The following is a 72,089-nucleotide window of genomic DNA, read 5'->3' as shown; positions in this document are numbered from 1 at the left end:
TGGGAAAAACTGCCTGATAATAAGCATTCTCCTTCACAAGTCTCTGAAAACAAGTAATGCATATTTACTTTTTTGCAAATGAAAAGGTTCTATATGCTGGCCTTAATTCACATTTTGCTTTATTCCCTGAAGTAATGTTTTCTATGTGATAATTATTGTTCAGTGAGAACACATTATTTGACCTGAGATGCATTTTCAATAAGGGACAGACAAGAATTAAAAAAAGCCCGCAAGTTTTCAGACATCTTGAATGATAAAGGCAGATGCTCACCTACTGGAAGATGTCTGTTATGTTAGTTCTTACTTATCTGTTATCTGTAGACATGTTGTCTTTGCCATATCTGTGCTTATATTTAGTTATTTCTAAACCCCTCAATGTTTACTTATGAAAACACCTATTTTTTTTAAAGCTATTCTGTTCAAATTATTGCTATTAAATTAAGTCTGAGCCATTTTGTGTTCCAACATGTTGACCTTTAACTGCCTGTAATAATGATAATGAATGCACTGGCATTGCCAGTCACAAGTCACCGCTGCTGTAGGAACAAAAAGTCTTCAACTTTTTCCCATGCTGAAACAAAAGGAGTAGGGTTTTTTTGGATCAAAATAACCAGGCTATAATATCAACTAGAAGGTACTGGTTGCTATCTTTCTGTGTTGCCTTCTTCATCTATTTTGGTTGGCTGGTTACAATAAAATGGTATTGAAAAATGGCAGCATATGGTGGTGGACAAGGCAGAGAAAACACAGGTGAGAGAATGCACCAAGACAAAAATAAATAAAAGTCAACTTTGTGCTGTTGGGTCACTTTCATCTCTCTATGAGGTTAATTAACAGCAAAATATGCCTTACGTACACTAATGAGCCCACTGAGTCTCATAGTCAGTGATTCTGTCTTCAACCATTAAAGCAGAGGAATAGCTTGTGTTTCTCAGCCTTGATCTTTAACTGAAGCTGGTGAAACATTAAAAACAAATGGGCTTTCAAACTGAGCTTCAAGTGCATTGTGTCATCAAAAATGTGACTCTGTACATGTGAGTCAATGATATAATGTAGTACATGATTTTGACTGCTGCTGGGGACAGGATGACTTGAACTCCCCTTTTGAATTTCTTTAAAATACTAAATATTGTAAGTCATGAAAAAACGTTTCCTGGCCCGACATAAAAAAGTAACAATGCTTTAGTTCCCAAATTCTGAGTTTTTATTTTTGTTGCGTGCTCCACTTACCTTTCATCATAAAGAAATTCTTGGTCTTATTGCAAGAAAAATGAAACGTGTTCCCTTTTTAATTTAAGGGGGAAGTATGCATGGCTTTTAGCCTTAAAGAATTGTTTCTATTGTTGACGTATGTGCCAGCAGAAGTAACTGTTGTGTTGCTACTAGATGAGCTGCTGTGCTTTGCCTAGCAGATTACAAATAGACTTGGCAGAGTCAGTAAATGTGAGGGCAAGAGAATCTAGCTGCAGTGCAGTAGAGTTTGACAGGATTTAGTGTTAAATGCCTGGGGGATGAAAGAGCATGCATTCGAGTCCCCCACTGAGACTTTGAATCTTATCTAGTATGTACCTTGTAATAGGACAAGACCTGGAAAGGAGCAGCCTTTTGAATGTGGTGCCTAGAAAGACTGGTCTCTTCCCTCTCTGCCTCCCTCTCTGCCTCCCTCTCTGCCTCTCTCCTTCCACCAAAAGACAGTTCTTGGAGTGCTTTCTGAAGAAGCAAACTTGCTGTCTTTGTCATGTGTCTACCTGGACTTTCGCTCTATAACCTGACTTTCAGGACTATGCGCTAGTTTGTGTTGAGTAGTGATGGCCATATTTGTTAGTTTAGGAAATGCTTTGATAATATATTGAGAACAAAATACTAAACTATAGACTGTAATAACCCATTGACCTCATTACTGCCTTATTTCTTTATTATGCATTTCCACAGGGGTATATATGCTTTTATCTGGTCATCCATTTGCTGTATTTCTGGCCAGCATTTGGGTTTTTAATACTGATTACTCAAATTCTCCTTCCTTATCTCTGAACTCCAAATTCCTGTCAACTTTCTTCCCATCCTCTATTTCAGCAATAACTCGTCTTTTGAATCTAAATGTTAAGCTGTGGCAAGCAATGTATTGATGATTCAACTATGACTGATGCTTGCAGACTTGAGCTCTCATTTTGTAGTATTATGTGGCTGTGGTGTTATGTCCATGTAATTATGCTAATATAAGTTTTATATTTGAGGAGTGGAGAGGGCTTTCTATCACTCATCCAATTCCTACATGTGGATCTCTTTAAGGCCTGACTCATTACCTAGTGGACTAGACAACTAGACACTTTCAGAAAGCAATGACTTGCCAGCATTTGCTTTATACTCTTGCTATCCCAATGGCTGAAAAGAGGGGAAATGGGTAGAGAGGGAGCTTGGCCAACTTTACGCCACTATGGGGCAGTTTTTGCTGTGCCACTGAAGTCTTGTGTTGGCAGAAGTCAGAGCAACAAAACAATAAAAACTTTCCCTCAGACTCTGGACTGCTGCCTTATAGGGAAGGGGGAGAAAAACCCAGATGGCTTTAAATCCTGGTCGTAGGTTGTGAAGTGCTTGCTCACTGTCTTGTTTACTTTTCGAGCTAGTAATCTTAATGCTAACAATTGAGATACTTTACTATTGTTATTGCCTTTGGAGTGTAATCTATCAAGTGCTGTGTCTCAGTCCCATGCTATCACTTTATTTAAGCATAATAAGTACCAAAGGTAGGTTTCTCACTGGAACAGGTTGCCCAGAAAGGTTGTTGAGTCTCCATCCTTGGAGATGTTCAAAAGCTGTCTGGACAGGGTCCTGGGGAATGTGCTCTAGGTGACCCTGCTTGAGCAGGGGGGCATGGACTAGATGATCTCCAGAGGTCACTTCCAACTTCAATCATTCTGTGATTCTGTTTTGGCTGAGTCTGAATGATCTACCTTTTAATCTTGTGGCTAGAGATGAGGCTAAAGCGTAGTTTCACTTTGTGCATCTGACAACTAGAATAATATAGATAAACACAACTTTCCTGTGTCACAGCTTTGGTGATTAGGCCTATGTGCAGGGGTGGTATTCATTTCAGTTTGAACACTGTCCAGGTTGATTATGCCATTATTCTTCTTAGTTATCTGTGGCATCTTAAATGTTCTCAAACTGTCTCATGTGTAATAGTATCCCTGGCATCCCAGGGGGAATCCAGAGAATTCAGTCATATAGTCCAAAGTTCTAGGAAAAACTTCTGAATGTTGCTTCATTTTGGTACCCACCCCTCCCCAACCTCCATTTCTTCTTCCTTAACCACTTGCTGTTTGTAGCTGCATGATGTTGTGGTTTTAAGACTTTTCATGTATTAATTACCTGTACATCAAGGAGTGTTTCCCTTGGATTACTGCATGATACTGTTGTGTCACATAAATGGTATTTCCAAAAGAGAACTGGGCTCAGAATTTCTGGCTCTCACACTGGGTGTGTGTATACAAAGGTGAAGTAAGCTCATTTAAATATCAATAGTATCACAGAATAGCTGACTTTGGAAGGGACTTGTTTAGATCATCTGGTTCAAGCTCCCTGCTCAAGGACAGTCTCCTCACCTCTCAAGGACTCCCCTCTTCTCTAGTTAACCTGTTCCAGTGCTCAGTCACCCTCACAGTGAAGGAGTGTTTTCTTATGTTCAGACAGAATTTCCTGTGTTTCAGTTTGTGCCCGTTGCCTCTCAACCTCTCCCTGGGCACCACTGAGAAGAGTCTGGGTCCATCCTCTTTACACCCTCCCATCAGGTATCTATACACACTGATAAGATCCCCCCTGAGACTTCTCTTCTCCAGACTAAACAGTTGTAGCTCTCCCTGCATCTCCTTATATGAGAGATGCTTCAGTCCCTTCAATTACCTTTGTGTCCCTTTGCTGGACTCTCTCCAGTAAATCCATGTCTGTTGTGTACTGGGAAGCCCAAAATGGACATGGCACTCCAGCTGTATCTCACCAGTGCTAAGCAGAGGGGAAGGATTACCTTGCTCAACCTGCATTGACCTGTACTGGTGCATGGGGTTATTCCTTCCCATGTGCAGGACTCTGCACTTCCTTTTGCTGAACTTCGTGAGGTTCCTCCCTGCCATTTTCTCCAGCCTGTCGAGGTCCTTCTGAATGGCAGCACAACCATCTTCTCCCAGACTTGTATTATCGGCAAACTTGCTGAGGATGTATTTGGTCCCATTAACTTTATTCTTTAATGAACAGAAAGTGGAATAGTACAACATAATCATCTTACTGTTATAAGGCTTTTATAAATTCTGCCCTACTGATCTGGACAATTCAGGCAGAGAAGTACTGCTGCTTTTGATACACACATGGTGTCTTGTGGACTACTGGGCTCAAGTCTCTGCTAATTTGGATGTATCTACACTCTGCTCCTCTGTAGTGTATGAAAAGTATTTATAGAGCTAAGAGCTGGTGGGTGACTTTGAAGAGCTGAGCCTTAATCGCCCTTCTGTAAGGGCAGAGATCTCTGGCAGTAGTATATAGGTATCTAAAAAACAAGTAAATGAAAATTTAAATGTGACAGACTTCCCACTTCATCTGGAACTAGCTTCACTGAAGCTGGTGGAATTGCACTGGGATAAGAAAGAATGTAGGCAAAAGGAGAATTTTCTTTATTTGTTTGAAATAATTATTTTTCCTGTTCTCTGACAAAATTTCAGATAATGTTCTTCATTCAGTAGTACTCTAAATATTACTAACTCTGAACACCTCACTAGTCTGTTCATAGTTTTCAGCACCCACAAAGCAGAAAACAATGTGCATGGATGGACCTTAGTATCACTTTCTTGTCAAAGTAGGAGTTTTATGTATTTTTCCCTGGAGTTCAGGCAATACTGTCAAGTAACAAGATTCTTGGCCAATAGAGCAATATTGCTGTGTTTTCTGATTGAAATTCAATCTGATTGAATTGAATGATACTGGTTAGTTCTTCCTAGTATAAACATGAGGTTTACTTTTTATTTTTTGCTACCAAAATGGCTTAATAAGTAATAGAATGGAAGACCGCCAAAAATATCCTCTTTATAAGCCTTGGGGCTTCTTGTTCTGTGTGTGGTTTGGTTTGTTTTTTTGGTGGTTTCCCCTTTCACCTCACCCTTTTTGTTGTAAGGGTGCGAGTATGCACATCCAAGTTTGCAGACAACTGACCTTTAGAGTGAACTAAGAGGGAGGGAAAGGTCCCTTATATAACAGATATCAAAATTCTTTTTTATTTTCATATGGACTTTTTTTTCCAGAGTTTGGGGGAGTGTCTATAGAAATTGTCTACATGTCTGTAAATAATTTAATTGAGCTGTGAATATTCAGTGATAGAAATCTAATTACTTTGTGGCTTAATTTGAGTACTGCCTGACTGCTCTGGAGTTGCAGGCAATTTAACAATGTAGACAGTATGTGAGTATGGAATGTTAAACAGTGACTGGGACAGAGTTAAAAATTAAAAAATCTCTCTCCTACAGTTTAAAAGTACACCACCGACTGGGCTATTTGTACCATCCAAAGGCTTTATGCAGACAGCTTGATGCTCAGTGTTTTCAAAAATATCTTTGGGGATATTTTTATACATCATTAAGTAATTGCTTTTGCCTCCCTGTAGAATTTTGTAATCATTTTTCTCATAAAGATTAATGACGTAGCACAATGAATCACATTCATTCCTCTGAGCTTCAGCTTTCAATTTTAATAGCAGGTTAGGTATCATGCAGTTATTCCTCCTCTGAGTTTCTTTAAACATTTCCACCAACAGTCTCATTGTTTCTGGAGGGAAAGTGAAATCTGTGCTTTTCCTGAAGAGAGATTTCAATCATGTTAATTTGCATGGCATGCACTGCTTCTGTGGTGCATGTTTCTGATGCCTATAAAACACAGCCATCAATGAATATTCTTCTTATAGAACTTTAATCCTGGTGTTCTTGGGTCATATTAATGACAGATCAAAACCATTATTCCTCTTATACATGATTCTGTGCTTCTAGTTTTCATCTGACTTATAATAGTTATTCCTAATATGAGTAACTACTGTTTAAATTTTATATATAGAATTAATATTTAGCTACCCATAAAATTGTAGACTTCTAAAAAAGGCTGCATTTTAAATTTCATTTCTTCGTTTTTTTCTTTTTTCTTTCTCCCAGAAGTGATTAGGCACAGATGGGGGGAGGGAGGGATTTGGGAGGAAGGTATTAATTTGCAAAAAATATATACCATGTATTTTCCAGTGGAATGCAAAGGAAATGAGTGTATTGGAAAAATGGAAGCACATAAATAAAGATGATACACAACACTTGTATTGTTAAGGTATTATTCTATGAACCAGCCACCTATAATGATGTGATGAACAATTTGATAGCAGCTTACTGAGGTGAATAAATAATTAAGACTTTTCATTAATTTACAAGTTTATTATCTATGTTTCTGTTCTATGTTCATATCTCTCACAAAGAAGATGCATAAGAATTGCCAGAAGAATGGATTTAGGAGCTATCTGGGTTTCATAACAGTGAACTAAAAGCATTCAAGCTGCAACTCTACTGAGGTAAGTGCTATCACGATAAAATTATTTGTTGTGTTTGGTTCTCTTTTCCTAACTGTATGTTTATAAAAGTAAAATGAGAACTTCTCACAGGAAGTTCTCATCTTTAGTAAATTAACCAGGGGGAGGGGGAAGAACCCTGGCATTCAGCCAAGCCTTCAACGTCAAGTACATGCTAAGTATGTACTTTGTGGACCTTGTACAACAAACCTGTAAGCTTAGTAGGAGGAATTCCTGAACTAGGAGCTCTGTGGTCCCTGGCTGTGTTCCCTTAAGAAGCGGCCTCTCCCTGTTGGGTATCAAGTGAACTCCAATGTAGGTTTTCTGCCATCTGCAACACCAGAGGGGCAGGACAGTGTTTGCTGCTCTTAGTCTCTCTGTTGTATCAGGTGTTCTTGAGAATGACTGTAACTAAAAGATTACAGCCTGTTGCAGAAGTTGTCAAACAAGCTATGGGTACATCAGGAAGTGTTTCACCTAGAAAAACTTTAAAATATCAAAATGTCTTAACAAATCAAGATTTTTTTTTAATAACATGTTTACAAATGACACTGATAAGTCTGCTTGTTTAAATTACTTTTTTTTTTATTTGGAGCTGTAGTCTGTTGAAGATGTTCAAGCAGTATTCCCAAATCTCTTCTGTAATCTGTGCCATAGCTTTATCTTTCTTCTGCTCATACCTGAGCAATCTATCAAAAATATACATTGAAGTCTTGAATTTTGAGCACATTCCTAAACCTTCTATCTTTACAACCCCTCACAAATAAGTAGCAGCAGGAGTATTCATGACAACCTTTTCTTTCCCTAAAGTCTGGGTTTAACAGAACAACTTGCAGCATGTTTTTAAGACCATACTCTCTCAAGAACTTTGACTATACTGTATGAAGGAGACCAGAACAGAAACCTAGCTGTGGGCTCAGGCTAGCTATTGTGGCACTGCACCTGAGCTAATACTCTGCTCAGAGTCCAAGTTTATTCTAACAGATCTATAGAGTTTAATTCCTGAACTACTTTTGCTGCAGAGTGTTGAAATAGCTTTGACAGCATATCTTACAGCTTCTCCTATTGTGATTTAAGCAGCCAACTATCCCTCTGCTAAGATGGGGCGGGGAGGACAGTCAGACCCTTTTTCTTCTAGTGTGGCCTGATGATGCTTAAACTTATCTGATGCAACAAGAGTGTGTAATTGCATGTTTGCAGCCTGATGGGGCATAGCCCAGTCTAGTTGCTACTTTAGCCTTTGTCCAGAGTGCAGGACCTCAAAATAGCCTTCTGCTATAGAGCCCTAGAAGCATAAAACAGTTTGTGGCATTATTTCTACCAGGAGGGCTTCCTAGGAGCTTAAAAGTCTAGTGCCTGGCCCACACGGCCACTGTGCTTAGTGTCCAGCATGGTGGAGCATGAAGAGTTACGACGAGTGCAAAGATCGTGGGACTTTAATCGTGACTAACTTTGCTGCTAAGAAGACAGGTGCATAATGTACATCTTAAGGACTTAGCCTGCACTTGCAACATGTGGAAAGACTGTAGCATGCCATACTGATTAAAAACAGTTGCCCCACTAGACAATAGAATATGTGGAGGAGGGCAGGGTATCCAAAACACCATACTCTGTGGGGTTTCTACAGTCAATGTTTCCAGCAGTCTGTCATGTGTTATCTTAGGGAAGATGTGGATTCTCAGCCTGCTGACCAAAATCACCCCTTTAGAATCACCTAGGGCAACCTTTCCCTTAAAACACGGTCAGAAGCAAATCTTTTTAGACTGGAGCCATTCTGCATGTAGTAGAATAGGGACTAAGCACTCAATTCACAGGCAAAGGAGAGAACCCACTTCAGGAACACTGTCCTAAGTACTAGTGTTTAAGCTCCCCAGGGCAGGGTGGTACTTAAGTATCTTATTCAGTAAAAGGTATGGAAGCTGTCCCTGGATCAAGCATCTAACAGCTGGTTCTGTGGTATGCTTTTACTATCCTGTCTTCTCAGCATTTCTACTGTGTCACAATACACAGTACAAAAATCTCAGACCCACATGGATCCTAAAATTTGAACACCTGGTTCCTGACAATTCTCTGCAGTTCAGAGGATGTAAACAGCATCTTTATTTTGTTCACTCTTCCCTCCTCCCTCCCCCTACCAAACTTATTGTGGCGGGATCCGTAGGAAACGTCTGTGACACAAGAATGTGATCTGAATTCCTTTAATGGTTGCAAATATGTGAATTGCTCTCTGATGTAGCTTTCAACTTCAAAGAGAACCTGTGCAGAGTCTTTAATACACTTTCTGCTTCCAGTAGCCCTATATAGGATCATCTTCAACCCCAGGGAGGTTTTTCAGAAGTTGTGTATAGCCATAGGGTGACTTCTTCAAGTGTTCTAGATGCTACAAAATGCACTTGTCATAACTCTTCATGCTCCGCCATGCTGGACGCTAATCCTTTAACTTATGAAAACTCTATAAATTAAAGCACTTTGCAACCTTTGAAGTACTCATAGCCAAGACTAAATGTGTGGGTGTTTTTTTTGTTTTTTGTTTTTGTTTTTTTCACTGTGAGACTACATAGGAACACAAGAATGTTCTAAAGTCAGTCAATATAATGAATGTTCTCTGGGAACTTTTTTTTTAATTAATTTTTTTAATCTATAAGTGTTCTTCCAATGGATACCTGTAAAGAAGCACTCAAAAGAAATTCTACTTTTCCAGGAAGTATTTCCTCAAGTAACCTGTATGTTCAACTGAGATGAGGCACTGGAAGAAAACTGTAAAACCCTAGAGAAAAGTAGGATGCCACTAAGGGTTTTGTTCGCTAGTGTTTGAGAAAGTGGGAGAAGGGGGATAGCCATAAAAAAAAAAATCCCATATTTCAACTGCTTTTTGAGACAAGACAGTTCTTTTCCAGTGCAACCTGGAGTAGTGGGACAGGAGCTGCTAAATACTAAAGCATGGAGACCCCTATGTATTCTGCCTCAAGTGGATAACTGAGGTGTAAGTGTGCCAGTGTGGTCCAGATGATATACCTTTTTCAACTACATAGTAAAATGCAGAGTTTTGAGGAGTGACTCAGCTGATCTCTATGTTCCCAATGAGCTAAAAGCTGAAGCTCCGGGTTGTCTTTCACTGTGGTTTACTTTGTTTTATTAAGGGCGAAGCTTAGAGTGCTCTATAAGACAAAGAGTTCAGGGAAACTCCTAGTAGTATAATGGGAGCACCAAAGTGGTTCTGCTGTAGCTGGAACATTTGTCATCACCAAAACAGATTAATGACTTACTGCATCTAGTGTCCTTAAACCAAATCTTGTTGATAAATAGAGTGCAGGAGACTTAGGACTTCCTGATGATTAACCTTTGTTTTCACCTAGTACTTAATCCTTTAATTAAGCCAATCTCATTAAATGTAATTAATGTTAGTAATCACATATTGTCAAATGGAACAGGTGGGCGAAGTCCATTGGTGTCCATTTGTTTAATGGGTATGGAAACTGTGAAAGTGAATGTACTACAGGATTAATAATGTTATTAACACTGCATCCTGTAGTACATTCACTTTCACAGTTTGTATACCCGTTAAACAAATGATTTGTGAGAGAGAGAGTTACCCTGAAATATGAAATGAACACTTAATAAAATCAAAGAAAAATTTAGGTTGTAAGTGCTCCTCAGAGGTCTTCCTCCTCAAAGCAAGAGAAACTTTGAAGTTGGATCAGGTTGCTCATTCCAAGCCTATTTCAAATTGCATCCTGGCAAGACAGTGAGGAAGTTTCACTTAAGTTTTTTGTTTTTCTTCCTTGATCTTGAGGAAGGGGTCTGTTACACTCACAAGCTCCTCTTGAGGGTTTTGACCAACTGCTGCTTTAAAATACAGGAGTAAAATACAGAACACAGCTCCCAGATGCCACACACTGTTTCTGCTCTCACTGTTCATTGGGTCTTCTTTCCTTGGCATCTGCCTGCATAGCACAATGTAAGTGATAAAGAAAGGTAGCAGTATTTACATAGGAAAGCTATAGGTATCTGAAGCTAACCAGAGCTCCATATGTTCTCAGTGAAGAAAGCTGTTTCTGCAGAGCACCGAAATTGGGTTCCTGCTCTGAATTGTTCTCTCGGACTGTCTGTCTCTACTGAATGGAAAATTCATTTCCAAATCTAGGCCACTGAGGTATGCGTCCAAACCTGAAAGTGTGAATACCTCAGGGTGCCAGCTAGTTGAATCAGAATCCAAAGATGTCCAATATCCAGTGGTCTTGTATATTTGCCAAACTTTCTGCATGTTGTCAGTGTCTAACTCTTGGCCTCTGTCTTACAAACACCCTAGAAATCTTTGCATTACTAAGTTATGAGGTCTGTGCCAATGCTATTAAAAAATATATATATAATCCCTTTACAAGTGAGTTGTTGACTTGAATAGGACAAAAGGAAATTATTTTTTTCCACCCAAACCATCACTGGCAATATTTTTCTTCACTGTTCATTCTGATCTTTCTAATAAAATATTCAGTCATTCTAATATGCTTCTCTACTCCAGTCACTTTTCAGCTTCTGAGTAAATGCGAACTGGACATACGCAATTAACAAGTTCTTCCTAGTTGTATTTTCCTAGTTTTAGGAATGCATCCTCTTCATTAGTCAATTTTGAAGCAGATAATGCTGCTCCTTATGTAGACTTGACTTTTGCACAAACCTGTCCCTCATAAGAATGATGTCCTACTGTTCCAAACTAATTGCAAGTTGGGAGCTTCACATTCAGGGTTCTGTTCTTCAGAAAAGACCGAGTCTTTGTTGTGATTCTTTCTGTGCTTTTGTCACCTCTTTAAAAATAGTTTCCCAAAGCAACTGCTGTGTGATGAAATGATATAAGGAGTTTTTGTTTGTTTGTTTACTTACATTCCCTCAACACTTCCTATAGTTCACTTGGCTTGGATTTTTCTCCCCCCTATTAAGGATCGGCAAATACTTGGACTTCAAACTATGCCTTCTTGCTACACTTAAACAATTTTCATAATGACTCAGCTCTTCCACAGACCTGTGCTGAACAGCTGAAATTCAGATCAGCTGTTTCCTATTCACATTATTTCATGCATTGTTGGCTTGGGAAGCAAGAAAGAAGTATGGTCTCTTTTTGTTCTCCACCTCTGAGCCTTGCTTTTGTAAGCATATAAAAATAATCCTTCCCATCATCCTAGACACAATGTAGATCTGTGTAGATATAAATTCCATTCATTTATTGCTTTCTTTCTATACCATTAACTTCATGTAAAGTGGAGATTTTCCAGCTATCTGCAGATTCCGTAATGAGTTTTGAGTAAAGCTGTTCTTGCAGTTTGAATAACAATTGATCACTGATCAGATTGGATGCATGCTTGCTGGCAGTAGAGATGAGCCGTGGATGTAGCTAGGCATTCTACTTACCGTCTTACCTATTTGATCTGATCTCTTCCCATCCTCAGAGCAGCCAGTAGGGTAACACGAGTGCCTTACTACTGTTACTTCCCAGTATAATTGTGCTCTGAAGGTATCTGTTCACAGTTGCAAAGAAGGCAATGCCTTTACACAATATTAATTACTCTTCCATTAGGATTTGAGAACTGCAGTCATGCAGTTTAACAGAAAAGGTGTTTTTGTAGGGCATCTCCTCATTGCTCTCTGCTGGGCATTTGCGAAAGATTCTTGATACTGGCAAAAGGTAGGTGAAAATATTCAGTGTACTCTAGCATTGACTGGCACTGGAGAAACTGTAGGTCATCGAACTGTCTTGAAAGGAACCATTCTTTGGGGTTAGATAACGGTATTCATGCTGTCAGACAAAGTGAATTCAAACTGCTTTATTTCCCAAAGGGCTACTTTCCCACCTGAGGGCAGGAAAGGAATCATGTTTGGACAGGGAAAATACATTTGAGAAGTGTTATATAAAAGCATATAGGACTGAGCTGGGGGGAAAATGTTTCTTGTTGAACTTCAACTAACTTTGAATGTGATGAGATTGTACTTTATACTCTCTTCATATATCTTATTTCATTCAAGGGTCCCCAAACCTTTTGCTATTGCTTTAACGTATTCCAGCAGATGGATCAGCAGGAATAAAGATTTTCCTCTTGTTTTGCACAGACAGGTTTGCCAGACCATGGGCAGTCTAGACCAGCCTGAAAGCCCCCTGAAGCAGATGAGCCTTAGCTGATCAGTCTCTATCTTCACTAGAAATTCCAGTTTCAGATCCTAGCAGTGATTCAGTTCATTACAATTAGTGTCTAGTAATCATCTACAAACATATGCCAAAGGATATTTGACTAGAAAACCTCATTTTCCTTAGCACTGCTTTTAGCATTGGAAAAAACTGATATAATTCCTACCAACTCCACCAACGAATACTATCAGATACTGTTGGATAATGTATAACATTTGTAGTCAAAATTTTGAAACAGTAAATATAGTACATGCAATAACATTGCTTGATTACTCCAAGCTGTGTGAAACAACTGGCAAAAGCTTATTAGCATAAAGTTTTGTTTAAGGTAAAATGATTTAAGGGATCTTAATGTGTAAACAGTTTTCTTCATCACAGAATCACAGAATCGCTGAGGTTGGAAGGGACCTCTGGAGATCATCTAGTCAAACCCCCCTGCTCAAGCACGGTCACCTAGAGCATATTGCACAGGATTGCATCCAGGCGGGTTTTGAATATCTCCAGAGAAGGAGACTCCACAACCTCTCCGGGCAACCTGTTCCAGTGCTCTGTCACCCTCACAGTGAAAAAGTTTTTCCTCATGTTCAGATGGAACTGTCTGTGTTTCAGTTTGTGCCCGTTGCCTCACGTCCTGTAGCTGGGCACCACTGAAAAGAGTCTGGCTCCATCCTCTCGACACCCTCCCTTCAGATACTTGCACACGTTGATAAGATCTCCTCTCAGCCTTCTCTTCTCCAGGCTAAACAGGCCCAGCTCTCTCAGCCTTTCCTCATAAGAGAGATGCTCCAGTCCCCTAATCATCTTTGTGGCCCTTCGCTGGACTTGCTCCAGTAGTGCCACATCCCTCTTGTACTGGGGAGCCCAGAACTGGACGCAGACTCCAGATGTGGCCTCACCAGGGCTGAGTCGAGGGGGAGAATCACCTCCCTTGACCTGCTGGCAACACTCTTCCTGATGCACCCCAGGATACCATTGGCCTTCTTGGCCACAAGGGCACATTGCTGCCTCATGCTTAACTTGGTGTCCACCAGCACTCCCAGGTCCTTCTCTGCAGAGCTGCTTTCCAGCAGGTCAACCCGCAACCTGTACTGGTGCCTGGGGTTATTCCTCCCCAGGTGCAGGACTCTGCACTTCCCTTTGTTGAACTTCATGAGGTTCCTCTCTGCCCACCTCTCCAGCCTGTCCAGGTCTCTCTCAATGGCAGCACAGCCCTCTGGTGTATCAGCCACTCCTCCCAGTTTTGTATCATCAGCAAACTTGCTGAGGGTGCACTCTGTCCCTTCATCCAGGTCATTGATGAAGAAGTTGAACAAGACTGGACCCAGGACTGACCCCTGGGGGACACCGCTAGCTACAGGCCTCCAACTAGACTCTGTGCCACTGATCACAACCCTCTGAGCTCTGCCATTCAGCCAGCTCTCAATCCACCTCACTGTCCACTCATCTAACCCACACTTCCTGAGCTTGTCTGTGAGGATGCTATGGGAGACAGTGTCAAAAGCCTTGCTGAAGTCAAGAGAGACAACATCCACTGCTCTCCCCTCATCTACCCAGCCAGTCATTCCATCATAGAAGGCTATCAGATTGGTTAGGTATGATTTCCCCTTGGTGAAGCCATGCTGACTCCTCCTGAGCACCTTCTTGTCCTCCACATGCTTGGAGATGGCCTCCAGGATGAGCTGCTCCATCACCTTTCCAGGGATGCAGGTGAGGCTGACTGGCCTGTAGTTCCCTGGGTCCTCCTTCTTGCCCTTTTTGAAGACTGGGGTGACACTGGCTTTCTTCCAGTCCTCAGGCACCTCTCCAGTTCTCCATGACCTTTCAAAGATGATGGAGAGTGGCTTAGCAATGACATCTGCCAGCTCCCTCAGTACTCGTGGGTGCATCCCATCAGGGCCCATGGATTTGTGGGTGTCAAGTTTGCTTAAATGCTAACCCACTCCTCCTCCACCAAGGGAAAGTCTTCCTTCCTCCAGACTTTCTCTCTTGCCTCCAGGGTCTGGGGTTCCTGAGGGCTGGCCTGAGCAGTAAAGACTGAAGCAAAGAAGGCATTCAGTAACTCTGCCTTCTCTGCATCCTTTGTCACCAGGGCACCCACCCCATTCAGCAAAGGGCCCACATTTTCCCTAGTCTTCCTCTTGCTATTGATGTATTTGAAGAAGCCCTTCTTGTTGTCCTTGACATCTCTAGCCAGATTTAATTCCAAACGGGCCTTAGCCTTCCTCGTCGCATCCCTGCATACTCTGACAACGTTCCTATATTCCTCCCAAGTGGCCTGTCCCCCTTTCCACTTTCTATATACTTCCTTCTTCTGGCTGAGTTTTGCCAGGAGCTCCTTGCTCATCCATGCAGGTCTCCTACCTCCTTTGCTTGACTTCCTACTCATAGGGATGCACCGCTCTTGAGCCTGGAGGAGGTGGTGTTTGAATATTAACCAGCTCTCTTGAACGCCCCTTCCTTCTAGGGCCCTAACCCATGGCATTCCTCCAAGTAGGTCCCTGAAGAGGCCAAAGTTTGCTCTCCTGAAGTCCAGGGTTGCGATCCTACTTGGTGCCCTGCTGCCTCCTGGCAGGATCCTGAACTCCACCATCTCATGGTCACTGCAGCCAAGGCTGCCCCCGACCTTCACATCTTCCACCAGTCCTTCTTTGTTTGTTAGTACGAGGTCCAGCAGCACATCTCTTCTTGTTGGCTCCTCCACCACCTGTGTCAAGAAGTTGTCACCAATGCTCTGCAGGAACCTCCAGGACTGTTTGTGCCTAGCTGTGTTCTTTCCAGCAGATATCGGGGTGGTTGAAGTCACCCATGAGAACCAGGGCCTGGGATCGTGAGGCTACTTCCAGCTGTCTGTAGAAGGCCTCATCGACTTCCTCTTCCTGATCAGGTGGCCTGTAGTAAACACCCACAGCGGTGTCACCCATGCTAGCCTGCCCTTTAACCCTTACCCATAAGCTCTCGACTCACTCTTCATCCACCCCTAGGCACAGCTCAATACATTCCAGTTGCTCTCTCACATAAAGAGCATAGTAATTCTTTTAATAGAATACAATGCTAAAACAGTTTTAGAGTATTAGGAAATTCAGAACAAAAGATTTAATTTATATTGTACTTCAGTGCAACTATTTCTGTTTCAATTTTTTTTCTTTTCTGATTTGCCACTCAGCAGTTAATCTGTAAAGTACTGCTGTGCATAATCGTTTCTTCCCTTTTAAAATGTAGATGCTATCAGTTACTTAGGTTATCCTCACAATGCCAGAGGAAAGAAACTTGATATTTATCTGCCTGAGTGTCAGAAATAAATAGCATCAGATAGTGAAAAGCAGAATACCAATACTTTGGGGCATAGAAAATAACTGAGAAAGCATATACTGTTCACCTGCTATTACTTTCATTTTTTGTGTTCCCTAGTCTTTCCTCTTAACCTAATTATACCTTGAACTGCAATGGGAAACTAAGCATCTAATTACCTTTGGGACTCTCCTTTAGTCTCAGAAAAAGCCTGTAAACAGTAGCTCTGTCCTGAAGTACTGCAGCGATTCTGAAACAGGAATTTCTCCTTCTATTTTCATACATGTTCCAAAGGAATATGTGTAGGGTCCCTTCACAAGCTGTTTCAGGAGATGTCTGGTAAGGTCTTTGTCTCTGGACCTTCCAGAATTGTCCAGTGCAGCCAGTGAAGAAATGTTATACAGCACTGTTTGGGATTAACTTTTTTGTTTAATTCCTTTGAGAATTTTCTAATATTTCCTACTGATCAAGACAGGAAGAGGACACAAACTGGTTTATCTGGAAGAGGATTTTTTGAAAGGGAAAACCACATATGTGGCTTACTTCTCAAGTATTTATCAAATATATATATATAATATATATATTTTTTTTGTATGTGCTATAAGTAAACATTTATAGTACACTGAACTGTCTAATGAAGTATACTGCAAATTTTTGACCTAACCAGTGTAAGTGTGCCAATGTTCTTTAGGAACATAGATTGTCTTTAAAACTCACTTTTGGAGGCATGACTAAAGAGCTCAGCTAGATGCTCATTAGGAATATTGGGCGCAAGAATGTGTGGAGAAAATTTGTGGGTGTTTTTTCTGTTTTGTTTTTCCCTCAGTGGTCATTATGAGGGTGTCCATAAATCAGAAAGATAGTAGGACTGCTTTTGAGAAGATTTCTTACCTTTTTCAGAGACGTATTTCACATGTTTTTCTGTGTATATACATGGTCCTTTTGGTACCTTAAGTCTCATGTACCATAGGGCTGGGGTTTTTTTTTTTCCTCTTCATTAGAAAAGTTAACATTGCAAAGTTGAGACGTTTTTGACTTTTGTGCCAACTGCGTCTGTAGAATAGACAAAATAGGTAATTCTTAAGAAAGAGAAGCCTGCATTATTAAGATTATCAGTTCCACCTTGTTTGTACTAGATTTCTGGTGAATGGGTATTTGTTTAAATAAATTTTAAAATCACAAAATTAGGTTGGAAGGAGTTTCCAGAGGTCATCTAGTTGAACCCCCCGCTCAAAGCAGGTTCAACCAGATCAGGTCGCTTAGAGCAGTGTTCAGTCACATCTTGAACAACTCCAAGGATAGAGATTCCCAGCCTCTCTGGACAACTTGTTTCCATGTTTGACCAGCTTCATGGTTTTAGAAAAAAATTATAAATAAATATATTAAAAAAAAAAAATCCTTCTTTCTCTATGTGCCTCCAAGAAGAATCTGGCTTCATCTTCTCTTTATCATCTGATCAGGTAGTTGTGATATCCATTCTCAGAACTCCATGAAAAAAGGCTTTCATGAAAACTGCAAATATTCATCATATGCTCGCTGCTCATTGCTGTCCCACTTTAAAATGAATTGGCCATTCCTGAAAACAATAAAACATAGGCAAAAATGTTGTATAGGTTGTATAAATTCCACTTACTCTGTCAGATCAGATTTATTCACTCTCCACTATTCTTGTGAAAAATAAATTGTAAGAAAACAGCTAGAATTCATGAAGCTTTCAAAGACAGAAAAAAGAAATCTAAAATTCATTAGATGATTTATTCCTAGGAAATAATTTAGCTACTTTGACTTATAATGGAACTTGAAGTGGGGAAAACAGTATTCTCCTAACAAAAATAAGACAGATTGGTTCCTAATTACAGTGTTATATGTTCCAGAGCCATGTAGTCTTTTGGGTTTTGTCTGTATTTTTCTCTGAGAAGAGACATCCATATCAAACAGCTGCAGCTCCAAAAGGACTTTCAGTGGTAAATTGATTTGATTGATTCAAATTTGATTACATACTGGAAACACATTTAGTTCAAGTTAAGCACATTAGCACACATCAGCTAGAATAAAATTCCAAGTGCTTCTTTGTTATTCATTAATGGAACATAATGACTCCAACAAAACATTAATGAAGAAAAAATATTGGCTTGCATAATTCATTTGGAAAAATTAATTAATTGTTGTATTAAGGGCAGCCTACTCCATATAGTAATTACTGAAGCTTTGGTGGGGAATTGCTTCATGATATTTATTTTGCAAGCTGTTGTTTACTCCTTTCATTTCACATTGATTTGGTTATGCAGATAGTATATTTTTCTTGCAGAAGGAAATTAAACACACTTTGAAATGATGCTCATAACTAAGTATTTACAATTGATAGGATGACTGCATTTTTGCACTCAGGCTGTTAACATGATGTTTACTACATTCAGCATCTATTGGAAAGATGAGAAAATTTGTCTAGACACAGTGTATCATTAAGTGAGGAAAGACCTCGGCAAAAGCTAATTTCACCATTCCCATAGATGACAGAAATAGTCATTTCAGCTGAGTTGTACCTTTCTAACAAGTAGAAAATTACTTCTGGGACAGATTTCTATTCTTCTTTAATAAGTTTCATTAAGAAATGAGTGAGAATTTTCCATAAGATGTATTAAGGTGATGGAGGCATCTTCTAGAAACAATTTACTGTTCTTTTGTTTTGTTTTGTTTTTAACATAACACCTACAAGCAGGTGATTATGAGATTCAGGTAATGAGAGCTGCAGTCTGAGCCCCTTTCTTCAGACTCACGTTCTCATCCTATCGGTTCTGATGGAAGGCTAAAACCAATACAGGAATTTACCAGTGAGAGTGTTGTGCTTGCTTTTTGGACTACTACTCCCCAGAACAAGGTGCTGCTCAAGGTCTTGGTCTGCAGCTTTCTCAGTTCCAGCATCCATCCCAACCATGGCAGGATGTAAATGAAACATCCCCATAAGTTGGTCCAAAAATGCAAGCAAAGCAGCCTCCTAGACCAAGTCAACAAAAAATACCGTGCAAATTTTTATCTCCTTTTCATCCTGGATTCTTGGTTAAGCATACAACCCTTTTTATGTTCATGATAGATCCGTTTCAATGGAAGTAAAGCATAAGTCAAGAAACCATTCAGTGGGTCTCTTGTAGGCGGGAGATGTGGACCAGTCAATGAGGGCATTTTTGTTTCCTGGGTGAGTATTTTGTGCTATTTCTTCACTAAACAGTTTTCTGAAGGAGTCAGACACCTATGCAGGGAGCATAAATGTCCAGGTCAGGATCCTGGCTCTACTCTGCAGTTAAGACAAACAGAAGCTCAGTCTAATTCCTATTTTTCCAGGAATCCTAGCTCTTTACTGAGGCTAATCCTTACCTCATAAAATTAATTTTTAATTGAAATCTGACAGGAAAGTAATTTTAGGTTAAATAGCAGTCAGTATCATTCAGTAATCTTAATGTTGACAGTGAAAACAAACTTTGCCTGGAGGGATGCAGTTGACTGGAGCCATTTGATTAAGTGTCACTTACCTAATAACGGACAGCCAAGCAAAACACAGAATAAAACTTCCTTTAATTATTTCCCCAAAGGCAGTAGGGTTGTGTTTTGTTTTGTTTTGTTTCCTTCACTGGAAAAGAAATGCTCTTTTATCAGTGATAGGTGAGATGGAAACGAAAATGTTACAGACTTCTAACCAGACTCTCAGAAGAGGCAGTTCATTGAGCACATGGAAGACTCTGAAGACTCTGGATGTAAAGTGGAACCATATTTCATTATATTGATAAAATTATACAGACTAAATCAGAGTTTTCTTCTGTGTTTAGCTGTTCACTGCTGTGTAGAAACTTGTTTGGGATTTTTGATGAACAGTGCTCGATTATGTTTTTATTGCTTTAATAGAGAAGCAATTGCTGCTTATGTCTTATGGCATTTTAATCACAGTACATGCAGCATGTATGGGTTTTTTTCTTCTTTTTTTTTCCTGTTAAGAAAGTAATTTCCACAATTCCTACTGCCTAACTTGCAAAGAAACTGCCTGACCACAGGACATACGATCCAAAGCTTACTGTAATTTATGTGATCCTCTCATTGCATTTAGTAGGATTTGTATTAAATTCTGTACTTAGAAATCTGCATGGAACATAGGAGGATGGAATACAGATACTGGAGATGAGCTAGTTTAGAAGTTCATGGCTGGAATGAATTCCTAAAATTCTCTATAAATAGTTTTCTTAAGAGGCTAAATTTCTACAAATATGAAGTCCTCTTGTTTTACTACTGAGGCATGAGAGAGGAAATATCGTAGGGAATTCTCCTGTGCTCCTGCATGGTTTGGCAGGAGGCAGAGAATTTTTTTTTCTTTTTTCTCCTATGCTAAGAGGGAAATGGTCATATTGTTTTTATAGACTGAGGTAGAGGGTGGAGCTCCACTACCAAGCAGAGACAGAAGTTTTCTCCTTCATAGGAGAAAAAGAGATGATTAGTAGAAGACTTGAACTTTCTATCTTTCATTAGCTTTTGGTCACTGCATACAAAACACTGATGAGGCTGAGAATGACCTGCAATATCAAAAGCTCTGTGGCTTCTGTGACTTTTACTGGTCGACAAGTGTTGACTAACATTACAGGCTGGATTTTTCGCTGCTTCTGCAAGCAAAGGACAAAAACAGGAAAGAATTTGAGGAAAACTCTAAAACACTACAGGTAATCCTAGTCTTCAGAGTCTCTCCCCTAGCAGGCAGTGCTAGGCCCACAGCAAACAGAAGAGAGAGAAAGAATTGGTGGAAAACTTTTTTTTTTTCCTTTCACTTTTCAATGAATGAACACCTAACATGCCACATGATGGCAGCACAGGCTACGAAATGCAAAGCAGTTGCTGTACACAGGAGTTGGGACAAACAGATACAGTAAAATAACTTTGAATTTTCTGTCTTGCAAATAAATTGAGGCATGAAAGGGTTCACTTGTACTTCTGAAGGGTAGGGTATAGCTAAATGTAACCCGCTGCGAAGTGCAAACCTGACCTTTTTCTGTGTACTACTTGCATCTAGGGAGAGCACTTTTCTGATGAAGACCCTCATCTTGAGATCATACAGAGATTTCTGCTCAGAATCATTAGGAGCTATGTCCTCTAGTAACCTCCTTCCTCTCTTTCCCACATACACCTGTCAATTTTTATGCTTTCTGTACACAGTAGTTCCTTCAACCCAAGAGACACTTGTTTCTCTCTGGGACCTGCTCCAGCTGCACAAGTGTGTGGTTAATGCTTAGTGGGTCAGGTGAATGTGCTTGAAGGCAATGGCAGGTTGTAGCCAGAAATCTTTGCTTTCCACCTACAGTTGTCTCTGACACATTTTCAGAAACGTCTAGTTTTAAAAGTGAACTGCAGGAGGAAATCAGCTGTGATCTTGCCACCTGATTCAGAGAGGGCTTGGGAGCTATGATGGAAAAGGGGTGAGTAAAAAAGCCTAACAAGATGCCCTTGCCCCCAGCCCCTTGTCTTTCTTTGCACCCAAGCTTACGCCTGCACATCTGACTCTGAGCTCTTTTCCTATCCGTGGACAACTAAGAAGTATATAGTAAAAAAAACATGTACACAAATGAAACTATTAAAACTTCAACACTTACAAACTGCAATAGTCTACAAATGAAAACTGATAAATCATCTTATCTGGGCACCCGATGTGCCTTTTAATTCTATTTAGACCCCAAAAAATTTAGAAGATTTTTGTGGTTTAAGAGTTACTGCAGTGTCTGGTCTGTATTCTGCATGTCTGCAGTAGCTCAAGATCCAGTTTGGGGCTGGAACAAGTTTTTGAAACTCTCTCTTTACGTCCTATGCTGCCATCCTGAGGCCAATTCTTGCAACACATATTAACAGTACAAATTACGGATTGACTGTGCCGGACTGCATGAGCACATCGTTGCAAAGCTGAATAGTGAAATACAACTCTAGACCACCATTTGAATCTGTTTAAAATCATTACAATTTCAGCAGCAGCTCAAGGGAACTTTTTGTTGTCATTCTAACCAGGTAAATGAAATGTCAATTTTAATAAGCATTCAAGCTTCTATGACATTTTTATTTTGTATTTTTATTTTGAAGCCATGATAACTGCTATTTTTATGATTGAAGCCTAATCTGATGTATTACTTATTCCTTGACTAAATGTGTATAATTCTGTGCGATGTAATTATTCCATGTGAATCTCAGATTTTCTGTTTATAAGCAGTGATAACCTGTTGTCTTTGAGTTCTAAATGTTGCCCTAGAATCTGTGGGGTGTTTATGCTGCCTTGGCAGCTGCATACTATTTCTAATGCAAATATAAATGTTCTATTGTTTCTCTCCTAAGAACAAATCCCTGAATTAAAATTTAGTATTGCAATTATGTGATTAAAATATGAAAAATATTTAGCCCCACATGGAGGGAGGGAAACTGGAAAGATGCATTTTTGTAACACAGAGGATTATTTATAAGCTTAAAAACTTTCTGAACTACTGAGAAACTCTGTAGGGAGTTTCTAACAGAACCCATTGTGCCAGAACTGGTGAATGATCGGGTATAAGGCCAAATTTGCTGCTCTGTTTTGTTCAACCATGAATTCCTGTGTGTCAGGAAGATCCTCTGCTTGGGCCAGATAGGTAGGAGTCAAAATGTCAACAATGTCATGTAACTGTGCCTGAAATATAGTATATATATTCAGTATGCTAAAAATAGAAAGTAGTAGTATACAGATATTTTTATTACTTCTTTGAAAAAGTTGTCCTCTTAGGGGTGAACATTGGAAAATAAAGCAAATAAAAATGACCTGACTTGTTTTACATGTTCTCTCTTGTCTACACTAACATCAAAAACAAACAGTTGTTGTGATGGTTTACTAAGAACTGTCCTGTCTTGGTGACATGCAATTTTAGTGCTGTATGCATCAGCTAATTTGGCCAACAAATATATTATCAGAAATATTTGATCAATTTTTCATTCTCTCTATTAATTCTGTGTTTCTATTAAAATGTGCATTTAGGAGTTGCTCTGTAGACTGAACTAGTAGTTCATTTAGTTCAGTATCATGTTTCTAAAATTGACTACAAACATTTTAAATGAGGAAGCATAAAACTCCTAATGATTAGTTATGAAATTGCCCAACCAATTTCAACTGAAACATGTTAACTTTAACTGTTGTCTCTGCTATCCTATGTAATGTAACTGCAATATTTTCTTATTTGTGTAAAACATTAAATGTCTCAGGACTAATTACATAAGAGACAGGCTGTCTCCATAAGGCATACTGCAATATTTAAGACGGGGGGGAGGCATTCAGGATGGAGCTCTACTGACAAAAAGAAGATGATGAAATTAAGAGGCCCCTTGTTTCTCAAACTCTCTCTTAACTGATCTGAAATAGCTTCTGTCAGGATCTTCAGTAAACACTGAAAAAGCTCAGTGAAACTTCTTCCCAGGCATTTGACAGCTGGGGAGAGGCAAATGAAGGAATAGGAAGTTGTGGAGCAAGAGAAAAAGAAAAGTTCCAAGCAATCCTCGTTTACTGACTGTGGGATGCATTAAGCTGTAACGTTGATTCAATATTTTTATGCTGTAATTCTAAGTTAAACCAGGAAAATATACAGTCTATAGCTAGGTCCCTCTTTAGCACTTCTATAAGTGGTACTACTCCCACATAAATTTTGAAATTTGGATGTTTTTCTGCAGTGATTTCTTTGGGAAAACTTGCAGGGCTGGATCCAGTGGAAGTCAGTTCTGGAAGTACTACATCCTCCCTAAGCATGAATCTATCCAAGTCTTCATGCAGACAGGATCTGGTTAATAATTAATTTTTTTTTTCCTTTAAAGCAAATTGTGATTTGTTCCAATTCTTGCCCATGGACGATTTCTTAGGTAATCAATTAAGAAGTTAGCTTGGGAAAAAACACCTCGTAACTGACTTGTGAGAATACTATAATAATTAAAATATTAATGATGTTGAAACCTGAATAATTATGAAAATTAATGCAGTTAAGACTCTCAGTTATCATATATAAATGTGAGGAAAAGATTAAAAAGAGTAAAAGTACAGATGAGCAGCTGAAATGCATGATGAGCATAAGAAAAATTTCTTGCTGTTAGAAGAACATGAAATAAATTAAGAAACATGAAGTTTGTGAATATTTAAGAGTTTTTACAAAAACTAAATATTACTATAATTATCATTTTGAGGAAAAGTCATGTTTTCCATTGTAAGATGAATGCAAATATTTGTATTCTTATGAGTATGTAAGAAAAAAGCATTAAAATAGTGCCATATAATAGCAATCAGGTGCAATGCTGTGCTGCCATTACATCTGTGGACCAAACAAGCAGCCAACCCATATTAGACCATACAGTACATCTGATAATGCTGTCCTCCTTCTTTCAATCAAAAACTTGTTCAGTTCACTTCCTTTTTTTAGAATATACCTTCTGTAGTATAGGCTTTTTTCATTTGCTCTCTGCTTGTGTAGACTAGGCATAGTGAAGCTCTGACTATTAGTGTTACTGTAACGGAAATAACTTAAGACACTGGTGGCTTTGGCTACAATGCTGATGTCAGCCTTCTTACAGGAGCAACTGATTGAGATAGAAAAAAAAATATCTGCTGTTATTTAAAAAGCAGAAACACTGTTTCTCCAGCGTGTTGCACCATTAGATTTTTTTGTTCCAAATGGTATCACTTCCATTCCAATGGTATCACTTTCCTTCCTACTATTTTTCAAGCAACTGGAACAATTTAGACTTGCACCTTGGCAAAAGAGATTGTCTCAACCAGGAAAAAGAAAAAATCTTGTAGCTGAAGAACCTGTAGAAAAATAACATGTATGTCAAAATGGGGACTTGGATGAAGTTCATTCTGTCTGTGTTAGAGTACTGCACTGTATTATCAGCCACACATTTAGCTGAAGGTTAGCAAGTTAGGTAGCTGCAGGAATATATAACTAAGTCACCATTTGTTTCCAGCTGAGAAAATAGGTTTAGTAGTTAGTAGCATGTAAGAAAATGGCAGTCACAATTATTACAAGAAATGAGCTCCAAAATCCCAAACCATCTAAGGACAGCAATCAGCCCAAGGGAACTACAGTCTGTTTATATTAACTGTGATGTTGTTTGTCCCCTGGTCCCCTAGTTTCTCTGTCATATAAGTTTTCTGTCCGGACAGATAAGCTACAGACTGATTTCTCCTTGAGGATGAAATGAGAACTTGGATATTGGGGGAATCAATGGAGATTAGGAGATTTCAAGAAAAACTGATATGTCTTGTAGTGCAATTCTTTTAGCAAGACCTGTGCAATATGCATGTATTCCACATTAAAATAGTAGTAATCATGCTTGCATGTAGAGACAGTCAGTGCACTGGGCTGAAATGGCATCCTACACAGAGCTGTCTTTGGCTTTAGCTATGTTCTCACTCCCTTTCCACAGTGTAAATGTTTTTCCTGGCCTTTGCAAGGTCTTTACATTTCTTCTTTTCAAAAGGTTTAACTGTCCATACTTTAATAAAGAATTTGCTCCTGAGACACTTTTTCTTTCTGTGGGAACTTAATCTGCTCTTTAATCTGCTTAAGCCTTACTAACATGCTGTTTTTTACCTTGGTGGAAACATGATTTATGTAGTATTGCCAGTTATTTTGAGTTAAGACCAGTAAAGAGGTATGTTTCCCAGAAAGGAAGACAGTCCACAGGGATGACTCATAGTTTTCTTTTGTTATTTGTCTTGAGAAAAGGTTATAAAGCAACCCTATGCTTTCTTGCTTTAGCTCCCTTAATTTCTAGTCAGCACCTGAAGAAAGGAAAGGCTTGTGAGGGAGTTTGAGGGAACAGGGAAAAAAAAAGGGGGGGGGGGACTTCTGCCTCTTATTGTCTCCCATTATGTAAAACAGCATATGTCAGATAGTGTTATCAGACAGTCACATAATGTAGGGTACATCATCAGTCTGTGCAACAAGGAGGGAGGTTCTGGGTGATGGGATGTAAGTGATGGGGAGGGCCCTGGAAGATAAGGTTGCAGCTGGAAAGTGTGGAAAGCCTAGCAAGACTCCCTGCAGTACTGTGCCTGCTGCATGTAACACCCCGCACTGCAGAGCAGCACCCATCCTGCATGACCCAGTGTACCAGTGGTCCACCGACCACTGATAATATCAGAAAACCTGTGCCCAGACAAGGGGGAAGTCAAGCAGGAAAATGTCTGTGGTCTTGCCAGCGCGTAATGGGAGGCCCAACAGGAGGTAGCTGTGCAAATCCCATTCTGCGTGCATTGGGCTTGGCATATCCACCAAGAGTTACCTGCTGTAGAAGGGTCTATAGCCTGGCCTAAAACAGTTTTTACTCTTCACTGCATTTGAGAGGATGCATCAGTGTGCTCCCTTATACTAAGGATGAGATGAACGACTTGGGTTTGGCCTAAATTTATGGAGCAAAACATCATTTTGTTGTAGTTCTCAGCTGATTCATTACAAAATATAGAAAAATAGGAGGAAACAGTTGGAGAAATGCTTACCTTCTGTACACATCTACACTGGTTTCTGCACACTCCACTTTACAGGAAAATGAAACTCCAGGCAATACTTGAGCATGTTTCCAAGGAAAATGGCAAGTCAAGGTATATGTACTGAGGTCTAGTCCATATTTTTGGATGCTTAAAATATTTTCTGTTTTCTAAAATGTCGTGAACAACCTGAAACAATTTCTGAGTAGACTGACAATATTCAGAGAACAGTTGTAAATTTTCTTTTTCCCCCTCAAGAGAGTTAAATTGAAATAGATTTTAATAGAAATAGGAATTTTAAACAGAAATGCTACAGTCAAATTTCCATATCAAAGCTCACTTCACACTCCATGCCCCCTTGGGATTAAAAAACAAAACAAAACAAAACAAAAAAATGCAAAGCAAAATTGTCTTATTTTAAACATGGTAATGTTATAAGTGAGATGCTAAAGAACATAACTTGTTATGAATGCATAACCTGTGTAAGTACAAACTGTCTGCAAAGTACTGCACAGCAACATGTGGTTTGTTATTTAAGATGGTCACGCAGCTGCAGATAGGTCTTGACTGGCAGTTGTAAAATTGAACATCTGTTACCATTAAACCCATGAAGTAGGTGAGGTTCCAGCAATTTTAGGGCAGAACAACTCATGCTGTTCTGTCCCTGCAGAAAGGCCTCTGCTCGCAGCCTCTGGGAGCTGTCAGACCTGACGGCCTGTCAGGTTTGTGCTGGGGCTGTGCTTTGCATGCAGCAAAACAGCTCTTGGAGAGTTACCCTGTTGTTCTTCCTGATATAGATTAACTGGGAGTCAGCCCAAGGGATGAATGCTGCCAGTTTGAAAGGGCTCCAAATTTAAAGAAATACTGCTTATTTGTTCTTGCCTGCATTTGCAGTAGTAAACTGTGATGCAGTGGCAAACTGTGATGGCAGTGAAATCTGTGCAACCCACTCTGGTTCATTTTTCCTTTATATTTCCTTAGCTTAGCCTCAAGGATTTGTTTGTTTGTTTGGGTGTTTTTTTGGCCAGTGTTTCTTTCATTTCTAGTCTTCTCTTCCTTTGATAGCTACTGTAATACAATATTATAATTTTACCTATGAACATAAAGCATTTGGGATTGTAGTTTATATGAAGAACAATAAGAAAAATTGTGATATAGCTGCATAGCACAGTGAAGATGAATAGGAACAGATCTGTAAAGCAAACCAGTTAATGACTAAGACCCAGTGTCCACACTGTATGCGTTTCAGGGGGATTTGTACTGAACTAACCCTAGTCTTATCCGTGGGCCCTATGTTTCTTAGCATGAGTTGTTTCACTCTTCAGGCTGAGAAACAAAAATAGGAGGCTGAAAAAGAAGGTACAATGGAAGAGCAAAAAAGCTTTCACAAGCAAGAAATAGAGATTACATTGATGACGCATAGCTAAACAAGCTAAAATAAAGATCCACCCTTCAGCTTCTGAACTCCTGCTTCCAGGCGTTCACGGGAAGCTGGTGTTCTGTAATTGGTTATTCACTTCTAATAGTTTAATCTTCCTTTCAAAGATGATATTCTGACTGCTGTGCTGGCACAGTTGCTTCACAGTGTATTGTAATTTTAATGTTACTTTCCAGGAGAATAAAGGGTCTTACGTCTTTTGGCAAAATTAGCTTTATGGAGTGTCTCATGCAGCAGGAGTCAGCTTTAGTTGCTCAACATATCTCTTGTTCTACTTCATTTATGTTTGATCTTGTCTGTGAGTGAGTCATTGTTGAGAGAAATTTTGCAATCGTTGCTCTTTGAGATTTTTATTATCATAGTAATGTTGATGAGAACCGATTAAATCATGTTAGGACACGTTTGGACAGTAAGAGAAGACTGGCTTGTAGCAGCAGAAGAATATTCAGTAATAGTGTCAAATAATAGCAAGTAAGAAACCTCATGCACAGATTTATGAAGCTCAGCCTGCTTTCTAAAGCAGGTTGCATGACCAAAATAGAGGCTGAGAAGCAAGTTAATGTAAATCAGATATCTGTACACCTGTTGCTGAATGTATAGGTGGAGGCAATATTTTTAAATGCATTTCTCTTCTTCACCCTATTACTCTTCTCAGAGATTTTCCCCACTGCACAACTAGGGATTTTAGCATTTTGAAGGGGTTGCTGAAATAAATGTCACCTCTGCTCATTTCCTCTCATAGCTTCCTCCTTCCTCTGTTTGACTGAAGGAAGGGGGAAAGGGGAGTCTGATGCAAATCCCAAATACAAACAAAGTAGGAATATCTTTTAGAGAAATGGATTTTTTTTTTCCAAAGAACACCAAGAAGGTGATATTGTTTCTCTAAATGGGAAGAATTACTTTCAAAGTGCATTAAAATTGTTATTTTTTTTAATATAAGCTCAAAGTTGTGGTTGATGCAATATTTAATATATATATATATTTTAAACTTGCCTTGTAAATTGCTTTGAACAACTCATATTCACATGTCCATTATCTACATACAGGCTAACCAGTTTTGATATGTGCCTTCTGCCTTGATCTTAACTACTTTTATTATTGTCTTCATTCTTAGTATGATGCTATCAGTTGTCCTAGATTCTGTACTTACTGCATCATCAAAAGTTTTCTGTGCTTCACTGGTATGATGTTTACCATCTCCTGCACAGCTATAGACTTGTTAGCTGATCCAGACAAACAAATCCTGTTTTCCTTGTGCATTTGAGTTTCACAGCCTGGGGTGCATAAGGCCTTGACTTAAATGATATCAACAAATTTGTCACTTGATATTTTTATATTAAGCCTGTCTCCATTCTCTTTTTTCCAATGAACCTATCTTTCAGCATGGAGTGCCACAGATAAATATGGTAGATGTTTCTCAAGGCAGCTGGAAAAATATTAAATCACAACATATCCGTTCTAAATTTAGTGAGCTGTGATAAAAAAATCCATGAATAACTCTATGCAATATTCATTTAGATGTGCCTTCTTACTGTGTCAGACTAAAGTGAGGTTTGTAGCAGATCCCAGTTCTGACATTTCTCTGACAAGCCGCTAGGTCATGCAGTCTCTTCATTGGGCAACAGAGCCATAGCCCCGTCACTGGAGCAGTATCTACGTTAACATTTTAGTTTGAAGCATTTTGAAGTGAATGTCCCAGTCATACACGCTTGCTGCATGCTGGTGCAGTATTCAGACCAGTTTTGGTGCCAGCAAGCCAGATGTCTTTAGGAAGTCCTCAATCAAAATCTCTGCTGTGTGTGTTCATCAAATACACTCATCGCTCCTAATGGAGACATAAAGCCTGAACCACTGACTAGCCCTTTGAACAACCCCTGATCACAGCAATGGGGACGTTCAGGTCAGGAGACCAGAATAAAATTTAGACTGAATTTGCCCAAAGTCACCCAGCTCATCTTCAGTGTATAAGCAGAGGCCTCGGCACCAAGTGCTTTAATTTACTGATCCAATCCCATTGTGCCAGATTATTTGCTAATGTGGACATAATGTGAGACTTCTATAGGGCACCGTGGATTAGTCGGTGCTGTGGTCACCCTTTTGTGAAGCTTACAGAAGATTTTGGAAAACCCACCTCCCATGCAGCAATTCTCAGCAAAGTCTTGCAATGGACCAGTTGCTGGATTTAAAACGTTATTAAAAACAGAGTGATTGATCCCTTGTAACCAAATACATCTATGCAGATGACATCATTTCCACACACAGTTTTTACGCTAGTTTCGTTCTGCAGTACTTGTTCCACATTTTACTCTTGTGTGAAAATATTGTAGTTTGTCTTCAGTAAAAGAGTAAATCATGTTTTAGAGTTTAGATCTATTCTCATTATTCTTATTGATCAATGTTACCTCTGATTCATTCTCTTTAAAACAGTTTGTATGTAGATGTTTATTACAGCATAAATGCAGAATGATTTGCCTTTTTTTTTTTTTTTTTTTGTGTTGTCCATCGCTATGCAGGCTATACAGAGGACACATATACTCTGCATAGCTGGAGATGCATGTGCTGACTACTGGTCTATTACACTAATACTGAAAAGAGTCAATTAATATGTTAATCTGTTATCTGAATTTGCATACATCATAAAGCATTTTTATTCTATCATTTGACCAATGACTTAATAATGTTCTATTTCCATTCTTGTAGACTGACTTTGCAGTTGCGGCTCTGTTTTAGTCTATCCTAATCATATTCCTATCACTAATGAAACCAACTTTCAGCCATAACTGTAGTCCTTGTTAACAATAACAGTGCTGTGTTTAATAACTTTGTGCACAAATAGCATGAAGGGAAATATTCTGTCAGTCAAGTCTCTGTACCCACAGATCTTTATGTAAGGAAATGTGTGTGAAACTGATAGCAGCTGTTCAAAACTGCGTTACAAGTCTGCAACTGAAAACATAACTGTTGCTTCCGGGATCAGCTATTTACAGACTGTCTCCTGCTTAAATCAAATCATGCTTTTCAGCTGCAATAAAAACTAATCAAACTGTAGTTTATTTTATTACAACACCTACAACACCTTTGACAAATAAAACTGACGCTTATCATTCTAACAGAAATAACTGCCTTCAAACTGCTTAACTGGCTGATAGCTTGCAAGGTTTATCCTCCCTATTAAAATCACATCAGACAGGTTCTTCATCCTGTCTATATATATTTTCTTCCTTATTTACATATGTGTATGTATGTGTCCTGAAAAAGGTATGAAGAGTTTAAAATTCTAGAAAATTAGGTCCAAAATTTGCATTTGTGAGCAGAAGGGCATTGCAGTTCAGCCCAGCAAATTGTCAAATGAAACTTCGGGGTCAAATTATATGTTCAGAAATGGGTTACCAACTTTGTATAACTTAATTACCTTTCAGAAAATGTGTAGTGCTACATAGTAGTTGTCTATAGTACTACCTCACAAACACATAATGTGATTTTTGAATCATATTTCATTTTAATATTGTTACTTACTGTTATTTCCTTCATCATTTTAAGTACAAAAATATGTTGTGTATAGGGCTGTATACAAAAGAAAGCCAATATTATCAGGTGATCTAAAAGTTCTGTGTTAGGGCAGCAAGTAAAAAGCACAAACTGCTTTCGTCCTCCATGTGTTTCAGAGCAGAGATGGAGCATAATACTTCACATATTCCTTGATCTGGTTGAATTATAGTCTCCTAAAAGTGGGTGAAAAGAGCTGAGTCTTTATGTTTTTGTTTGATCTGTTAAAACATTTATGTGATAGGTTTATAGTGCTTTGGTTGTAGTTATTTCAGCTGGCTTAATTATAGGTTTACGTGGCAAAGCTACCTGTAGCTAAAGAGTTGAGCAATGCTTCCTTGTTCGCCCAAGAATGCTTTCAGCCACTTGTAATATATCTTCAACAGATGTAAATCATTTGCACTAAATATCTAAATTGTTGGGGGTTAGGTGGAGCAGATTTGTTTTTGTTTTTTTTTTTTTCCCTACAGCATACTGAAACCTTGAAAATATAATGACTTCTTAGAAAGTAAAAAAAAAAAAAAAAAACTCAGCCCCCCACATGCACACGCACACGCGCACACACACACACAGAAAACCAACGTACCTGTTCAGAAGTTTGAGTATCTCCTTTTTTTGATAAAAGCTTGACTTTTGCATGAGTGTTACTCTACTGTGAGGGATATATGTTTTGCTGTTCTTATAAAAACATGGTCCTGCTTGTCAAACACTTGATCAAATCGTAAGTCTGATTTGCACTTTGTAGATAAAGCATTTCTGACGGCTAATCCATAAAGCATCAACTGTGCAAAGCCTGTTTCATCTAAGAACTTTTGAGGTTAACCAAGACTTTCCTTTAGTTGTTCCTGTAACCATGGACCTCGTAACTGAAGTGAGGAACACTGGATGAGATTCACCAACCAAATGGAGGCCATTAGGTGAATCATCACCTAGACTCCATTGTCTAAAGCTCTGCTAACTATAAATGGGCTCCAGGGTGATTACCTCATGTGTAGATGTCTACAGTTAGATGCTTATACTAAGTTAATTGTTTTTTCCATATACTCCCTGTACTGACTCTCCTGGCATGCAGAAAGCCCACTCAGACACAGACGACACATGAGCTGAACTGGAATACTAGTGGTAGAGGAAAGGGTAAATTGGGACAAAGAAATTTGGTACATGAGAAAACTAGGCCTTTTAGGAGGTAAGAGCTAATACTAGTACAGGCATACCTCGGAGATATTGTGGGTCTGGTTCCAGACCACCACAATAAAGTGAATATCGCAATAAAGCGAGTCACACAAATTTTTTGGTTTCCCAGTGCATCTAAAAGTTATGTTTACACTATACAGTAGTCTATTAAGTGTGCAATAGCATGATGTCTAAAAAACAATGTACATACCTTAATTAAAAAACACTTTATTGCTAAAAAACGCTAACCGTCATCTGAGCTTCAGTGAATTGTAATCTTTTTGCTGATGGAGGGTCTTGCCTCGATGTTGATGGCTGCTGACTGATCAGGGTGGTGGCTGCTGAAGGTTGGGGTGGCTGTGGCAATTGCTTCAAATAAGACAGCAGTGAAGTCTGCCGCATCGATTGACTCTTCCTTTCACAAAGGATTTCTCTGTAGCATGTGATGCTGTGTGATAGCATTTTACCCACAACAGAACTTCTGCCAAAATTGGAGTCAATCCTCTCAAACCCTGCCGCTGCTTTATCAACTAAGTTTATGCAATATTCTAAATCCTGTGTTGTCATTTCAACAGTGTTCACAGCATCTTCACCAGGAGTAGATTCCATCTCAAGAAACCACTTTCTTTGCTCATCCATAAGAAGCAACTCCTTATCCGTTCAAGTTTTATCATGAGATTGCAGCAATTCAGTCACATCTTCAGGCTCCACTTCTCATTCTAGTTCTCTTGCTGCTTCCGCCACATCTGCACTTACTTCCTCCACTGAAGTCTTGAACCCCTCCAAGTCATCCATGAGGGCTGGAATCAACTTCTTCCAAACTCCCGTGAATGTTGATATTTTGACCTCCTCCCATGAATCACCGATGTTCTTAATGGCATCTAGAATGGTGAATCCTTTCCAGAAGGTTTTCAATTGACTTTGCCCAGATCCATCAGAGGAATTGCTATCTATGGCAGCTGTAGCCTTACGAAATGTGTTTCTTAAATAATAAGACTTGAAGGTCGAAATGACTCCTTGATCCATGGGCTGCAGAATGGATGTTGTGTTAGCAGGCGTGGAAACAACATCAGTCTTGTTGTACATCTCCATTAGAGCTCTTGGGTGACCAGGTGCATTGTCAATGAGCAGTAATATTTTGAAAGGCATCTTTTTTTCTGAGCAGTAGGTCTCAACAGTGGGCTTAAAATATTCAGGAAACCATGTTGTAAACAGATGTGCTGTCATCCAGGCTTTGTTGTTCCATTTATAGAGCACAGGCAGAGCAAATTTAGCATAACTCTTAAGGGCCGTAGGATTTTCGGAATGGTAAATGAGCATTGGCTTCAACTTCAAGTCCCCAGCTGCATTAGCCCCTAACAAGAGAGTCAGCCTGTCCTTTGAAGCTTTGAAGCCAGGCGTTGACTTCTCCTCTTTAGCTACAAAGGTCCTAGATGGCATCTTCTTCCAATAGAAGGCTGCTTCGTCTGCACTGAAAATCTGTTGTTGAGTGTAGCCACCTTCATCAATTCTCTTAGCTAGATCTTCTGGATAACTTGCTGCAGCTTCTACATCAGCACTTGCTGCTTCACCTTGCACTTTTATGTTATGGAGATGGCTTCTTTCCTTGAACCTCATGAACCAACCTCTGCTAGCTTCAAACTTTTCTTCTGCAGCTTCCTCACTTCTCTCAGCCTTCCTAGAATTGGAGGGAGTCAGGGCCTTGCTCTGGATGAGGCTTTGGCTTAAGGGAATGTTGTGGCTGATTTGATCATCTGTCCAGACCACTAAAACTTTCTCCCTATCAGCAATAAGGCTGTTGCGCTTTCTTATCATTTGTGTGTTCACTGGAGTAGCACTTTGAATGTCCTTCGAGACCTTTTCCTTTGGATTCACAACTTGGCTAGCTGTTTGGCACAAGAGGCCCAGCGTTCGCCTATCTTGGCTTTCGACATGCCTTCCTCACTAAGCTTCATCGTTTCTAGCTCTTGATTTAAAGTGAGAGACATGCGACTCTTCCTTTCACTTGAACACTTAGAGGCCATTGTGGGCTTATCAATTGCCCTAATTTCAATGTTGTTGTGTCTCAGGGAATAGGGAGGCGCAAGGAGAGGGAGAGAGATGGGGGAACGGCTGGTCGGTGGAGTCGTCAGAACACACACAACATTTATCGATTAAGTTTGACATCTTATATGGGTGCAGTTTGTGGTGCGCAAAACAATTACAATAGTAACATCAAAGATCACTGATCACAGATCACCATAACAGATATAATAATAATGAAAAAGTTTGCAATATTGCGAGAATTACCAAAATGTGACACAGAGACATGAAGTGAGTACATGCTGTTGGAAAAATGGTGCCAATCAAATTGCTCGACACAGGGTTGCCACAAACCCTCAATTTATAAAAGACGCAATTGTCTGCGAAGCACAATAAAGTGAAGCGCAATGAAACAAGGTATGCCTGTATATGCAAAGAAACAGAGGCTGAGGATAAAGACAGCAAGGAAGAAGGGAGAAACAGGTGGTTGGGTTAGAAGAGTAGAATAAATTGCTTTGGGAGTTATTTGAACATAAAGGACAATCTGATTCTCCAGGCTCCTCCAAATCATATGAAGATGGTACTCTGGGCTTGCAGATTTCTTTAGGTACTTGTTGATGAAAACCATCACACACAAAGTTTTCCATGTGTTTCAGTGAGCACTCACACTACATCTCAGTAAGCACAAGACTGCTGGACATTTGAAAGCTGTGTAAACAACATGTATATCACTTCGATAGATTTTCTTGCATAGAATTGCTAACCATTAGTATTACATGAGCCGCTTTTTAATTCTAGCATTTCCAAAATTTCCAATTATTTTACCTTATTTTTCACCTTATATTTCTTTAATATCTAGGGCAGGTGCTGTCATTTGATAAATCTGTAACATTAAATACATTAAAGATTACAGAGGTTTGAATGATTCTATTCATACTGTTCTACTTGAAGTCTGTAAATGATTTGTAGACAGATATAGTGAGATGTGATAATTAATTTTGGGGTGGAAATCAACAATACATCATGGGGGAAAAAAAAAAAACAACACACACACACACATTTTCCTTTAAGAAGTATAAATCTGTTAATGCTATAAGGCCAAAACCAAAATACAAAACAAGGTGATATATTTCACAGTAGTCAGTTTTCAGTGTAAGGCCAACTCCATCAGACAGGCTGGTGCCTTTCTCATCTCAGGTGCATTTCTGTTCCAGTAACACTGTGCTTTTAATCAAAGATAGCTTGCCTTTAACTTCTTCAGAAGGCACTGAATGGGATTAAAAGAGAGAGAGTATCACCTTGTTTAATAGCCTTGTGATAAAAGAATTTTTTATCTCTCCCCCTGCAAGAGAAAATACATCAACCCAGGAAAAAGGCAAGATCCAGGTACCAATGAGAGATGCTGAATCCCAATTTCATGGTGATGCTGAAGTGTAGCCTCGACATGGGTGATCCAACTCAGGCAGTTTCAGACCTTTTCCTCTCTTCTCACCCCCAGTCCTCACAACTTCTTCCTGGCTAATGCAGCTGTAAAAGCACTCAGCACTGTGGGCGTAATATCCTTCAGTCCCATGGGGATGGCCAGCACACTCATGCCAAGCTCTGCCTGCGCATGCTGCTCTGGGCGTTGCGGTGGGCAGCGTCAGGACGTTTGAAGCCCTGTGGCTGCTGCCAAAGAGCCTGGCTCCCCGAGCCTACCTGCCCATATTGCTCCTCTCCTTACTGCTCCTGGGCAGTGCCGCTTGGCCCCTCACGTCAGGGAACTCAGGGCTGGAATGATTTGCACCCATCAGATGAGCTATAGCTGAAATATATCAATTCCCTGAACATACCATTTCAGTTGCTATTCCACTGCTCAAACAATCTCTGTAATACTAATATTCTGCACCTTTACGACTGCTAAAAGTGTGGGTTATCTGCTCTCAATGGCTTTCTTTAGGGGTTCTCAAAATTGGCACTGTATAGTTTTGCAAATTTACTATGCAGTTACACAGTTTATCAGGGAGATGACTGAGTAACACTTTGCACTTTTAAGATCTTGAACTCATAAAGGGTGCTGTGAGCATTTTATACAAGCATTAGGGAAGCTCCACAGGCAACTGCCCATACTAGGTTGTAAGACTTCACCTACGACTCACCATTGCTCACACTTGCAAGGACAAACAGTGCTAGTGTTACAGCAGTATAACATCCTAAAAGCATTTTAAAACTTAAAAATCCAACACACTTCAGAAACAGGCATGTTTATCTTCATAAACTAGTTCATGTACAAGATAGGAACAGTTTTTGTAGAAGATCCTTTTATTTTGAAAAAAAATTATTACTCACTGTTGTACAAAATACACCTAAAACATGATGTTAAGATAATGTTTACACAACTAGTTAGTTTGGAAATGACCTAGTTGAAGAGAACAAATCTTCATAATTTTTAAGATGATTCAAGATAGTAACAATCAGTGAAGTATTCATTTTGAAATATTTCATTTGTATGCTTTATACAAATGTGTTATTTGATACATAGTATTTGTAAACCTTAATTCTTTATACAAAGTTGTCATTCACATGATTAGAAGATACACTGTGAATGATGTTTTACAGTTCATTTTTTAAAAGCATCTCTACCGTCTTTCTACTCTCGGTTTTACAAAAATAGCTGGTTCAGTTATGCAACTTTAATTTTTAAAAAAACAGAAACAAATAGCATTGATTCCAAATTTGTGCTTCATTTAAAAAAAAAAAAGACAGAAAAAAATGAAAGTAACTAATTATCTATGTTCTTTGAAATGTAAAAAAAAAAAAAAAAAGCATGTAATTTGAATGTAAATTAGAGTGGAAAACATTATTTTGCTTTCAATAAATTATTATTTTAATCCAAGAGTGGAAAGGTGGCAACCATCTACTTAAAATAGCTAAACCCAAAAACAATTACATCAAAGCACAAATGAATTTCATCTATTTTTTGAACAGTACTACTATTACATTTTTTGAGGAAAGAAGCCATATTTCTAAAGGTTTCTCTATGGCCCTTCCCCCCTTCCCCAATTTTCAAAAGAGTACATTCTGTTATTATCCTAGGTCCTTCTGAACTATAGGATGTTAATACAATAATAATAATAATAATAATAAACATAAAAAGGGGAAAAAGACTTTAACATTACCTTAAAAAGTCTATAGCCAACAACTAAAGATAAAGATATGAGACAAAAAAAACAAGGAGATCACTAGGGGACAGATCTTCACCTGGTATAAAGTCAGCAGAGCTTGATTTGCATTAGCAGAGCTATCCTGACTTATACTAGCCACAGATCTGGCCTTTCCATGTACAGCAAAACTCATTTATGTTAGTGATAAGGAAGAGTAGCATCCAAAAGAGTAGTGTTAGCATTTATTTCTAGTAATAAAATAGGTTCATAATACCTTGGTTCTCATCTAACACTTTGCTGCTGCTGACTGTCACTCTTAGCACTGGCAATGGACAGAGTAGCATGAATTTGCCACCACTTTCAAATGATAGATTAAAATACATTTAACATTGGTCTCTGAAGATTACTAACCACAGTTAGTTCCTATTAGAAATATTCTGAAGCCCATTTACAGTGTAAGATGCATAAAGGTTTTAAAAGTACTATTTTATAACTTCAGCAGATTTTTATACTGTCATGGGTTTTCAGTGGCTGTAAGTTGCACGTGGAATTCACTGCCAGCACCAGAAGTCAGAAGCAGTTGTGCAATGAAATTCAGAGCTCTGAATTGTTAATTTTGGGAGTTATTCATTGTTATTAATAATTCCTTTTATAGATCATTAGCTATAATAAATTTAAAAAGTATCTCCCTAAGGCATATGTTTACAGAGCAAATCCTAGAAGCAGAATTACAAAACCCGAAATAAGTAATTGAACCAGTTTCTCATCAGCAGGAAGACATTCTTTCAAGGCACAGGAGAATCCCCAGAGTGCAGCAGACAGATTACTTCACCAGGAGAGCAAATGCTAAAAATATACAGAACCTGGGAAGCAGAGGCTGAATTTCAGAAGTAGCTCATGACAATCCTCAGGTCACGCTACTGCCATATGTATTACACAGTTTTGTATATATCTATATTTTTTTTATATATATCTATATATAGTGTATATGTATGCTTTATCTAGCAAAATACAAATGAGATTCAGATGACTTCTGCCAGAGGTCTGTGTAAATGCATACCTCTACAACCACCACACAACACACAAAACCGATGGTTTGTCCTGGTATATTTTTGCATCTCAAACAAAGCTAGCTTTAAAACATGTTATTAATGTGGTGAATGATCAGTCCATTTGGGCTGTATCTTCTCCCAGTTCTACTTACAGAAAAAAACAGTTTAATGAAGTTCATAACAAGACAAGTCAAAAAGGCAGTGGTAGCTATGATGGACAAAACTCTTGGCAATGTTCGTCATTTCTGTAATGATACTATGTTAAAACTCACAAGAAACTGAGGTACAAACTTAAGTCAAGTAAACATGAGATTTGTCTTGCATTCATTTAAGTACAACAATTATCCCTATTTCCTGATTTTTTTAAATCTCTTATTTCCTAAAAGAAAAACATATACTCGCACACAATGCTGATACCCTATTTGTTGATGCCATAAATCCCTTAGGATAGCAAGTTTGATGGGTGATAACCCATTAGGAGAAAAATATATTTTTTAATATTATTTTACATATATACAATATATATATTTAATTTTTAATCAAAATATAAAGTTTTATAATGCAGTCATCAGTATTTTTTATTTTATGTGAAAAATGAAAAACTGTTTTGTATCTCAGTTCATATATGTTAGAAATTAACAAGGTATTTGATATTCACCAGTAATATTTTTGGTTTTATTTCCACAGAATGAAAAGAAAACAAAGAGACAGTGAGTAAAAAAAAGCTTTCCTTCTCCAATGCCAAATACAACAAAGTTTTCAAGCTGGATAATTAGTTAAGAGGAAAAAAACTTAGTTTTGTGTTTTAAGTAATCACAAAGAATAAGAAATGTAATCTAAGTAGAAACTAGCACTACTATATTAACACAGTTTAAGGAAAAAAAAAGTTTTGACTCCCTCATTTTTGATGGAATGTGTCTAGTAGAGATAAAAAAATCTATTGTAAATTTAAAGGAAGAGTTACTTACACTCTCACAACTCTAAATTAATCCTGATAAACCTCTCCCCCAGAAAGAACACAGTGGAAGAATCTGTTGCGTTCAATTCCAAAATAACTAATATCACAAAAGCATGACAGCCACTTATTTACAGTTTTTTTCAGCACTGTGAAAGGCACATTTATCTTTTTACACATGTTTCTGCTAATGTCCTAAACTTGGGTTCCAGCTGATCTAAGAAGTCAAGTGCCTCTTCTTCATGCTGATCACTGCAGCAGCCTACAGAACCAGCCAAAGATCCTTTTCCTTCATAGTTATATGAAAGGAGATAATCTTCAGAATGTTTCTGTTCTTCATCCTGTCTGCATAGGTGCACCTTCTGCATAGGAAGAGAACATACCTTGTTATTTTCTTAAATTGTTATCCTAAACATATTGCATAAAAATAATTTCTTTGATTTACCTTTCATTGATTAATTTTTAATCAGAGTGTGTCCTCTAATGGATTCCTACATACAAAAAATGCACATGATTGGTCTGTATCATTCAGACTATAAAATATAAGTATTTAATAAAGAAATCATTTCTATTAATCATGTATGTAACAGTAATAGAGGAAGAACCTGTTTAAATAACCTGTCAAACAACTAAAATCCACTTGAAATTAAAAGTCTGATTTACACTTAACTAGTCAGGCAAGTAGTAAAGAGTTTTTGATCTCTAAAGCATGGTGTAACTATAATGCTAATGCTCTACATACATTCTTACACTATTGCCAAGATAAATATCAGGTCTTAAATTAGTACAAAGAAAGCAGTTAGAATAAAAGCAGAGAGACATTCTCAAAAAAAAAAAAACACACACAAAAAACAAAACACACACACACACAGAAACCTGAGTAAAGTAATTATTCTAAATTAAAATATTCTAAATGAAAAATAGCATACTGCTTAAAATTTAAGTCAAGCAAAGAAAGTCTGCCTATGTCTACAACAGATGAAGGATGATTTTTTACCTAAAGAGACATATTCCAAATAGGAGTTAGGGGAACAGGTAAGAATAAGGGAGAAAAGCTTTCTACCCAAATACATGATTTCTTCCTTGAAAAGGTTGTATACATTGATAATAATGCAGACTCCAGGAGACCAGTATCAGAATACTTACTTCACCTAAGCGAGGATGTGTGAAATTATGCCATTCTGAGTATGAATATCTACAGGTATCCATCATAGGCTGTCCTCCTCCTTCTTTGACTGATCCCAGAGTCTGATGTCCGCCTCCCTTGATGGATTCCAGAGTATGCCCTTTTCCTTTTACCATTTCAAAGGTTTGTTGATCGCCTGTTTTTATTCCATATCCTCCTTGATCATTTGTATTTTGTAAAGGAATTACATTGTGATCCTAAAAAAGACACACATTTTTAATTCAAAAGGATAAAAAAATTGGGAACTGTTAGTACTTAAAATTGAAAAGTCTCAATTTTTGCTTTGTGACATTTTGTACAAAAATCTATCCTCAACACTGTGTCTATAAAGATCAGTCAGCGGTCCTTAGAAAAGGTTACTTTGACAAAGGAGAAAAAAAAAATGCATTTAGATATTATATGAGATGCAACAACAACTGAATATCACATAAGATATCACATAAAAGTAATGTTTGGTTTGCAAAGTCACCTACTTGTAATCTGTTAAATCAGATACACAATTACAAGCTTAAACTTCATTTCTGTTTCATCACACATTAAGTCTGTACACTCAGTCAAACATGGAAAAACTACTATGGGGTCACATAAATAAAGACTACATACCAGCTTATAAGGGCACTAAGTTAATGCTTCATAGACGACCAGAAATTTGACATTTGTCAGCATTAAGATAGCATTCTTGTTTTTCAGAGTGAAGTAAACTTAATGATTTTTAGTGTAATCTCCTAATTCTAATTTTTGGAGGTGGAATGGGGAGGAAAAGGGGCAGCACCTGAAGAGGTAAGTTCCTAGCGCATGCATGCAGTCCTGGGCTGGACTATATTCATGGTACACGGAATCTCAAAATAGTTTAGTTGCCAAAATGAAGAACATATTTACTGAACATAGACTGTTCAATTATAATTTTTCTACCAGCTCAGAAATCAACTGATTGATCATTTATTTTAAGAGAAAGGAAGAAAATGTACTTGTCATATCTACAAAAACTATCTGCCAAATTTAATATTCCTTCTCCAAGGAAGTGAAATGATAATGCTTTGCCATAAGCATATATTTAACAGTAAATTTTCATCTGATCTCATTACTGAAAATGACTGAAATAATTAAAATATCCACCTAAAACTTCCAACCCAAACAACTAAAGTTTGGAAGAGTTATAAGCAACTGGGAATAGGGTTTTGTAATAATAGGAGAGCATATATTTTATATATATATGGTACTACTAACTCTGCCTAAAGCAGAGTTTACAATTTCTTTTTAAATGGCCAAAGCACATCTATCGATCCCTGCCTTCTATTGCTTATTTCCTTTACTAAATCATGTATTTGCAAGTATTCCCCTATTCAAACTGAAATGCTGTGGGTATATTAATTACATGTTTCTACATTGAAATAAATAGGCAACTCACCATCACTTCTTCTCCTGGAGCTTCCGTATTTGAAATGATTAAGTTGTGATTGGCACAGTCATCGGTGACTTGTCTGTGCATTACCCCAGAGCCACAACAGCCACAAATTGTAATCAAGATTACTACAGAGAGGAAGTAAGTGAAGAAGATATTATGAATTTTATCTCATAATGATACCTCTTTTTGACTGAAAATGAATTTTGTTGTATTAGTCTTTTCAAATGCTTAAGCATCAAGCATGATTAAAGCAATCATTTGTTTCTAAAAATACCAATCCATCTACTCATTTTTTTCAAATAGTAAATGGAGTCTTCACTATATTCTTGAACTACTTCTTTCTTCTAAAATGCATCTTGGCTTCTCCAAAAGAAATGCAAGCTTCCTTTCTGAAAACACTATGAGACTGCAAAATTGTATTATATAGAAAACAAACACAAAATCAGGATGAAGAAAATAATGCCTTACGCCTACATGAAGATTGTATGTAAGACCTTTTTCATTTACTGATGAGCAGGTGTCAAATTATGTCATAAGGAACTAATGTGTAAACTACTGTAGTACTGCACTACAGTAGCTTAGCTACTGTAAAAATACTAAGCGTTCTCACAGACACTCAGCCAGAAATGAGTTTGTATAAAAGAATCATGTGCAACTAATACCACTCCTAAATGAAGAACTGGACATTTCATTCAGAGAACCACTCTTTCCTTCTCTTTTCAAACTGATAGCTTAAAAACAAAGCCCATGAGGAATAACTTAGTTCTGCATAACTGCCCACTGAGCAATTTGATCTCTGATCATAAACTTATGAGGGAATTGGCCCAGAACCACTTTCAAGATCATTCAGCTGATCATTGCATCAGCTATCAGTACGATCTGCATCAATGGCCCCAGTGGATAGCCTCCTGATTCTGGCAATGGGAAGAAGATATCCATACCAGCACTGAGCACAGGATACACTAGGTAAAACCTATCCACAATAAAAGATTGAGTCTGTCTCGGAGGGGACAGTCAAGGGGCAGTGACAGAAACCAACCTAACCCTTCACAAGGTACCTCTGCTGAGCATCTCCACTTCTTATAAGTTCCACCTCATGATTACATCATGAATTCAGGTATCTGTGGTGTTTAGATAAAACACAGATATATCTAACCTTCAAAACGTGTGCAGGTCCCAGTGTTTTATCTACCTGGCTAGCTGCCATTGAATAGGGAGAAGACTGGTCGTTGAAAGAAGAAAACTCTGAAGTGTTTGTTACTTTAGCATGTCCTCAAGTGATGAAAGATGAGGAGATGTCATTAGTCTATTCAGTCTACAGTATCAGTGGATTCCCCATAAAAATATGAGCACTGTGTAGTACAGTCAGTACCATCTATGGCTACAGAGAGACTGTCTGATTCTGGTTAACACAGACGTAGCTTTGCTATTGTACATCACTGTCACCCCCTCACTGGTTAACAGTGACATTTACCTGTTAAGAATCTGTTAGTCTTTGAGAAACTCAGTAACACAAAATGTATTTAACAGTTTGGTCTACTGTGGAACTATCTAACTTGTCCTCCATTATGCTGGCTCTTGTAAAATTTATTGTTAAATCCAGTGCCTCAGAGTCTCAATGTTTTAGTCCATGAAATATGAAGGATCACCAAAAAGCTCTAGGAAACAGATTTCAGCACTCCTACAGAATGAACTTTCTTGGCCTTGCTAACATGAACATATGGAACATTTTACATAAAATGTACTTAAAAGAATAAACAAACGTTCACACACAGTAAGTAAGACACAAGGACAGAACTAGAGCAAGAAGCATGTGACGCCAATACAAACAGAACTTAAGTCAGTGATGAGGGCTACACAAGCCTGAACAGAAAGAAATGCTTGAGTCAAGTTGAAATCGAGCTCTCTCAGCTTATTTTAAAATAAGTGTTTTGCAATTCATATTGAAAAAGTATACTTACACAGCAGTAATAGTGATCCTAAGATCATTGCAAGGATGGCCCACACCCCAAGAGTAACATTTGGGTCAGCTCTTGGAAAGACATGAGGGGAAATGGTATGGTCTTCACTGCAATCACTCGGAGTATCACAATTACAGTAATTAACTGTTATATAAGTGACTCCTTGCTTTCCTCCGTTATCAGACACACTTACAGGAATAGTGTACTTTCCAAATGGAATTTCACCCTTTGGTGAAAGATATGCTGATTTGTCTGCAAAAAAGACAAAAAGAGACCCACTGTTAAAAATAATTGAAACTCCCCTGTCCCCTTTCACTTGTTATCCCCGTCAGTTTCCAACAGTCCGAAAAGCATCATCAGTTACTAGAACGGAAGAGATTCTGTGCAAAACTACACAACTAGATTCTATCCTTGATATGAGATATAGCTATACAACTGTCACTGTAAGCATGCTCTTCCATTCTGGTATAGCTATACTGATACCAGATCGATATTAGCTAGTTTAAAGCTATCATCTTTAACGTGTTAACAGTAAACTACAAGTAGCATGCAAGTAAGTATTTGGAAGGATTTATAGTCTTCCACATCCTATTTCAACACCCTTTTTAAATGTTAGAATTGAAAAGCAAAACCTATATAGCCTTCTGAAAATATGTGATTTGAAACTCTGAAGTTGATTCAGTTCATGATGGCAAATGACACAGTGTTTACTCATAAAGACCATCAACTGAACTGGCAATTATTAAAGGATTTCTTATGGTCTGATTGGAGTAATTAATTCAAAAACAAATTAACGCCACTTCCATTCTTTAGCATAGGAGTTGCTATACTCAATGGGAAATGAAATGCATTTAGTCTGTTGCCCTGCTAGTAGCAATGATTAGTGAGCATGTGTTTTAAAGGGTGAAAGAAATCATTTGTAAAAAAATATCTACAAGATGGCCATTAATGAACATAATGGTTGATTTTTGTTCAGGTATCTGAAACTCTATGTCCCTTCTAAAATATATTTTTTAATTTGCCTAACATACACCTTGAAGCTTCCAGATGGTCTTTGCTCTCAGACTTTGCTACTTTTTTCCTTTTATTAATGAATTTTTGTCATGAAGTCCCACTTCAGAAGCAGACCCCTTTCAGGCTTGACAACACAGTAGCAAATGTACTTTTGGTTCTTGATGCTGTCATCAGAGGAAACCATTGCCATCTATGACTTTTCACATCAACATATTTTAGGAAACAGTGACTCCTTTTGTACTAAATCCTTTATCTGTTTCTATCAAAATTATCAAAATTAGCATAAATACATTATGGAAGGCAGTAATATTTTCACCAAACTCAGCTACAGCTAAAATGTGCTGGATGTCAGCAGTATTGAGAAAAAAAATACCAAGATTTTTTTAGGCTACCTGTGATCAATTTTAGGCAATGTTTCAGTTTCCCAGTCCTCTCCCATAATAGCAGCCTAAAAAAAAAAATTGTATTTTTCTTTGGCACCATAGCCATTGGATTCTTAAATTCCTCTGAAGTGATGAGTGTATACTTTCTTTTCCAGAGGTGTTGATGCTATTTGTTATATTGCCTTTCCCATGCCAACAGTGACACCTTGCTAACTTCTGGAAACAAACCATTTCAAACCCCGAACAGTTAAGACACAGAACACTCTGGCTGTTTCCCCTTTATCTACTTTAGATCCCCTGTACAGCAAATGAAACACAGAGGGACTTAAGAGATCGGACCTGAAACAGGTAAGCCAACTTCTGTGATAAACGAGGCTCAGTAAAAATTACTACTTGTTACTGTATTAAACAGGTGAAGCACAGCCTAATAGCCTTACTGCAAAGATGCAAGAACACCACTTGCAATGGAAGCTATTACTACTTTTAAAAAGTGCAACAGGATTCAGTTGAACATACCGTTATGTCGGGTTACCTTCCATGAGGCAGACAAACTACGGTCAGCCACGCGATATACAAAAGGCATGCTGAAAGGAGACTCATCCGCATCCTGCGCAGTGAGGCAGATCGGCTTTCTGTCTCTGCACATTATATACTCAGTTTTAGCAATGCGTGGGTAATTCTTGTTCCCAGGTTTGATGATAACTTGAATAGTTCCAGTGCCTGTTTTGCCACCTGTGAAATAAAAAGAACTACTTTTAGTGCTTATTTCTAATGTGCATTTATTTCTTTATTTCTACTCCTACGCATCAGAATCAAATATAATCAGTTGTAATACCTAAGTTTAAAAGTAGAGTGGAAAGCAGCTACTGATTTAGTTAAAAGCAGAGCAAGAATTTTCATAGCCCGCTCTGCTGCTTCTACAGAGTCCTTCTCTGTGCTCGCCTGATCATATAGTGTGTCATTTGGTTAGAAACCACTAAATGGAACCAAAAACAGAAAGTGGGGAGTATGGGGAGGAACTAGCCTGTTCTGGGGACAGAGAAGAAAGTGTTGCAGTTGGTTTCCTCCCCTGCATGTGCTATCCTCAAGGAAACTGTGGAGCTATGGGCACAGGAGGGAGACAACAGGAAAGACAGAGTGGAGAGCAATGAATCTGCAGCTGCAAGTTCTGCCTCTCCTGCGCATGAGATCAAGTTCACATACACCAGTTTCTTCTCGACTTGCTTTGAATATTATTCATTTGCAGCAGTTTAACCTGGTCAAAATTAAATGTACAGAAGTGTATTTGTACAAATGGAAAGAGCACCACAAAGGAAGGGGGGTCCCAAAGCTCCATATTCTGTATGCACACAAAATATACTTTGTTAAGCATGTCTATTGGTGTGGGGACAGATATCGTTCTAATAGAAGCAGCCTGTAAGTCAGCGGTAAAGGACGCTATGTCAGATAGAGACTCAAAAGCAGAAAAAGAAGGTCTCAAGCCTTTTTACTCCGGGAAAGAGAAAATAAATTACAATTCCTCTACCCTCCCTTTCCCTTTCCTATGCCACTGTTTGTGAACAGAAACACCTTTCAGATACAACGTCATTCTTTTTGTTCTCTTCCCTCTGAGTCATCATGTGGTACCAGGATTCAGCAGTGGAACATATTACATAATTAAAGTATACATGTGAGAACTGAACAAGCTCTCCCTTCTAATTTGATTATTTCTGATATAGGAATGGCCAATACTTGCAAATGCATACCAATAAAATTACATCAAGTCTACTTCTTAAAACTTTCTCTGGAGATATCTGATTGCAGAGCCATATATTGTATTTTCTTTATATACAATAAAAGCTCTAAACAATTTAAATCATAACATATTTAATTTTAACATGCAAGCTCTGGAAAAAGTCACATAACACCACAGATTTAGAATTTTTAGCTATAATGCAACTTCAAAAGGTCTGCGATTTATTCCCACTGATATTTTAGCAGATAAGGGCTAAATCCTACCATAGGATCAATAAAGGCAACCTATTTTTCCTTTTTAATGTAAGACATATTTTAGAATTGAAAGTGCAAGCTGTATTTCTTACATTTTTCTTTGATGACTGATTTGCTACCTTTAGCATTTGGGAAGTGAAAGGTGTATTTAATCATCTCACCTACACTATGTCTCCTCCTAAAATAGGAGATAAATACCCAAAGCAATCAGAAAGAAGAGATGCTCACTAAAGTTAAGTCAGAACCAAAACCTGTTTTAGAATGAGAACTTGAGCGTCCAGCCCTTCCCTACGATTAATAGAATGCATAAGAGCTCATCACCCAAGCAATATATAGCACTGTTACAGAACCTAAACTCCTGAGGATGAGTATGAACCTGATAACATATAGCAATGAATACACCTATTACTAGAGGTTCTCTTAGCTTATAGGTTTCCAAAAAGAAGACACCAAGAGATCAAACAGAGAGAAAACAGTAGGACAACTGCAAGAGTAAGAACTTCATATTTGAAAAATTATATATGTCACTGCTTTCCCTGTTGTCAACTTCAGGGCAGCCACGTGCTATCACTTACAAAAAAAATAATTCAGTGGGGAAATAAAGAAATAAATGCAACAGCAAAATCTCTGGATTTCAATTTAATAAAGCATTTTAAATGGGAGCAGAAGTCTTTTAGAAATAAAACTCTAAATATGAGGGGAAAATTGAGAATTTTTTGCTATTTCTTAAATGCTCGCCCTGCTGTATAAAATTCCTTAGGCATTTGATATAGAGTCATCCCAGGGTACAATACTGGATAAAGTGGGCCTCTGGTCTGACCATGTATAGCTGTTCCTACATTTGATTTGCTTATGCAGATCTTTTACAGACCACAAAGGATACTGAGAACATTTGATACTCACTTCTGTCTATTGCAAGGACTGTCATATTGCATTGACCTCGTCTCATGTCTCCCACATCTCGGTCCAAGACTTTAGTAGTTCTGATTTCGCCTGTTTTTTCATCTATGCTAATCCAATTACATTGGCCAGGTGCTATCCGGTAGCTGTTAAGAATAATTTTGTTGTTTAAGAAAAGATCTCAAACAAATCAATAAATAAACAAATATGTACACACACACACACACATATATATATAGATCTGGATATTTGTATTTATACACACGCACATACACACACGTGTATGCATACACACATACAGAGAGCATCAATAACTATTTTCCCCTTCCCATATCTCCCTCATGCTGTACTCCAAATAAACTAGTAAAATAACATACCATATGCCTTCACTATTCCCGGTTTCTGGATCTTCTGCTAAATAACGCCCAATAAGTGTCCCCATCTGCTCACAATCTTTAACCTCCAGTCTGAGAAAACAGGGTTTGAATACAGGTCCCTCATCAACATCTTTGACATGCACTATAACAGTACTGGTGCTCTGAGCAAGTTGTCTTGAATGTGGTGCTAACATGTAAGGTGCCTCATTGTTGACAGCAATCACGAGGGTCCTTTGCTTGGAGCTTTCATAATCCAGTCCCTGTAAAATAGATTTTTTTCTTCAAACCAATATAAAACTTGGTATTGTTTTCCCAAAACAATTATTAAATAGGCAAAATTGTACAATATCACATTTATTTACAAAAGAACTCATCTATTCTTCTGGAATGTCCAGCCTGAGACACAGTAAAGGGACACGATTTTCAGAGAAAAATAAGTTCTAACTTTGTCAAAGAAAAGAATCTGAGGAGCTATCCCTAACAAGGTAAGTAGCACCACAGCACAGTTTTAGATTAGTAACACTCTGCTAGTGAATTACCAACAGAGCTGTTAGAAGAATTAAATGTGGTGGGGGATTTTCTCCTCCCGTCTCTAGCTGACCATTATTTTAGCTTATGAATATCTCCTTCCTAGCACAAGTCAATCACACTTCTTGTTATCACCTATCATGAGACTACACGATTGCAAATGTGTCTGAACTCATGGGGCTGATCAGTAAGTATCTACAAAGGTAGTCTTAAGACACCTTCTCCAAGGATGTAGTATGTCATTAATAGAGCTATTTATATCCTAAAGGTATAATACTCTCCAGTATGCTGGAGAGTTATCCTAAATATGCAGCTGGGTTAGTACACCCTGCATATAGCTTTAGAAAAGCTTTATTTAAAAAATGACTACCAGCAACAAAACATTAAATAAAACACAAATTTAACCAGCATCTCTCTACACTGTTGTGTTTTACATCTTCAAATTTTAATGTTAAACTTCTCTGCTCCTTAGAAGACATCTGTTATTGCACAGTTTTAACAGATAACAAGACAGTAAGAGGCTAAGGAATTCGCCAGAGTACAAGTACAGTGGTCCTTTTTTCTAATATCTGTAAAGTATCAGGTGTAACAAGTACCTAAACTTATACATAATCTTATGTGTATGTGGACTGCCCCACACCCCAGAAAAACAAACCTAAAGTCACTACCCTGCAAAAGAAAACCTGAAGAGTTTTATGCTGAGTTGGTAAGTGCAATCAGCTCACAGAAGGAACAAGACTGGAGAAGGTGCCCATCACTCCCTCTCTGGCCGCACTCTCGTTTCTATTAAAAACCCAGACATGGAACAATCCTCAGTTACATGCCTAAGTCTAAACAACTCAAACTGTGGAACCAGCCTAAAATGCCAAGCTCTTCTGGAATGATAAAAAAAAGATAATTCCTTGAATCCTGCACACACAAAAACGCGTAGTAGTCTGGAAGATGAGTTACTAAACTTTTGTCCAAATTGCATATCACACACAGGCCTAATTTGCAGTACACTTTGCAATCTGCTTCAGAATAGAGTTGAGTATAGTAAGAAAACATAATTTGCCTGATAGCTGGAGATATTCATCGAATAAAAATGAGCTTTATGTTATTGGTTTTAAAAGTGACACCCCAAGACATACAAATTTTCTTCCAGCATCCTCACTGTAACTTACCTTAGCAACACACAGAATTCCGTCATTTGTGTTTCGGTCTGTTGTAATTTCAAAGGAGCGATCATCGTTTCCTCTTATAATTTCAAAAACAGCTCCTGAGCCAGGTGAACCAGGTTCATCAAGATCAACAACAGAAATTCTCAGTATTTCTACATTCACTCTGTTTTCTTCCACCCATGCTTCATACTTAAAATATCAAAAGAAAATATTGATTTAAGTCTGAGAATGCCATTCCGCAATGGTACAATGCAGGAGTGAAGGAATACTGTATTTAAATGAGACTACTTAAACCCAAAGGGCCAATTCACCAAGCTGGTGCAATGAGCTATTTTGTTTTAATGCATTAGTGTATTTCTCCCACTCCTCCCCTATCTCCTAAATGATAACCCTTTCCTGTGAGAACAGTTGAAATCTCAGCTCTCTTTTACTCTCTAAAACTCTCACTGACATAATTAAGTCTGGAATTCTCCTTCCCAGAAAGGTAAATTAGCAACACTGCCCTGAGTTACATCAGCTATAGATGCTAATGTGTGTACAACATGATCAAGCACAGAGCTAGAAAAGGTGATGGGGTAAATTAGAAATATATATATAAACAAACCACAAGAGTGAGAAGAAAAGCCAAGAAGGGTGAAATATGTCTCTACTTGGATGGCAGGGGATGAAAGGCTTTCCCCCCCCCTTTTTTTTTTTAATAGAACTCTGTTATTCTGTACAATTTCAGGAAGCACAAATAAGAGTAATTCTGAGTTAATATTATTGATGATATTATACAGTAGTGGGTGAAAAAGATAATATACATATATTACTGATGAATAATTAACTTTTTGTTCAGTTTTATATTACGAAGTCTCCCATTGTATTTGGCTTGTACCTATGCTTACTGAGGCATAGTCTCTGTCCTAAAAAGGTCACTAACTGAAGAGAAATTAACCTAACAATTAAAAGTCAATTTTCATCCCTGGCATAAACTTCTAAAAACCAACAGTCACAATTTTTAAGTTAAAATGTGAAGGAAGAAAGGAAAATAATTCAGAAAGACGCAATAAGCAAGGATTTAAAGCTGAGTTATAGCTATTGGTGAACAAGATGATGTTCAAATAGTATTTCTATATGGGGAAAAAAAAGTTGTAATAGCAAAGAAAACTGTGGTAAAAAATTGGTGCATCTCCTTCACTGACACTAACATATTTTCATATGCAACACAGAAGTAGCTAAAAGCTGATCATAGGCAATGAGGCTGTGGACATGCTTAGCAGTGAATCTTGCCTTACCTAAATATGGTTAAATTATTGGATTTCTAAGATTATGCACTGGAGCAGGAGTTGTGAATGAATCATATTAGCTTCCACCCAATAGTCGTAAGGTAAATGACTGAAAACACCTAATATACACCAAATGGGTCTAATTGTCAAACAACGGAGCAATCAAAATGGCAATCTCAAATGCTTATAAAAGAAGTCATATTGGCAGTAAGTATGTCAGGACATTAGGCTTCACATCTGAGGGACTGCTGTGGGGAGATTAGAAAGGGGATAAAAACCAGTCATTTCTTTACCTTTCACACACACACAATTTATGAAGACTTACTTGCATGTTTTTAAAAGATGGTGCATTGTCATTTGTATCTTCAATTGTAATGACAGCTGTTCCCGTAGTACACAAACCAAAAGGCTGACCTGCCATATCTCTTGCTTCAATTAATAAAGTATATTTGGATACCAGCTAAAAAAGAATAAAAACATACAGAAGTTTGACCTTTTAATTTTTTTTAATCACATAGTCACACACAAGAGTAGAACTAAATTCTTTACTCCCGTACCCCAACTCTGTTCTAAATTCAGCATTGTTACCTTCAAAATAAGACAATTTGGGGGCCTTTTACCTATAGGTCCAAAAGGAAAGTCAGTAAAATATTTTCAGTAGCTAAGCAGTACTGAATTCAGAATCTATTAGTGATGTGTAAGCCATGTCCTATATCAAATAAAGCTTTTCACAACATCAGACACCTTGGTTTTCCAACACCCTAAGTTTTGGAAGACATAATGGCACACCTTCATCTGCTATCCGCCTCCCTCCAGAGTCCTTTGCAGTAGGAAACTGTTCTTTGGGTTTCCAGCTGGTAAGATGCCTCACTTCATGGCTGCTTTTTGTTAAGTTTAACTTCCCCCCTGTCTTTTATTTCAGTGAGGAAGACCAGAAATGCTCCTGTGATCAGGTTTTGTTTGGGCTAAATGTGACAAGGCAAGGCCTGCCATTTGGCATGGTCTGGGCAGCAAGAGTCAGTGCTCTTATCAGTTCAAACAGGATCACTGATAAGCAGCCCACTTAAATCAAGAATTTGAGTCACAACAGCACAATACCTTCTTTAGCCTTAGTAATACCTGAACAACTGAAGGGAGGAAGGACAGAGGGGACACAAAAAGTGGGAGTTTGTGAATTAAGACATTAATTCTAGCTCTCAATCCCTGGAACTAACATTAGGTTACTTGGGTGGAGGAAAGAATTCTCCCGTTCTGCTTCAGACGTTTATCTTTACAAGATAGGTGGTGGACTCGTTTTTCAAGCTTTTCTTTCCTGGGTAGTCACTGTGATTGTTTCTGCAGTAGTCATGGTGATACTCAGCCACTGCACACTTCCCTTGCTAAAGCTAAGCAGTATACCTACACGTGCACAGTTTTGGGATACACCTCCACTGTGGATTTCCAGCATGAAGCAAAATAAGTAGTCCAGAACACAATTACTTTTAACCTAGAAAAAGCTGTGCACATAGCAGTGTTTCATTTCTAGGATAAGTGCCATATACCAGAAATTATTTTTAATTATGTATGCCTGTTATTTTTTCTAGTGTAAACAATTTAGCAAATGACATTACTCTTCCCCCCCAAAAAACAAGTGAAATAGAAACTTAAATCAACTCTGCTTTGAACCTTCTGTGCTTGAAAACTATTTGATAAACTGTTTGTGTTTTAATTTTAAGTTATGTTATATTACTCTTTAGGTCTTACATATTAGAGATACTTTTATTGAATACAGAATGGCTGATCACTTCAAGAAAAGTGAAATCCCTGTGCCAGGAATTCAGCATTAAGAAGCTATCTGTGAGCAGTAGATCAAAGAAGTGCAAGAAGCAGCTAAATGCTTCAGGTAAGAATCACCTCTCTGTCCAGCTGTGGTGATAATACAGTAATGACTCCTGTGTCACTATGTATACCAAATACTGGGGTTACCGGTGGAGTTTGTGACACAATGCGGTATTTCAATGTAGTATGTAGAGTATAAGGTTCATCTCTGTCATCTGCAACCATTTTTCCAACTATTATACCTGTGAACACAATACAGAGATTTTAAGTTCCAGAAAATCAGTAAATGATCAAAAATATTTGAAGAGGTATTTTTATTTTAGATACATGAAAATGGCTTTTCTGACAGTTAGTCCTAAATGAAAATAGTATTGAAAACATAGTACTGAAAATACAGCAATAGTGTAAAATTCTCTATTTTAATCCTCTGGCTGTTTTCCCCCCCCCCCTCCTTTTCAAACAAAACTGTAATTATTGCAGCTGCCAGATGCATAGAAAAGATAATCAACAGAAATATTAAAAGGTTAGATTTCAATTAGTATTTTTGGCAGCGACTTCTGAAAATCCCAAACACAGCTGAAAAGGAGTTGCCGGGGTGGGAGGGGGTGTTCAGTGATTTTTGACATGGTTCAAATTAAAATTCTATCTCTCAGGGACTGCTACTGTACTTCACCCCTGGCCCGATTAGTTTTGGAACAAAACTTCACTTAAAACCCATAACTCACCTGGTAAAAGGTGGAACAGCTCAGAGAATGAAATGTGACTGTTATTTTGGGGTGAACGTTAAGATATTTCCTTTTTTGGAAAACAAGTTAGACTTTCCTCACTGTACCCTAGTCTAGTAGATGAGGGAAAAGGGTAAACCAGGGCTTTTCCATTCCTTATTCTCTGGGTTCCACCTTTCTCCCTACCTGTCTTTGTCCCCGCTTCTGTCCTCTGTTACACAGACACATGAAGCCTGTAACTGGCAAATCTCCTCTTACAGGTCTGGGCAGAAGGAAGCCTTTTATGTATTGTTGTTACCTTTTTTCCACCGCAGGAAAAAGTCCTACCTTGTTTAATCAGTTTGGACACACTCTAAGTTTAATCAAAAGTGTTTTATTCCTTAGAATACTGCCAATTTAGTTGCTTAGGAAATGAATCTGTTAGAAGCTGCTGCTTTGTCAATCAAAACATTTTATGGAAACAGGGAATTTTGGATAAAATGAAAAAAAAAGTGTTTTGAAGTTCTTACACTATTTTAAGAATGCTGAGGCATCTCAGTTTTTGAAAACTTCTATTTACATAATATTTTTCACTATTATTGAGATGGAATTTTGAATTTCTAATGAATAAGAAATCTTGACATCCTCTTTGAAAATTCACCCTTTGCTGTAAAGAAATAGTCCTTAGGAAACTCTACTGAAACTGAGTAAATGAAAGGATTATACCTAGTCATACTCGTACATAACTGAACTGAACAATGCTTTCCATGTTCACTGTTCTTACCAGGTTTGGAATTTTCAGGGACACAAAACTCAAAAACATCCTGTGTAAAATATGGAGCATTATCATTATCATCCTCTATCCTGATTGTATGCACAAGTGGTACCTCTGGTGAATATCCATCAGGAGTGCTTGCAAAGCAAATGATCTGTAAGATAGAAATTCAGTAGCTCTTCACACCGAAACACCATGAAGTATTATTACACTTTTAATTCAATGGAGGAGTCAACAAAATGAAATACAGTGTGCCAAGCATATCCTTCTCAATGCCAGGAAGTACTCGCTAGGAATTAATCTAGCTCATGTCTGTCATAAGTCTTTTGCAGCTACTTGCACACATTTGTACTTTATCATTCAACCTGAAGGGAAAATCTGAGATCTCAAGTCATTGTTGGGACTCACTATCTTCTCTTTAAGTGACCTGTGTTTTTTTTCTTTGGGGCAAAATGCTAGACACATTTGGTAAGGAAACAGGCTATTTGGCCACATAGAAGGGGAAGTGACTGATATCTTATGACGACAGCAAAACCAAAAACTTTAACTGCTTCTCAACCTTTCCCCTTCCATTCTTCCCACTAAAAGTATTTGCATTATTTTCCATTTTTCCCCAACTCTGTCAAACAGCTTTTTTCAAGTGTCTCAAACACAGTATTAACAAATGTAGACGAAGTTACCTGAGCATTACCAAAGACTTTCTGTGTAATGATGTTTATATGCAAGCATGGCTATTTAGAACAAAAGCAAAAACAATGGAAGAACCATCTGCCCCTTGCAACGTAACCTAATAAAATGCAATAACAGGTGTTGCAAATTACCTGCCTAACTGTTTAGAAGCAACTATTTAGAAACAGTAGTTTACTCCCACTCACTGTTTTCTTATGCTTCTCAGCCACTAGAGAGAGCAGTGCACCCTGTTAAACACTAAAACCAAACAGCTTGAGAAAAGGAAGATCAAAAAACATAGCTGTTTGTCTGGAGTTTATCACGATTTTGTTTATATGCAGACTTTTTTAACCTTGCCCTGAAAAACTTTGGGATTACTTCAAACTCTTCCCCAAAGTGATACAAACCCAGTATTTCACTCCAGTTACATTGGAATTAGAATCTAATCAGTGAAAAGCAAAACCACGCTCAAGAGCTAGGTAACTAGTTATTTCCTTATGTCACTGATTTCACCTCTCCAATACCAAAACACCAGAGACCAAAACACCAAGGCAATCAGCATAGAGATCTGATTCCAGATCTTGTCTGCTCCCCATCTCCACTGTAACCCAACTTTGAAATATATGCATGACAGAAATAAAAGACATAAGTAATTATATATACACAGTTTAGGCCTGTACCTGAAAACTTGGATACTGTTCACGGTCTACTGCACGAGTGGCAAAGATATTTCCAGTTTCTCTCTCTATGTAGAACAAACCCTTTGGATCCTGATCAATTCCCGGTCCACTTGCAGAATAATAAATGGTATAGTTCTGAGCTGTGTCTGATTGGACCTATAAAGAACGAATTTTTAAGTCCAAGGAAAAACAGCAGCCTCATTCTAATATACTCTTCCCCATTTCATGATCACATTTACTAGAAGCAGGAACACTTCAAAAAAAAAAGAAAAAGATTTACTTCTAGTTCTTTAGCAGCTTAAACTTCACAGAGCAGAAGAATAGCTCATCTTGTGACTGCTTTCCTTTACAATGTGCGTGCGTGAGAAGAGGTAATTAATCCATTTCAAACTCAGAAGTGTTTAGTGCCACTGAACAATTAAAGAAATAAGAATGTGCATGAAAAAGATACATTTAATTTTGAAATGTAATCTTTCTAGAATGCTGCATGTATCAAGGCACATTCAGGTACAGATGGCTTATTATTTCTGTCTCTGTTTAAGAGATTTTTTTTGACGCACTCAGAGTTTGAGCTTGGTTGAGAACGTGGTTTGTAACCTAGTGAGGAAAAGCAAAACAAATGAAAAGATAAATGAAGCAATCTATAATATAGTCCAGGGATATGCCAGTTCAGATTGTCTCTTTGCATCTCATTACAAGCACCGAGAAGGTAGCATTAGCAGTTATGTATTTATACACCTCCCCCCCCAAATACTTTCCTTACCTACTGATTGTCAGAAGTTAGGAAAATAAGATTAGTAGGAGAATGATTACTCTGTACAGACTCTGTTATTACACTTGTCTCCACACATCTTCTACTAGCCACTCTGTAATCTAGTGAAGGCTAGATGGATCTATGATAAATTTAGTTCTTGTATTTCTCTTTCACACCTACTTATTTTCTTACATAGAGTATTTTTCCTAATAATATACTCAGTCTTAATATGACAGGTTTACACGTTAAGATCCAGAAAGGACGCAGACACGTAGATAAGATCTACCCCCCGCCCCCTAGTCTACAAAAATTTTTTCTAGACAACACTTTGGGTTGTTTTGTTGTTGTTGCTTTGAATTATGACCTTCATTGAATTGCAGGCCAAAGAGCTCTCTCTTGTCATAGTATGTCTCTCTTTTTACAGCTCTTGACCATCATCCAAACTACCATGAGCATGTTACTTCTGCTACAAGATCACAAGAGGGACACTGAACAGGACAGAATGAGACAGAGGTATGAAAGGAGGAATGGCATCAGTGGAGGATTCAAGAACGGTCACTTCTGTTCTTCCAACTGCCTCAGATTTCCTCTACAAAGTTTGGGAAGACAGTTTTAGTGCAAATGAATATGAGATATTCTTTTTTCCTTGAAAAACAAACAAACAAACAAACTTTGCCAAAAAATAGTTTTGGTGAGTTTACAATTTCTTTGCTAATGAAGAGTTTTCATTTTCTTGATAAAACATATGTCTGAACCCATAAATAGCAACTTAGATTTTATTACACAGGTCACATAGGAAGACAGTTTGTGCCATAAAATTAGGATCTGTATAAAATATACCTGCTGGATTTGTAGCGGAAAAGGTCCAAGCGAGTTCTCTATCATAACAGATGGAATAGGACCCCACCTTCTTTTGGTTCGCTTGAGAACTGTATCTCTAGCATGCCTTGTCTTCTGTGTCTGGAGATAGAATATAAAAAAATAGATAAGAATCAACCTATATATTCTTAACTGTGTATATTCTTGCTTAATTACTGCTCCTCTTTTTCCATCTTCTTTTTTCCTTTCTCCGGTTTTCCCACTGACCACTTGTTTTTCACGATCTTCATTTCCGATTACATCTGTCATAGGATCTTTAAAAGTTTTTTCATTCATTGTAATGCTTCCTCGCCAATAAAATCTGCCTTCATGCATCAAACACTGCTTTTAAGATTCTTGACATTCCTGGTTAAGCTCCTTGTTAGCATCTTCTATTTCAGACAGGAAGTCTAATGACTTAACCCACACAGTAATCAAGCATCACTAAATAAAAATATATTCTACAACAGAGTGCTGTGCCTGATTATTTGAAGCTAGTTATCCAACACGAAGTGTATTCTTTAAGACAGTATCCAAATAAATAAGGTATCTTGAAATTAGAAGCTTACCTTTTCTTCATCTGCCACCAAGTTAACGTGTATTTTCTTTTCTACGTGTTCTTGAATATCTTTAAGTAATATGGTAAAAGTCTTTTTCTCAGAAGACAAAGAAACAACAGATGTTGTATATACGGAACCATCTTCTAGAATTTTGAAGACTGGATCACTGGAACTGATCAATTCTGCAGACTGAAGGCACTCTTTCAAATTAACTGTAAGAAAAAATATTCAGACAATAATTCAAATGGTGAAACAATAACATCCAAGAAAGAGCCCTCACAAAATTGAAAATCATTTCCCTAAATAAAACTTAAACTGATACTTACTGACGCACAGAGTCTTTAAGAATTTGGTCATTTTATATTTAAGCATCACAGATATAGATTCTAGAACTCATTTATGCTCCCAGATTTGACCAAGTTTACATTAATTTCCACTGTTGTGTACATAAAGGCTGCTTCCCAAAGGATACAGGTCCTTCATGCGCATCTTTGAAAAAGACACTATTATACTGGAGATATTCTTGAAGTATCAGACATGAACTAACACGTTTAAATGTAAAAAAACATCATAGACACATGCATTATAGGACCAGGAGATATTACATTTATCTTGTGCTCCATGGCCCACAAAAACAGTGAAGATGATTAATTAATGGAAATTCCCACAGAGATATTACGTCTTGGAAGTTTTGCCCTCAGGAAGAAAGCACTGACTGATTCTATGTGTAGAAGTCCTGGGACGACAAAATTATAAGGCAGACTGATGGGAGAGACCAACTCTGGAACAAACGACTGACAATTTTTTAATATGTACATAATAGAATCCCATGCAGTTGACAGGGCATACAGGTAAGCTCAGCATGCTTCTCAAGTGTTTTTACTGTATTTCCTGTCACTTGTGGCTAAAATAAACATCAATGAACTTTACTCAAACTGTTTCATCAGTAAGTAATTCTGCACTACGACTGGAGAAAAGGCAAAATCAGGATAATCATAATGATGAACTGCAATAGGACCACAGCCCTAAGCAGAATGATTTGCCACCCTGAAAAAGACAAAGGTCAGAAACCTAAACGCTGGATAATGGATCTTTGCAGAGGACATGGAGGTGTCACAGTGTGATGTTGTCAAAACCTGATCTTTTTTTTTTCCTTAATACATTACAAAATCAAATAGCATGTTTTAATGAAAAAGTTATAAAATAAAAATTATTATGTACTAGTATGCTTCAATAATCCTTCAATGATATATTGGATGGCCTTCACAAAAGCCAATGGCAAAAATTCCAAAGACTTGAGTAGATTCAAAATTTCACTTCATATATGCAGATGATATTTTTGATAAAACAAATTTCATTCGTCTTTTAAGAGTATAAGAACAGATGGGAAGCACTATTTTAAAAATTACCACCTTCTGCCCCTTTTTAAGTCCTCCTTTTTACTGCTCAATTAAACATCTCATAGACTTTCCAGAACACTGCAACAGTGACTTCTTTGTCAACCTTTACAGAGACAACTTAGTATTGAACAGAATTATCATCTCTTCACTTAAAGAAGTCTGAGTGCTGTACATTACAGCACTGCATTTCCAAAAATACCAGAATAAAGATTTGGGGTTTGATGGTTATTTGGATTAGGACTGCAGATTTGCCACAACTCCTCTGTTGTCCTGGGACTGGTATAAAGCATCTCTGATCCCTTAAATTCAGTCTCAGGCAGCACAGACCTCTGTAGCAGCTCCAGCGCCACACCTTAAAAACTGCCTTTCAAAGGCTGGTCTGAGAAAAAAGGAGAGAGATGTTTTCCAGTCTCTCCCATTCCTCTCGGTCCCCTACAAACTCCCCTAAATGGCGACAGTGCGTCCCGCAGGACGGAGCACTCCCTGCACTGGCTGTACGTGCGGGACGCCTTTGCAGCTTGTCCCCGCAGGACAGCTGAGAAGTCACATCCGTATTTCACGCCGGTCATAGAGCAGTAGCTTCTGGGTGCTTTGGCTGTGTGGGTTTTGTTTTCCTTCTTCCTTTTCCATTATCCAAAAGACTTACTGACTTCTTCATAGGACTTTGTGGGTTCTGGGTGCACTTTTGAATATTAAGCCGCTTATCTGAATACTCATCCCTAGACTCCAGACTTTGAAAATGTTAACCTGATCTCTGTCATTCTAGTTTTAAAATACGTGCTGAAAGCTGGCAATGGTTGTTCATGCAAAAATGAAATGGACGCACAAAGCCAGTGTTCAAATCTGTAACAAATACAGGGCGTATCCTTCATAAAAAGGTTGATCCAGCTGTTTAACTGGCTGTCCAGTCACCCATACATTCCATATAAAAAAAAGAAAGAAAGAAAGAGTCTCCATCTCCAGAAAAGGTGAAATGGTGTATCGTTAAGATGGGCATCTTGCAGTTTCTCACCTCTGCCAACTAATGTGCCAGCCTCTAGTTCAGATGGAACGTGAAAAATTACTTTCTTGCAAGCTTCACAGCACAAACTCAATACCTAGAAAACAAATTTAAAAAATAAGGGAAAAAATACGTGTTATTTTGACTTTAATAATTACAGTTGCTGCAGCTGCTTTTATTTTTATTTATTTATTTATTTATTTATTTTTTAAACACAAGCCAGTGAAAAGGTCCGGAAAGCACTCTTTAGCTAAAAAGACAGGAAATATGCAGCAGAGCATACAAAGCTTCAGACTGGAAGCAAGTTCCGACTACTGCTCCTGGATCTGCCCATGGCTTGTGGGTTTTTCTAAGCTCATGGCATCAACATCAACAGCAAAAGTTCCTTGCGACTAGAAGATTTCACCTACACTATTACTTTTCTGTACTTGGAAATACGAAAACCAGCTTCATCGTACACTTCCTCTAATAGCATTCTTGGTCGTATGAAGTTCAAGGGCTCTAAGTATTAAGATTCAACTCTTCATAACTTAGTTTAATGGAATTGCAGTGATACATAACATGAAAAGGACAAGTGTCTCATTAAAACCACATGACGACACTTGCACTTGCATATCACTTTGCATCTTCAAAATACATTCTCAACAAACTAGTTAAATCTAGCTTCAGCAATTAGATATGACTAAAATAAAACATTGTGTATGACAGCAGTCCACTCCAATATAACCAGTTACAAAATGGGGCCCTCCTCAAAATTCAAATGATGCATGAACTGAGTAGCAGATAACCAGATCTTTTTTTACAAAAACAAGCATCTGGAGGTACAAAGATATTATTCAGCATAAAGTAATTTAGTCCCGACCTCAAACTGTATACATCTTGCCTAGTTTTTATCCATATGTTTAAAACTGAAATCCAAAAATTACACAGCCAATTAAACCAAGAAATAGAGCAATTTAAATAAATGTATTCATGCTTTTAAATACATTTATTCTTTCAGGATGAAAGTCTAGCAAAAAGGAAAGTCATCTTCATTTTGCACATATCTTTAGGATTAAAGTTATAAAGAAATAAATAGTTAATGGAAATGCTGAAAGTGATTTGCGATGAAAGAATTAAGAAAATATTTAAATAAATATACTTTTAAAATATTTAAGAAGTTAACAACCTTTAGAAAATCTACAATCAGCTAAAAAAATTAATTTGAAATGTGAAATGCAGTCACTGCATTAAAACAATTAAAATGCTATGTCTGCATCATAAAAGCTGTTGTTTCTTACGTGTACACAGATATGAAAATATGTATACATAAAACACCCTTTTTAACATCCTTTCTTATGTCTTAATATAATTGACACTCTTCTTATTAAGAGATATTTAATAAAATACTCTTTCCTGAAAGATGGTATATTAATTTCTAAATAATTAAAATCGCATAATCTTATTACATTGTTCTAAAATATTTTCAGAATAAATGACATTTTGAAATATTGATACTACGCTAGTCTGATGTATGAAGAGCTATTGAAGAGTTAAACAAATTTAAAGGGTAGTTACCCATGAATATAAAGATATGTCACACAAAAATAACTTGCTATGTCCTTTCACTTTATACAAAGGCACTTCAGCAGCTTGTTGTTGTTGTTGTTGCTGTTGTTACTAGCAAGGGGAATTTCTTCTTTTTTAATTAAGTGAATGAGTAAATTCAGCTTGGGTTTCTTTGGGTTTTATTATGAATATCCTGACAAAGGGAGGCACTCATAGTATGTCTGAAATAGTAACACTCTCATTAAAATGTACATATCTAATGAATATAAAAACAATAAATTCATGCTTCAACACTATTGAGTATTTTTCTTCCAGGCTCAAACTATCATCTGCCCTCTTTCTGTGAATGTAATGATAATGGGGAAGAGAGGCGTAAGAAACAAAAGACAGATTACTTTCACTCATCCACTAAAAAAAAAGAGAGAACTCCCCCACTCTCCCCGATAATGGATTTTGTGTAGCTGATAATTATATACAAATATAAATATAGTAAATGCACAGCAATGAAAATCGTTGAATTTGTTCAACACACTAACGCTAACCCTTTCAGAGGAGCTTACCACACTCCACTCCACGCACACAACCCTTCCCATGGAACAGGGACAATCGTGGAGGCAAAAGATAAGGTGAAGTGCATTTCATTTTTTCAAATGAATAACCAAAAGTGGCATTTACAATGGTAGCATATATCCTCCCGTTCTTAATCTCACAGTACAGTCTAAAAACTAACCTAAAATTAGCCCCCTCCAAATAACCTAAACACTAATCAACTTGGTCTTTTCGCCTAAGCCATCTCCAGGTCACTTCCAACCCTAACAGCTGCTGTATTCTGACATGGGTTAATGGCATTTCCACGCCGGGGATGCGCTCTTCTTCACACGCAGGCCCCGGACATTCCTTTCAGGTTTTGTTACTATTAACCCGTCTTTCAGCCACTCCTGCGCTTTCAGGTCGGAGCAGCCCAAACGCAGCCCTGGCCTCAGCGCGCAGGAGAGCACCCCTCACTGCGCTGGGAGCGGACGCTTGCGGGGCAAAAAGCTAATAAGGAGGTAGACGTCAACCCTCCCCCCCCCCCAAAAAAAAAAAAACCCTTCTCCTCTGGGCTGAGCACCGCGGTTAACAACAAAATCACAGCGTGCATGAGAAACGCCGCGGCGGAGACGGCGCCCCTCGCCGCCCTCCCTGCGGAGGGCCGCGCTGAGCGGGCTCGGCGGTCGCGCACCGCCGGCAGCGGCCAGCCCGTTCCGCGCTGCTCCGCACTGCTCCGCGCACCGCCGCCCCGGCCCCCCGCGCCGCGGAGCCCCCTCACCCGCTCGCTCGCTCGCTCACTCACCAGGAGGCCGAGGAAGAGGCGCGGGGCGCGGGGGGCTGCGGGGGCCATGGTGCGCGGGGCTGCGCGGGGCTGCGCGGGAGGGGGGGAGCCGCCGTCGTTGCTGCCGCGGCGAGCGAGTGCGCGGTGGCGGTGCCGAAAGAGGCGGAGGTTGCGTGTCTCCGCTTAACTCCGTCTCCCTGTGTCCCCTCCCGTCTGCCAGGGAGGCGGCCGATGGGGAGGGTGGGACCGGGCGCAGCAGCGGGGACTTTAATTGCTTTTTTTTTTTTTGGGGGGGGGGTAATACTTGTCCCGGGAACGGCGGTAGCACACCCCGCCCTCCCTCCCCTCCCTGCCGTCCCACCTTCCCGGAGCGGCCGAGGCGCTTTTATTCCCCTCCCCTCGGTGCCGCGCGGCTCCCCCGCCCCGTCCCGTCCCGCCCCGCCGCGGCGTGGCGCGGCCCTGGGTGTGCGCGGCGGGCGCGGAGACGCGCCCGTCAAGGCGCTGCCTTGCGCGGCCGCGGAGCCCTCCTTCCGCGGCCCGCAGCCTTTGCTCATCCCGCGGGGCGCGCTGCGCCCGCGCTCCGCGGCGCGCACGGGGCGCCCTTCGCGGCGGGGCGGCGAGCGCGCAAGCCCCGCGCCCTGCCGGCCGTGAGGCACGAGGGGAGAATCGCCGGACCGGTTTGAGGATTACGAGGCAGTGATACAAGGGCGAAACCTTCTGCTTTCCAGCCAAATTTCTGGGTTGGGCTCTGTGTGTGCTTTTTTTTTTTTTTTTTTTTTTTTGGTTCGGAGCGCCCGCACTCGCCTTTTCCAGCCGTGTCCTCGCCGCTGCGTCTTTCAAAGTGGCTTTTGATAAAAATGAACCCAGAAGTGGGGTCCTGCACAGGCGAGCTGGGCTTTCAGAGGAAGTACCCTGCACTTTGAGGCTCCTGGGCCTAAACTGGACGTTGTGTTTATGTTGCAAGCTAGTAGATACGGTTTTTCTCTCTTTCCTTCAAACAAGGGAATTATTACTGATGTTTACATGTAACTTTTTTATTTGCCCGTTGTAAAGCACTGCAAAAAGGAGATCAAGTAGATTGATAGATATGTTTTAATAATTGGTTACATTCAAGTGCACAATTAAGCAAAAATTCAAAATAAGCCTTGCAGGCATCTTACAGTTTCTCACCTTTAAGCTAAATAAGGAGTCAGATCAGTGACCTGGTTGTCAGCTCAATGTCATTTGGAAGCAGTCATTTATTCTTTGATGTCACCTGTATTGTAGGTGGCAAAAGATGGGGAGGGAAGTAACCATCAAGCTGTTATGGTGGGACATTTGCACATTCGGGTGGTTAGCTGACATTAGGAACAGTGTACAGATGGATGAAACTGTGGCTGTATTCCCCCTGTTCATGTACTGTACCACCGGCATTTGCCCTATGGATTCTGTACTGACCTGGTTACAAGTAAGATTGCATCCCCCTGGGAACATGCAGAAAGTGAGAGGTGGATTGCAAAAGGTGGGTATTAGAGCACTGTGATGACCTATAAGTGGCTATAAGAGCACAACGATAACCTACATAACACGTTCATGACAGTCTCGCCTGTATTTATGCTGGTGCGTGCCACAGTACCACCCAGCATGTTTATATTGCAGGCTGGCTCTGCTAGTGGTTGTAGCACACACATACAGCATTGCACTGGGCTCTATTATACAGACTGTGCTGGAGCAGAAGAAATACGGCTGCAATGTTTTTTTTTTTTGATTGAACTGATAAGGCCTGATTTGTCTGAAGAAGCGGCCTTCTGTCTGTGGCCTTCAGTTAGCTTTACCAAGCCTGTCCGTCCTCAGTTGCTTCATGTAAGCACACTCTGAGAGTTGCAAAGCTGCCTGCGATCCAGTGAGAGCTGTATCCAGCTCTGGGCTTTTCTGTAGTGGTTCTTGAAGATAGGTAGGAATCACTGGTCCATCAAGACTGCAAAGCATTTTAATTCATTATGTTCCATTCAAGTAATTGTGGACATAATAAAAAAGAATGAGTTTGTCTGAACCTACATTTCCAAGTGTAATAATCCAGAATACTAACCTGATCAGAAATTGATTTTCAAGCTTTTGAATTTCTTGTTTAGTGTCAGTGTATTTGGACAAACCCATATCTATCAGAATAGATACCTAGAGTTGGATGACCAGAGGTGGGCCTTTGGGTCTGAAATAGCATGGCCATTCTTACGTTCCTGTGCTTCCACAAGTTTCTCCTAGATCAGGAGCCTTGCTTCAAGTCAATAACATAACAAAATTGCCCTGCTGTTGAAAAGTCTGGTTGGAAATCCTGCTTGAATGAGGAAATGCCTTTTTTCTCAGCACTTTCTAGAGTCATTCACACCTTTTTCATTTCCAGGAAGCATTTCTGCACAAGAGGTATTATATGAAATTGGGTGGGCCTGTCTGCAAGTAGAATTGTATTGTGTAACTACAGTAAATCCCTGCCTCATTTGCTATATATCCATGAGCTTATAAACATATTGCAAGGCTTTTGTTTTAACATAAGAAATCTTACATAGTTGGAGTTCTGAATTATCTTTCTTACGTTGCAACATTTTTGACCATGGATATGCATGGAAATGCTTATAAAGTTCCTATGAGTGTATTCTAGGGCTAGAGGCAAAGGACAAGAATGTGAAGGGAAAAGTAATCCTTTGTTTTATGCTACCTTGGACACAGAGGCCCTACAAATGTCCACGACAGGATCACATTACTGCAGGATGAATCCTCCAACAGTGTTAAGCCAGGCTTTAGCACATTGATAGCATAATGCATCATAGACTTGGAAAAAAAGGATGTGACTTGTACTTTGGTTACCTTAGAGGCGCCTTAGGGTGTGAGGATTATTAAAGGGCAGACTTAGTAGGCATATGGATACATAAGAAATATTGGAGAATAATTAACATGACTTTTGTAGATGGAAGTTATGCCTCACAAATCTACAGGAATTCAATTAGCATATTGCTGAGCATATTACCTAATCAGTGTTAGGTATTCTAAAAAGTTTGATAAAATGCATCACCAAAAAAGTTCTAGTGAAACTAGAATAGGAGGAATGGTCTTATTGCAATCTGTCTCTCTCTATATATATATTTAATGGTGAAAAAAGAGAGTTAAGGAAGTTCCTGAAATAGGGAAAGGTTGTCAGCAGATTCTAGTTTGTGCTGGAACCTGAACTGTTCCATGTATTCATAAATGACTTGGAAAAGGAGATTAATAGTGTTATGATAACAGTAGCATATTAGTCATATTAATGACAGCAAAATCTAAGGCTGACTGCATAATGTTACAAAAAAATATTACAACATAGACCTAATGAATAATAAATTGACAACTGACATTTTAAATTAAGAAGATCATTGAAAAAATTAACTAAAGCAGTAAGAACAGAATGACAGGCTCTAGCCTAGCCACTACCTCTCTCAGAATAGATTTTGGGTAGTTCTCTGAAGACATCATGAGCTTAGTGTCCAATGGCAATCAAAGGGAAATACAACTGCAGCAGTTGTTTGGAAAGATATAAAGAACACAACAGAAACATCTTTATGTTCTTGTGTATAGTCTCTGTAACTACCGGTGCCTTCGTATATTGAAACCTGTTAGCAGTTCTTGTCATCCATTTCATGAAGAGTAACTAGAGCTGGAAAAGGTACAAAGGAACAAGACATGATTGGAGTTATGAAGACTAAATAGAACAGGATTCTTCAGCTTGGAAAAGAGAGCTAGGCATGATGTGATAGCAGTTTATGAAATAGGTAACAACATAGAGAAGATGAATTGGGAAGGACTGCTAACCATTTTGCACAGTCCGAGTAGCAAGTCAATGAGACTTAGCAATGAGATAGCTATTAAAAACAGTGCCACCTTTGATTCAGAAAATCTTAAAATGCTTTTTGTTGGAAGCTGGGAGGGTATATGGCAGGAAGGATCATTCCATATGTTCTGTTTCCTACTCTCTTCCCGAAGTATTGGCCATTTTCTGTTGCTGAAGTCAGCAGACTATTGGGCCGGAAAAACAAACTAGTTCTTCTCTTAGACAGCTTAGAATACTTTCCCCTGGCTGTGTCAGACTCCTCCAGATATGTCAAGCAATATAACACTGACTAAAGATGGGGAAAATGCAGAGACCACTTTGCCTTTCTCAGCTGGATGGTGTATTTTGCTTGCAGAGTAACCAAGGACCTGCAGCCAGATGTTTATGTTGGAAGTATCCCTGGATGGGAAACTGGCTTCCTCGGTGGGCCACGAGAAGCCTCAGAAGATAGAGGTCTGGCACTTGTTTTGGTCAAATGTTTCTGTTGTTGTCAATAGTTAATAAAATGTGATAAATGTTCTTAATTTAGGTCAGGTATGCTAATAACCTTAAGAGTGCCTGAACAATGAACAACAATGACCCTAACTAAGAAACTAATTACCCTCCAAACGTTGGCTTTCTTAATCATCAAAGAAGATACTCATCTTCTCAGAGCTCTGTAAAGCTCATCTTTAATTTAGGGAATAATTATTATCAGTGGTCTAAAGCTTTGCACATTACTCATTCCCACATGAGGTCTGGATTGAACAAGACTTTGAATTGACAATACAGTCCCATGCTTTTTCACTTTTCTTTTTCTTGTAAGAAAATGCAAGCATACTCTGAAAGTTTAGATGAAATTTCCTATTTTGAAATTGCTTTCATTTAAACATTAACCTAAATTTTAAGTTATATCAGTTGTACATCTCGATAAAACAAAATATACCACCTGTATTTAAACTAACTTTTCTTGTTTGCACTTAGTAATTCCCATCATTATTCATATATGAAAACCACTATTTGCCTAACAAAAGGTGCACTTTTCATGATATGAGTATACCTGTTGTGATAGCAAATCTTGATTTTTCACCTGTTTTTTTTTGGAACAGGAAAATAATTGGATATATTATTGTGCTATTTCATACAAATGTTAGATAATTTCTGTCATTGCCATTTAAATATATGTACCTCAAGATCTTTATATAAAAAGGTCTTTGTATAAATTGATAAATTTTATTAAATAATTTTAGTTTTAATAAATATCAGATAAAAAGATAATGTATATTTAAATTAAGTTGAAATAATTTATTTAAAATGGTAAATCAAACATAGCACAGATTTACCAACCCAACTGCTGCTTGAAACAACAACTTGTTAGGTTTATAAAATATTCTAGTAGAAGAGAAAAAATACACTTTGTTTGCACAACAGCTGCAGTAAGAGTCAAAATTTATCTTGTAAATAAGAAATTTAGTGCATCTTTTTTGTGTGGTTAACAAGTCACCTCTCAATGCTACTTCCTCCTGTTTTTCCAGATATAAGAAATGACAGAGAGAAAGATTAATTTAGGTGGCACAATATGGACAGTCAGAGACTAGTTGGACAATGGACTATGGATGGACAAAGACTAAGATGGTTATGATAAGAACTAATGATATTTATAACCAACTAATCTTCACTATTTCTAAAGTATAAGGGTTTTGTTTGTTTGTTTGTTTGTTTGTTTGTTTGTTTTCCCCCCGGAACCATTAGTACTCTGTACTGAATTATGAGAAAAAAACAAAAACAGCTTTTAAAGCAGAAATACCTCACTTTAAAAGTTTTTATTGTTTCTCAGAAAGTGTTATCTCAGTGCTCGGGGCATCCCAAAAGCAAGCAGAATATTAAACATTATTAGGAAAGGAAGAGAGAAAACAAAATAGAAAACACAACCATGCCACTGTATAAATCCATGTATTTGCTCTACTTTGAAAAGTGTGTGCTGGTCAATCCTCTCAGAAAAACACCTGCTAGAGGCAGAGAAGTTATCAAGAACGGCAATAAAATTGAATGGTTTTCATATAACAAAACTAAATGTAGTAGCTGCAATGAGAGCGTGGATGGAATGTCGGAGATGTGATGAAAAGGACTAAACTGGACATATGCAAAATAACAAATGACATACGAGAAAAACAGGGAATCTTCCTAAGCTGAGAATTTAGACGGCATCTAATGAAATGATCGGGCAATAGTGATAAAACAAACAAAAGCAATTTATTTTTTGCAACTCAGTACTGTGAGATATTATGGAGGCCAAAAGCATAAATATGCTAGAAAAAGGATAAGAAAAGCAAATACAGGGTGTGCTCACCAGTGGGTGTTGGCGACTCTGCTCTGAACCCTTGGCTTTGGATGTCGCTCAACACTGACTGGCAGAGTTGGGAAGTATACTGGGCAAAGACCACGCCACACATGCTTTGCTTCTTCCACTTTCTCCCTAAACATCAGTTACTAACTGCTGCTGCAGATAGGATGAATTTGACAGACCTTAAGTAGGACCTGGCAGAGCAATTTAGTTTTATCCTCGTCTCAAAATGTCTGCCTGCTGAACTTTCCTAGAGATATGGCAAGGATAAGGATGTTAAGTGGTATCAGACAAATGTGATTTCTTGCTTTTTAAAAAAACATAAGGTACATGAGAAGTCTGGATTTCATTCTGTAGTGTGCTTTTGTTCTGTATTTGCCTTGTTATGTACTGAGGAAATTATTTATGAAATAGTGTATCTAAATGAATAAGCAAATTAAAATTAAATTTTAAGAGAATGAAAATACTTCATTAAAGATTTTATAAACAGGAAGTATTTGTTCTACATAAGCTTTATTTTGTCTTACATCAAAGATGCATAATAAAATTGTGTAGGAGGGACTGATATGGGAGTTGTTTGAGTATTATTCGCCAAACATTTTTTTTTATGTACTACGTTGACTAATCCTATGAGTCCTTTTTACTCATGCTGGGTATCAGCACTGAAACTTTCTTCATCTATATTCTTTGCATGTAGGAAAATGATTAGGTAGAAATCACTCTGAGAAGAACTTATTTTGAAAGAATAAGATCACTTCCCTAATAATATTGGAGAGTCTTTTACAATTGCCAAGTCAGAGCTGAATAAGGATAGAAATCTCTTTAAAACTATGAGAAAAATACGTAGTAGTCAGAATTATGGGAAATTTTAAATTTCCTAGATACAGTTTTGAAAATAATTGCTAATAGATTACAATAGTAATCAATAATACAATAACAGCAACTCAGGTATTCTTAGAGATAGTACTTGACAGATTTCTTTACTAAGCTATCACTCAACTATAAGTATTGCCATGTTATACTTACTTTAAAAGCTGTAAGTCTTTAAGAGCAGTGAGTGAGCACTGAGCAGAAAAGTTGTTGAAGAAAGTAATGTTGGAATTAGTGATCACAAACAGATTCAAAACTATCATAATAGATTCAACTATAGGCAGAGAAGTAGTCTGATAATTAATGTTTCAGATTTCAGAAGGCCAAATTTTGAGACTGTAAAGCAACTAAGAGGTGTCCATGGATTGAAATGTGAAAGAGACATGGATCACATGAAGTCCAAATTTCAATGCCCTGAGTTACAAACAGAAAAAATACATTGTTAGGGAAGAACTGTGGACCTGCCTGGACTAATAAAATCCTAAAGCAGGATATTAGAAGTAATCATGGAATTTGCTGAAATAAGAAGGTTATTGATCTGCAACTCGTGTTATGTCTCAGAAATCAGCAAATTCAAAATGTGGTAGTGGCGTAGTAGTGATAATGGTGAAATATCTACAAGAGCTAGATCTTTTAAAGAAACTAAAGAAAACTATAAAAAGGTTTCTAGCCGCAGTAGTACAGAGCTAATATGAAGGGAATAAGTGGGGCCATATCCTGAGGATGGGGTGGAGATTAAACTACATATGTCCCAAATCCTAAATTAATACTTTGCTCCAGTCTTAATAGGGGAATGTAATCATGATGTACATGATTGATGGAAAATTATCCAACAAGGGTGTGAAATGGAAATGACTGCATCCATGGTGGATACAAAAATAGATGTGTATTGTATGAAATCTAAACAGCCTGGACAACAAGTGA

General features: G+C 38.3%; 1 protein-coding gene and 1 pseudogene across 3 annotated transcripts; both read right to left on the bottom strand.

Annotated features, from left to right (window-relative positions):
• Positions 1-32,947: 32,947 nt before the first annotated feature.
• On the bottom strand, positions 32,948-34,927 carry LOC136991243 (tigger transposable element-derived protein 1-like; annotated as a pseudogene).
• Positions 34,928-35,880: 953 nt separating this feature from the next.
• Positions 35,881-64,218, bottom strand: DSC1 (desmocollin 1). Of its 3 annotated transcripts, none has more exons than XM_067290609.1 (17): positions 64,156-64,218; positions 61,287-61,371; positions 58,884-59,086; positions 58,297-58,416; positions 56,703-56,858; positions 55,363-55,507; positions 53,950-54,116; positions 52,382-52,516; positions 50,792-50,977; positions 49,101-49,360; positions 48,727-48,869; positions 46,351-46,566; positions 44,438-44,689; positions 42,480-42,601; positions 41,032-41,268; positions 40,331-40,376; positions 35,881-36,002 (listed from the first exon to the last, which is right to left on the bottom strand). In XM_067290609.1, exons 1-16 carry the CDS (start codon positions 64,201-64,203, stop codon positions 40,341-40,343), a joined length of 2,511 nt encoding a protein of 836 aa, XP_067146710.1. In that variant the 5' UTR covers positions 64,204-64,218; the 3' UTR covers positions 35,881-36,002; positions 40,331-40,340. The 3 variants fall into 3 exon arrangements, with proteins under 3 accessions (XP_067146710.1, XP_067146707.1, XP_067146709.1); XM_067290608.1 differs by lacking the exon at positions 35,881-36,002 and adding an exon at positions 40,164-40,247; XM_067290606.1 differs by lacking the exons at positions 35,881-36,002; positions 40,331-40,376 and adding an exon at positions 37,568-40,247.
• Positions 64,219-72,089: the final 7,871 nt, after the last annotated feature.

The sequence above is a fragment of the Apteryx mantelli genome, chromosome 2 (genome assembly GCF_036417845.1).
Source record: "Apteryx mantelli isolate bAptMan1 chromosome 2, bAptMan1.hap1, whole genome shotgun sequence".
NCBI classification, from domain to species: Eukaryota; Metazoa; Chordata; class Aves; order Apterygiformes; family Apterygidae; genus Apteryx; species Apteryx mantelli.
Note: the sequence above shows the minus strand (reverse complement) of the source record. Positions and strands in the feature narration are given on the sequence as shown.

Bases quoted from the DNA above. Each gene is read 5' to 3' on its own strand.
- DSC1 (XM_067290606.1), bottom strand. From the start codon at position 64,203: ATGGCCCCCGCAGCCCCCCGCGCCCCGCGCCTCTTCCTCGGCCTCCTG. The intron at 61,372-64,155 runs GTGAGTGAGCGA...TTTGTTTTCTAG, and splicing joins GCCTCTTCCTCGGCCTCCTG to GTATTGAGTTTGTGCTGTGA. The intron at 41,269-42,479 runs GTGAGTTGCCTA...TGTCTTTTTTAG, and splicing joins CTCCAGGAGAAGAAGTGATG to GATCACAATGTAATTCCTTT.